The sequence below is a fragment of the Glycine soja genome, chromosome 6 (genome assembly GCF_004193775.1).
Source record: "Glycine soja cultivar W05 chromosome 6, ASM419377v2, whole genome shotgun sequence".
In the NCBI taxonomy this organism is placed as follows: domain Eukaryota; kingdom Viridiplantae; phylum Streptophyta; class Magnoliopsida; order Fabales; family Fabaceae; genus Glycine; species Glycine soja.
In genome coordinates, this window is record NC_041007.1 from 47458677 (window position 1) to 47519866 (window position 61190).

Below are 61190 nucleotides of genomic sequence, written 5' to 3' on the forward strand. Positions count from 1 at the left end.
CATTCGTGGATGTTACAAATGGTATCATAGCATACCTCTCTCCATTAAGGTGTGGTTTGAGAACGAAAGAGATGAAAGTTGATGGACGTGTAACACCCCGAACAAATCACATCAAAATGAGAGGAACCTAGAAGTTATACAAGTATGAGACTATACAAACAATGATGATTTAAAGAAATTAATTGGTATTACCTATACCATCAAGATGCATATACTTTTATGCATTTCACAATTCAACATGTTTAGTTTGGAGCAATTATTGGATAGACGGTTTTCTACAAAGTATGCCAAAAAACGTGAGTGATGACAAAACACACTGAAAAGTCTTAAGTTTGTTTGTGGGAGACAATTAGTATTTTAAATTAATTATTTACTTATATTCAGTGCTTTGTGAAAATTTAAAGCATTGACGGAGCACTAATGTTTTTAACGAAAAACAAAAGAAATGATCAAAATAAAACTTTAAAAAACATAAAGGACCAAAGTGAAACTTTAAAGTTTAATATACCAAAATGAAACTTTTGAAAACATAAAATACCAAAATGAAACTTTTAAAACTTAATGTATGAAAATAAAATAAAAAATTCTAAAACATAATCAATCAAAAGTGACATTTAGCCTATGACCATGTTCAACAAACAACCATTTTAGCTAGTTTTTTGCTATGTTCAGCAAAACATTTCAGGTAGCTTCTAGCTTTTTTTATTAACTGAAAAACTTGTTTAATTATTTAGTAAACAAGTTTTTTTTAGTAGCTTCTAGCGTTTTTTAAAAAGCTACTTAAAGTAGTGTTTTTTGAAACACTAACTTCTAGCTTTTAGGTTTTGATATTTTCTTTTCTTTTTATCCTTAATATATTTATTAAATTTCCTAATTACCTTTTTAAAATAAATTATAATTTTATTATTTTTATGTCATTTTATATTTTTCAACTATTTCAACAATTAGTTTTACTGTTATAATTTAATAAGCTAGTTTTTCAACTTCTAACTCTCAACTATCAACTAATTTTCCAACTTCCAGCTAGTTTTGTTGAAATAGCCTTTAACTCTTTTTAGTAGCCAAAAAATTGATTTTAAAATTCAATAAACCAATTTTTTAAGTAGCTTCTAGTATATTTTTAGTAGTTTCTAATACTTTTTAAAATACTACTTGAAATAACATTTTTAAAAAAAATATTAACTTCTAATTTTTTATATTTTATCCCTTTTTATATATCTTTAAAATATTTATTCAATTTTCTTATCACCCTTTTTAAAATATATCATTTCTGTTCTTTTACATTTTTTAACTACTTCAATAGTTAATTTTATCAAATATTTATGTTAGTCAAAACTAGTTGAAAAGTTAGCTGGTAGTTCGTAATTCAAAACTTTTAAGTTAATTTATCAAGTACTAATTGTTGAAGTAGATAAAAAATATAAGATGACATAAATAACGTATTTAAAAAGAGTAATAAGAAAACTAAATAAATATTTTAAGAATAAAATATAAAAAAACTAAAAGTTAAGTTTTAAAAAATATTACTTCAAGATTATATTCAACAAGACATTTCAATTAATTTCTAGTTTTTTATTAGTTGAAAATTTTGTTTGAGTGTTTGATAAATAAATTTTTTAATAGTTAAAAAATTAGTTAAAAGCTAAAAAGTGAGTTGGAAGTTAATAAAAAAATTTAAAAATAAGATAAAATAACTTATCGAACATAACCTAATAAGTTAATTTTTTTTGGCTTTTAAGTATCTTTTCATGTAATTTTACGGAATATTACTTATATAAAATAATGAGAAGAATACTTATATTATAATTTTTTACCTATATTTTAATTAATGGGAAAAACTCATATATATATATATATATATATATATATATTATACTAAAAAGAAATACGGCAGCAAACACAACAATCAAAATTCGTTATACAAACACACACACACAATAAAAATATATTGAAAGACATATTTCTAACATTTTTTCATTTTCATAAAAAAAGTACATTTTTTTCATTTATTATTTTGTCAATTCACTAACTTATTTTCCATTATATAAATTATTCAATTTGACGTTAAAAAAATTATTCAATTTCACCTTCAATAATCCAAATTTTGAAAAGAAAAAAAAAATCATTTAATTAATTCTTAAACAGCACTTCTGGAATGTAGTGCAACTCAGTTTTTGATGATGATAAAGCTTGGGAGTTAAACGACACAGTATTGTTAGGGCTTTTACTCTCTAGCCTTGAAGCTGGTGAAGTGAGGATAAGAAAAAAATCAAATTGAGCACTTTTCTTTTTCTCCTCTGTTCTTCAGATTGGAAGGTAAATTTCAATTTCTTGTCTTTATTTTCTAATTGCCTTCCTTCCTGTGGTTATGCTTGTTGCGTGTGTAAAATCAAAATCTTTACTTTTTTTTATCCAACTAAGACACCCTTTTAGCTCAAAGATAATCAGCTTTTGTATGATTTTAAATGCAGTAGTTTTTTCAAGTCACAATTTGATTATTTCCCCTTTTTTATTTATGTATATGTTTTACTCTTGGTTTGGTTTTTCCTTTTTTGTTGTTTCTTTCTGTATATGATGCCTTTTGTCTAGCTGTGGCGTTGTTGATGTCCTGCTAGCTTGAGTTTTTTCGTTTCTTTTGGATTTATTTGGCAATGGTCATTCATTTGTTCATTGGTTTTCTTAATATTGTTTATCTTTCCACTTGAAATGTTCTTTGATACATTGGCAAAAAGTCATGGGTGCTGAAAATATGTTTCGCAGAAGCTGGATTTTGTATCCTTTTTTATGCTGGCTTTAGTTTTGGAGTAGACTTTGTGATTTGTGATAACATTTCTTTTTGTGTTTGATGCTTTCTATAAAAGGCTGGCCATGAAATAAGCATTAGTTTCTGATGGCACGTTAATCATTCCATTTGATAAGCATAGGTTCCAATTCAACTTGATAATGTTTTGTTTTCATGAACTGCCTTTTAATTCAAAGCTGACAATGGTTATTGTGTGCTTCCAAGTTCCAACTAGTAATAGAATGGATATACTTGTGCGAAAGCAAGTATATTTTAGTTGTCTAGTTTGTTTGTGTTGTTTGATAAACTGAACAATTAAAAAATTGTGCTAATTGACCTGAATCTGTTCGAAATGATTTTTGAAAAAAAGGAGTGATCGTGTTCAATTGATTAATGAGTAGCAGTATGAGTATGGATTTAGTTCATTTCAGAGGAAAGGAATATGAGAGGTGGGTGGTAATGATACGAGAGATTCAAGAGAATGGATGCAGCTAAAACAGTTCCTCTCCTTTTCCCCCTCTAACCATTTCTTTATGCCCCAACATCTACTCCATAAATGTGCAATTTTGTGCATGCACCCATTGTTTCTGTTACTGCTTGAGATCAATTGGAGAGAGAAAGAAACAAGTTTGGTGCCCACAATATAAGAACTGATGGTATCCATTAACTTATTTTTTTCTCTCCTATGATTCCATGTGACAGCTGAAAATCCAAATTTCTAGCATTACAGGCTGTGCATGTGTTCCCCTGTACTTCCTAGTAATGTAATTGAGTTTGGTAATTGATGAGCTATTCTGTTATAGTTTGCACGAGACAATTTGTTATGTTTTATGTTTTCTTGCTTGCTTTCTTGTGTTTGGCAAATGCCTGTGCAGCCTGCCCGAATTTATGCCTGATTTTTAATTCTCTGTTGTGTTATGCTTATTTGATGCTTAAAATATTCTGTTGCATTGTGATTCATATTGTATTGGCATTGCAGTTTGTACATGAATATTTCCAGTTATATCTACCTTGCAAACTTGCCCTTGAGGCTTTAGTAACCTTGGGATATAGAGGAGGATTCAAATGTTACTGCTTCTGCAACTGTTTCACTTGCAAATGAAAACAGACTTCTTATAGATTATTTCATTGGTCCACTCGAGACTCGGACTGTAGTCATGCCCCACATTAAAGCTATTATATTGCAATGAGCATAATGTTAGAATTGCTGCTATTGCCTCTATTTCTTGGTAGAAATCACTGTGAGGGCACGTATGTTCTAAACTTGGAGATCATTTCTGGGTGAACACAGGGGATTGCAAATTTAAATGTGGTTTTGAAACAGTTCATGGCCATGTCAAAAATACCTAAGATTAAACCAGGAGATGTAAGCACTACAAAAGATATATTTGTTTCAGCTGTTCGCTTTGCCATGTCTATTGAGAGACCATGTTTTCCGTTTGGAGATGAGCTGCGAATCTCTGCTCAAGAGCAAATTGACTACATGCTAGGAGAAGATGGAGATACTACAATCATCATGGCTGATGATGAAGTACAATCAATAGTAAGAATGGGTGTTTATAACATCATTCATTCATTTGAAATGGATTTGTCTTCCTTGCTTTTGGACCCTACCCTTGAGCTTGAGGGTGTGTATGATAGGATAATGAAAAGGGTATCTGATCTTGAATGGATGTGTAATGTACTCCCAAAGATGGATCTAATGAAGAATTTTGTTTCTAACTGGGCTGCAATCTCAAGTAAAATTTTGGGGATTATTGAAGACAAAAAACTAGACCATGTCATGTGGGGGCTGAAAGTGAAATTGATAGAAGTAGCATGTAAAGTTTTGGAAGCAGTTGCTTATGGTAGCGTGATTCTTCCAGCTCCATGTCGGGTGCAATTGCTAAAGACCTGGTTTCCATATCTTCGGAAGATGAAGCCTTTACTGGATTCAAAAGCCGTTGAGGAGACTGGTTTTCCTTACAAAATGGATGAAGATTTGAGTCAGGCCATTGAGGGAGCAATAGTGTCACTGATATTGACATTGCCATCAAATGATCAAGCAGACATCTTGGCAGACTGGATCAAAAACCGGGAAGTTGGATATCCTGACTTGAGCGAGGCTTTTGAGGTCTGGTGTTATAGAACCAAATCTGCCAAAAGGAGATTAGTAGAAGGTTTAGATGGCCATGGTGATGGTGCTGCCAGCAGCTGAGTTTGGTTCTGAAATACTAACCTTTGCTCTTTTTCTTTTTTAAACATAATTATGGATAAATTTAGCTTCATCATTGTAAGATTAAAGTTATGATGTAAGATGGAGGTGTTGATTCCTTTTATGACACAAGCTGAATGAATTGAGGTACTCAATCCTTCACTTTTTGTTTATTTAATTGTACTAGACAAACTATCTGGTGAAAGTAGCATACAATAATCATATCTGAACATCAACATTTGGCCATTAAACCAACAGTGACTCCTATCGTTTTACATTGGCTGTGCAAGGTAATTCAGGATCAATATATTTCATTCATTAATGTTATTAGTTGTCTCACAAGGAATATATTTCAACTTTGCTTGTGTATGTTTTCTTATGGTAAAAGATTCGTGCCCGGGCTATGTGATGACAATTCAGCTAGCTGCATTGGGGAGTACACAAAAGGCAATCACACACACTATTAAGATCAGTATTTTTAAATAATCTTAGGCAGGACTGGTTATTCATCAATTTTTTGTTTTACATGTTAAATTTTAAGCATGATCTACATGATGGAGTTTTTTTGTTAAAATAAAAAACAGTTAGATGCAAGTTATTCTAAGATAAAAGAAAGAAGTCAGAAGCAAGTGTTAATGGACTTTACACCTGATAAATTGTTTAATGGTCTTATGCGTACAATTTACTATGACAGGAATCAGATTTGTAGTTGTTCGTTATTCCGATGGTCTTGAGACTTGTGCATATCAATCTGCATGCATGCTATTTATCAAAAGAAAATTACAGTTGGTCATCACAAAAGTGGATTCCGGGGCAAGAGTTTCTTGGTCATCCCCTTTTTGAAGTTATTTGTTTTGCCATCAATGGAATGCGACTAGAAGAGTTGTGCTGTTATAAATAGATTTTATGTTTTTTTTTTTTACATTTCTCCATAATGTAACATTAAAAAAGTTGTTATTTTAAACAATTATAGTTATGTTTCAGTCGAACACAAAATCTCAAAACGTTTCTTAGATAGATTTCACAACTTATTAAGCACCGCCAAGGGTCGCCGTCACTTGTATATATATAAAAGAAGAAAACAAATATGTAAACCAACTCATTGTTGGGACCGATTCTTTAAAATGCCTACTATTTTCTTGTTTCCAATTATTTTTGTTTTTCCTTACAGTATTTTTAGTTTTTCTAAAACCAAACCAACATAAAATTACTGAAGGAGAATGAGATGATGTAAGGAACATGTACGCACATACATGAAAAAAGTGTAATTTTGTGAGACAATGTCATATACAACATTCTAAAAATTCAACAATGTATTTTAGAGCAAAACCATTATGGGATAGTAAAAATTGTTTATACATTTTGAGGTGACAAATAAATTTAAATGTCCTTTCAAGAAGGAGGCAGAAAGGAGCATCATGCCCAAAGCAGTGTGATGACCAAAAATACAATGACGGCCAATCCAAGACAGAGTCCCACTATTGCCATGAAAGCCTGGACAAGGTCAAATTAAATAACTCAGATGACAAAAATAATAATAAAAAAAGGTTTTCAATTTGAACTTACCTTCCCGTGTTTGAAACTTAAACTTATGAGTAAACCAGGACAATCCTCTGTCAACAAAAGGTGTCAGTGTCAATGCTCTGCATAAGAAGTAACTCCGTTGTTGGAAATGGTTGTCATTGTACTAAGTACTAATGTTGATGTATCATAAAATTACAAAAGGCCTTTGCCTAATTTAAATGTGAAGACAAGATGGAAACAACAAACATATGTACATAACAATGACAAGGTGCAATCTAGGATGGTAGAAAGATAACTTATCCCTCCATATACAGCTCTGATCCTTAAGATGAATGGAATTTTTAAAAGTCGTCATCATTTTCAAACAGTTTACAAGCCAAATGCCAACTGTCATCCTTACAGCCAAAACAGTATCACAAAGTTACAATCTAGAAATGGAATGATACAGGAACATGTTTCTAACTAAATATACAAAATTTTAGGCTTAGTTGGGGCACAAGACAAGAACATATCTACATGCATTACACAACTAACAATGTGAAAGGGTTCAGGTAACTCACCCTCCTGCTCTTACAAGTTTAGTGATTTGACTACCAGCCCACACCATGGCCATCACTTTGAGAAATCTATACATCACTGTGAAGTTGTTAAACGTCATTTCAATAAACCATAACGGACAATACATGAGAGAAATAGCAGTAATATGTTTTTACCTTTTTACAGCTGCACCATAGCCCATCTTTGCAGGTGCTGGAGCAATGTAAAACCTGGCAAACATAAAGTGTATTCTTAGTTGCAGTGACCTCGAAATAATTTAGAAGGATCCAGAGATTGTGAATAAGGTATCCTAAGAAATAGTAGGCATGAGGAAGACTAACTCCAAGTAACCACCCTTGCCAAGAGAAGGTAGATAAGTAGGAAGAAGTGGGGAACTCAATACAGACTTACAATTTCTTATACAAACTAGATCTCTAAGAAAAAGAAAAGCAAAACTGCAAGCTAACTAAGAGGCACATTTGTTGACATACCACACAAAAAGAAACGTTGTGAGACAGTATGCAGTGTTCAAAAGTCCATAGGATAGGATTCCAGAAATTCCATATCTCCTCAGTTTCTGCAGGGTCTTGCCATATTAAATAAATATGTGCTACAATTATTTCAATGCAAAAAATTCACACCCACAATGCAGATACAGGGAGAGAGAGAAAGAGAGAGAGAGAGAGAGAGAGAGAGAGTCATGGATTGGAGACAGAGAGGGAACCATGGTGAATGTTAACAATGAAATTCTACACATGCAAATGCAATGTACTAAAGAGCAAATCGACTATACTATTTTTTATCCATGAAGGCAAAGTGACAAAGTCCTGTCACTTTACTGTTTGGTTTCTTGATTTTAAAATATTACTCCTTTCTTCCACTTCTCTCACTTCCTTCCAGGTAAGATAATGTAAGAGATAACTAGTTCCATTTTGAACTAAACTGGACAAACTATTTAGTTTTAGGATAGTTAATAATCAATTTCATTTCATAAGCTTCTTAATCATAAGAGGCAAGAGGCAAATCAGAAAATAATACATGCATGAAGAAGCTATCATCATCAGATAAAACAACTTTTCCAGTATCTAGCAATCAATTAAAAGATATTGCAGGGCAACATGTACATACTCATTGCTTGACAGAAAATTTCCTTTCTTATTCTCTTCACTGTCTGGTGAACCTGAAAATATCTTGTCATTGTCAATTATGATACTTAAAAAATTCAAAGTAAGATCTAAGCAACAGCAAGGGTCAAAATTTGCAACCATAATTTAATATAACATCTACCTGACTACTTTTTCCTTACAAGCTTAGCTTAACTCTTCTATTTCTAGGCACATTCAATCAGATTGCAAAGAAAATTTGGTCCCTATGAGATGGCATTTTGTTCAAATAAATCTAATCTTAGAATATTCAAGCTTTTATCAAGAAAACAAAATAATGTTGAGCCTTTGTCCCTAAAACATTAGACAAGAAATTGTTTTAAACTTAGTTTGTAGGAGAACTGGTAATGGTATATATATGAAGGGGCATTTGTCGTGGCAAAAAGCAAAGTGCCAGCAGAAATCAACAGCATAGCCACTGCTAAAAGCATGTCGCAATTTCTACAATCTACATATTGATTAAAAGTGAATGGCAAAAAATCAGACCCCCAATTATGCGAGCACCCTGTAATGCCCTCCATTTAAAACAGTAATTAGAAACTTGGAACAATTTAAAAAGACAGATCCTAGTTACTGCAACATTTTGGAAATAGAAAAAAAATACCTTCATGGCTGTATGCATCTGATAGCTCTGGTGACTGACCTTAGACCAATGATAGATAAGATGACAGTCCAATTAGTAAACAAATAAGCACAGAAAGAGAAAGTAAAATGTAGACATTATTTTTTTTTTTGCTCAGCAAATGTAGACATTATTGATTGTAGATGTGGAAGAAAGTTTCAATAAAAGGTGCAAAAAGAAGATTCCATGAAATATCACACGTATTTGGTTGGAGTAAAGTGTCAATCCACTGTATGCTAGAATTACTATACAAGGCTGGTTAAACCTTACATCCAGCCTTGAGGACAAGGCCGTAATTCAAGAGGGTGACACATGGCAATGATACTATGATAGGAACCAGATAAAAAAGGCCCAGGCCCAAATTGAGGGAATGTTAAATTTGGTTGGGACAGTGTGTGTGATGTGTGAAGGGATAAGGAGAGAAAGGTTATTATGAGAAAAAAGCACAGTAGTAGTTTGTTGTGAAGCAGTTTGTACTTGGCAGAGAATGCATAGAGTGTTCCTCTGAAATTCTAGGCAGGTCAGAGTTTATGTCGACTAGAATATTGGTTTTATCATCCTTTATTTTAATAAATACAATTCCTTTATTTTCCAATATACTCAGGATCCTAATGGATCGCCAAAGTTCATATTCTGTAACAAAAACTGAGGTACTTACCTCCTAAAAGATTAAAAATGAATTTTCTTTATATTTATTTTCTTTTGGTTATTTGCATTGACATTTGTTTCATCTAATTATTATCTAAAACCATATAATATCAATTAAATTTCAAGTTTCCAACTGCAATTTAACTCAAAGTACAGAGCTTCCCCTCCTTGTGTTGTGTTTCTGCAACCTCAAACAGCCTAACTCAAAGCTTACTTACATGTTTCAACTTAAATCACAACCTACTGGTATACCAATCATAATTGGAACCCAAACTACACTAAATATTTAATCAAGGTTTTAAATTATAACAGTAGTTGCATTGCAATTACCAAAATCACATTCAATTGCAGACAAATGCACCCAAAGCAGCTGCAATCGCGATCACTATGGTTGCAGAGACCTCCAAAACCATGATTAATGGTTTACAACCACAATTTGACACCTTTTCCAAAGCCATGGTGCAGACAGATGATACACATTTCAAAGCCTAGTTTCTTAGATACATTTTTTTGACAAGGCCATTCAAGGTTTAGCTACCTTACACTTCACAACATGGGTTGCAATTGGTTGGCATTGGCAATAAACATGACACATGGAAACAAATTACACAATAAAATCAATTCAACATAAAGAAATAGTAATAACAATAAGATAGATTACTAACACTATCATTGCTGAAACTTGAACAAAGCCTTCTTCCACGGAAAGTGAGGCACAAACGGGTATTGCTCTTCAGTTCAGGGAAATACCATGGCATGAAAAGGGTACCAACCCTTTTCTTGGAGAAGCGAGGGAAGCACTCTAACTCAAACTTGAGACATACCCAGATAGCAGAAAACGAAACAGATCATAAATTTGGAAGGAAAATGCAGAGAAGATTGTGAAATGTGGCTGAAAATTTGAAGTGACGGTACCTGGTGGGTGTGGAGATGAGTAAAGAGTGTGGAATTGAAGTGTGGTGCAAGTTTATCAGAAAGAAACATTGATGGATACCGCTTCCGATGATAATACCAATAGTGAGAGAAGTGCGATAAGAGGTATTCACGGCCTGATTTTACATGTGTTTATATTATTATTACAAGTATCTTAGGATCATAGCCTTCTAATTTTTAGTTTAAATTATAATAAATAAATAAATAAATACTTTTAATATATAAATTATATTTTTGCAATAAAAAAATATAAATTATATTTTCATATATAATTAACAATTCAAATTTTGATATAAAACTATTTTCAAATAGTTCTTTAAACTATTTTTCAATTAGGTCTTTGATTTTGTAATTTTTTTTAGAAAAAATATGTTTTTTGTCCCTATAAATATCAAAATATTTGGAATCCGTCCCTGCAAAATTTTGAGTGTATTTTTCGTCCTCGAAAAATTAAAATTTGTTATCTTTTTGCCCGGATGAACCTACTTGTCACTCTTTCATTGATTTTATTAATGGCTACTAGGGTGGGTGATTTCTAGGGATTAAAAATCATCAATAAATGCAAAAAAACCCATAAACTTGTAAATTCCTCTTTTCTAACATCTTTCTTCCCTAATTTTCTTCATCTTCTCTATCCACCAAGCTAATCCCAGAGAGGTGAATTCGGAAGCCAAGTTATTGAGTTTGTCGGCGACATTTGATTTCGACAGAACATTGGAATTGGTATTCGTAACGTTGAGTTAGGAGTGAAAGTGTTAAGTTATTGGAAGGAATGACAATTCAAAGAAGAAGAAGATAACAAGGTTAATAAGGTGGTGCTGACCATAATAGAACATTTAAAAAAGAAAAAAATGTTTATTTAAATTCGAAGAAGATGAAGAAAGTTAGGGAAGAAGAAGGTTAGGAAAGAGATATTTACAAATTTGTGGGGTTTTTTTTCTCCTACATTTTGTGACAATTTTTAATCCCACTCTCATAGTTGTTAATGAAATCAATGAAAGTGTGACATATAAGTTCACATACTCAAACTTGAACCTACGTCCGGATCAAAAAGTAATAGATTTTAATTTTTCGAGGACAAAAAAAAAAGATTCAAAATTTGATAGGGACGGATTCCAAACATTTCGATATTTATAGAGACGAAAAACATATTTTACGCATTTGTGATTAAGTCCTTATAGATTTTAAATTTTTTAATTTTTTTTTTCAGTTTCAAACCATTATAAACTAACCCCATAAACCTACTTTTTTTTTTGTAATTTAGACTCAAATAAAAAAATTAAAACCTATTTAAATTTTTTCAAATAGTCATCATAATTTAATCTTATTTTTAAACATTATCCTTCTATTTCATAAAAAAAATACATCTCTCAATCATCATAAATTTGTCTTTGTCTCTCTATCTTTATCTTTTATGATTTATTTTCTTACTGACTTATCTATTTGAATTAAAAAAATAACCTTATATGACAATTTAAATCATTTACTATATATCTAAAATATAATTTGTATATTTTGAAATAGTTATTGATCATTTTTGTACCTATATGAGGGTATTAGGATAATTTTTTCCTTTCAGGTGGTGAGTTCCTCCTTCGATATGGCAGGAGTGGATATTTACAAAGACACTCCAACGCTCAAAATCAATCATCTTTCCAAATATAGAGAATGGGAATATTAACATGAAAATGAATGTTTGTTACCTCGAAAGTCTCATCCATTATATGCATATGTTTATGGGCTTAGGATCGATGCGGCTTACCTTTTAGATTATTACGAATGCTAATTTGTGATTACTTGCTAACGAGGTTTTGATGGTGATTATATTACTTTTAAGTAATCACTTCTCTTAATATCTTCAATAAAGCCAACTTGTATTTTACCATATGTCCAAGTGGTGTTTGGCCTTGGCTAAGGGTGTCTAACTATGGCCAAGGGGTATTTGCTAATAGCAAGGGGCGTTTGCCCATGGTTAAGGGAGTATCCAACCGTGGCCGAGGAGTGTCTGGTTATGACTTGACGATATCAGCTATTATCAAGAGGTGTTTGATTGTGACCAAGAGGTGTTCGTCCATGGTCAAAGGGTATTAGACCATAGTCAAGGGGTACCAAGTATAGTTCTATGACCAACAGGTGTTTAGCTTGGGATAATTTTTGCATTCATTTTATTGGCAAAAATTATGTTGCATGGGTGTTTCATTCAAGATTTTCATCATATGGAAAGGCCTATGCGGTCATGTGAATGTGACCTCTGCTATACCCATTGATAACGATGTCATTGCGAAAGGGCAAACAAAGGATGCCTAGCTTATCACTTGGATTCTCTCCTCTATCGATCCCACTATATAATTTGTGTTCCTTCTCTACTGTGAAGGATATATGGGACTACTTGAAGCGTGTTTACAAAGAGGACAATGTTGCCAAATGGTTTCAATTGGAGATTGAAATTGCTAATTATCATCAAGGGATTCTTTCTATTCAAGAATACTATTTTTGGATTTCTTAATCTGTGGGCTAATCATTAACCTATTCTGCATATTGATATTCCCAAAGCATTGTTTGCTCCAATCCAACGGGTCTACGATGCAAGTAAACGGGATCAATATTTCTTATGAAGCTTCATCCCAAATTTGAAGTCGTGTGTGTTGTTCTACTGAATCAAACTTCCATTCCTTCTCTTCATGACCATTGACAACTTTGTTTAAGATGTTGTTTTTGTTGCCTATTATGCCCATGGTAAAGGGAAAGGTCATGATATGACAAAAGTTCAATGTTTCTATGACAAAAAGTTTGGCCATATTACTTACAATTGCAATGAGAAATTTTGCAACTACTATAAGCAATGTGGTCACATCATCCTAGACTTTCCTACTCGTCCTAGGAACAAATCAACAGAGGCCTTTCACGCCACTACTACTTCATCTCCCTCTAGTCCTAGAATCTCTAGTGTTGAGGCCTTGACCCACCCCCAAGAGCGTCCAACAAATGGTATTGTTTGCTTTATCTACCTATTGGACATTCATGGTAAGCCAAAAGATATCTCTCAACCTTGATTTGTTGATTTTCTGGCCTTCAACCACATGATTGGTTCCCCTGAACATTTACAAGATTTTCATAGTTACACTGGCACCCAAAATATTTAGATGTTCATTTCCTACTATGCCTCCTCCTCCTCCTCCTGTTAACACAAGTGGTGGCAAGAGGAAGAATCCGAGTACCTCTAATCTGGAAGATGTGAGGGAGAAGAAGTGGAAGGCTACTACTTTGCCTCAAGTTTCTGCTTGGTCCCATGTCGATAAATACTTGGCTTTCCTTTCGATGAAGGATGGTGATAATGGTCAAATATGCTTTAATTTTACAAATGATTGAAGGTGAATATCTGCCATTTTTTATATATTTAGCCTTGTTTCGACTCAAAGTTAGGATAAAATAAGAAATTACACTTAGATACTTTGGGTTGATAAATTGTTAGGATTTCTTTATGTTTTGTGGAGTGTTGCAGGCATGTAGTCAGAAAATCACAATTGAGAACTATTTGCTTAAGCGTGACTTGATGTGCGCTTAAGAGAGCCAAGACAAATTGTAATGGAGGAGCCATTGACATGCTTTGGTCAAGTGAGCCTTCTTGGATGCTTAAGCCAGAGGATTTAGATGCAATTGATGAAGACAAAACTCGTTTAAATGTGACATGTTATGCGCTTAAGTGAGCTAAGACAGTGAGGACACTTAGAGCCATTGGAGGTTCTCACTTAAGCCTAAGTCCCAAGGCACTTAAATGAGGGAGACCTAGCCAAGGAATATACGAAGACCACGCTTAAGCAAAACATTCTATGCGCTTAAGCAAGGAAAGTAAGTAGCCAAGTCATTTTGAATCAAGGGGCCTTGGTTAAGTCAGAGAGTCGTGTCAAGCCCAAGCATGCTACAGTTTATAAAAACTTGGCTACTGATTGAAGTAGTAGTTCTGTGTGAGAGAGTATCATTTCTAGGCTTTTAGATTGATTTCAATGTACGATTTCTATTAGCCATTGTACTTAAATGATGAGCAAGTAATCTCCCCATTTGTCAGGGTTGGAAACGATTGAACCTAATTTCATTGAACCTAATTTCATGTAATTCTCATTTTAATACAATTGTTCATGTTTTTATTATTCTTCTTCTATTCTTAATACTTGTTCTAGACTGATAACCTATTGCTTGATCATATGAACCGCCAGTTTAGTTAACAAACACTCTTTTGGTTCTTGAACGAGGAAGAATACCTATTTGGGATTGTCGTTAGACATAGCTCAATACCAATTACGCTCCCTTAATTCTTAATCGATAATGTTGATTATTAGATTAATTTGCCAAGACATTGGAAATTCATCTAAATAATTAAGGCTCTTCCACCTAAGACATCAAGATTAAAATATATCTGTGAATTAGGGATATATTACATGAATAATTAGATTAATTGGGTTTATTATACTAAAAGAAGAGAAAATCAAGTCCAACTCTGATTATTCAAACTTCTTGATTCTCACAACAATATTGCGATCATTCTCTTGCTATCTACTATATTTTACAATACTCTTATTTTCATACTAGTTCTTTAATTATTTGTTTTACTATTAATTGTTCCCATCAAACCTTTGAGAAAACACTTTTAACAAAACCTTAGCCTTTTAATTAGAATTGTTTGGATAAATATTAATTCTTTAGGAGATAACTTAGACGCAAATCCTAATACTATTTTAAAGCTTGTGATTTCACTTGATCATACGAAAAATCCCTAACAGATGAGAAGTCGTCTCTTTGGGATAAGGAGTTCAACCCCAAGGCTCTTATTAATTAGCGACCGGATGCTCAGTCAGGCTGACTGAGCCTCAATGGATGTGATTTCTCGCTTCTAGAATCAATCTTGGGGCATTGCCGAGTTTTGGGTTGATGAGTATGAGAAGGCACATGCCGAATCCCAAAAGGCTCGAGAGGATATTGTGAAGGCTGAAAGAGATTTTTCAGATCCATTGCAAGTTTGCAACTTTACTTACAAGTTGTCTACCTTTGTAAAGGAAAAGCAAATAACAAAATTGTAAGAGCTAATAAATATGTGTCAAGGACTGCATATACTAATTTAAAATTTTACTTACAGGTAAAACCAGGTCCTATTTTCCGGAACCATCGTAGTCCTGGTAAGGCAAGTGCATTGTAATATTCGCCGCATTTCATATTTTCATGCTCGAGGTAAGGTTGATGATTTCAGCAAGGAATCGTATTTTTAGTAATTCTTTTATAATTATAATTTACAATATTTAGGTGAAGTTTATCACTTCATGTGGCATTATATAAGAAACAGCACTAGAATATTCAATGATTTCGTCAGTTGATATTCATAATTTCTTTTATGAAACGGATTCTAACTCCATAATTGAAATAATCAATAATATAAAGGTATCAGATTCTTTATACTCAAAATTACATCATATTTTGGAAGTTTAATTTTTATAGACGGTTAGATTTTTATATTATCATTTATTTAGAAATCACTTAAATAAAACTTTTAAAGTAATTAACTTCTCCATCAAACACATAACTCAATTGCTTAACTAAATGTCTTAAATTTATGTTACATGAAAATTTATGATTTATAATTAATAATAATATAAAATCTTTTTATAGTCGATGTACACTAAAAGTTCAAGAAAAAAAAGTATGTACACTAAAAGTGTAAATTATTCTTTCCATACATCAAACTATCATGCATAATAAATTTATTAATTTTTATAGTTACTATATTAAAAATTATGATAAACTCACCTCCTTTATCCAGATTTGAAACCAACTCTAGACTATATGGAGAGTTTAATATATAATTAAATAACAATATAAAATATTTTATACCACTCTAATTAAATTCTAATACTACTTATCATTTTTTAAAACCTCTTTTTATATAAGAAAAAAACAAAAGACAACACCTTGTTGTAATCATAAACTCTTAATTAGGCCTGGACAATGTAGTCTAGGTCAAAATAGATGAGTATTAAGGGAAAAAGTTTAATGCGAGTGCTTGGTGGTAAAATAATTACGTCTCTTATACATAAGGTGAGTTTAATAATATATTAGATTTTAAATCCGTGTCATACATGAGTTTGTTTAAAATATAATATTTATACTTTATTTATTATTTTTTAAAAATATATGTGTATATATATATATATTATTAATTTTAAAATATTTAATAAAATTTTAAATATAATTGCGTTAAACTCGAGGAAGATGATTAATTATATTTTAATTAAATAAATCTTATCTTAAAAATTCAAGACTATTGAAATTTATTATGATTTACCCCAAATAATAATAGCAATGTAATACCTATATGAAAATGATAAATTTTTAAAAAATAAAAATATAATAAATAGGAATGTATAAAATATAATTATCTAAATTTGAGTGTTAGTTTTTGCTATTGTTGATATTATGTTAACATGCACTTAATTTTTGTATGTTTATAAATAATTATTTTAATATATATTTTTTGTAAAAATTTAAACTATTTTAAATTTATTGAAGTAGTGTAAGTTTTATTAAATGTATATTTTTTTAATTATTTTAAAATAAAAAATTCACCATGTTTACTACTTCTAATGTCTCTTAGTTTGTTGTTATTAAAAAATTATTATTTTTATTATTTTTATATTATATATATATATATATATATATATATATATATATATATATATATATATTAGTTAGTTTTTAAAATTATTTACTATTGAATATAACTTTCCTGCAAAATACCTGTGAGGGTTTCACATAAATTTAATTATCTTTTTTCAAAGTAATATATACAGAGAAAATATTATGAAACACATTTTTAGTGAAAAACCTACTACTACTCTAAATCAAATTATGGATTCTTTCAAATTCAGTATCATATTTATAAAAGTATTACTTTTAATTACTATGTTTTTAATGAAATATATTTTAAAATAATTAATTTTAAAAAAATAAATTTTAGAACACATATAATATAATACTCTACTGGATAAAAATAAAAAGTTAGTTTTAAAAGACTATTTAAAATTTATTTATCAATAAGGATTATAATTTCATTTTTAATATAAGTAGGTATGTTCATTCTTAAACGTTGCTATTACTATTACTATTATTATTATATGAAAAAAAAATGTATAATGAATGGTATTTGTGCAAGTAATTTAACTCTTCATTAATATTAAATTTGCTCAAATTTATTGAGGAAGTTTAACTTAATAGGTTAAAAATGGTGTGTGAGTATTGTAAATTTTATGGTACCATGTTTAATTCCTACAGATAAAAAGAAAAATTGTTCAAATTTAATCAATAGAGTCTATTTTTTTGGGCTAGAAACACTTCAAGTTAAATTTACTATTATATATATATATATATATATATATATATATATATATATATAAATTTACTTATTATAAATGATTGAATAATTAATCATATAAAATATTTTACATCACTAATATACTCAAATTAAATTCTTACTCGCCTGGGTCTCACACACATATATATTATAGGATTGTTATTCAATCATATATTAAATTCCCCATATATAATACACTCTGATTAAGTTCTTAATACTTATCATTTTATTTTACAGAACCACTTGTCATATTTTAAAACCTCCTTTAATATAAGAAAATTGCAAAAGTTTATACATGTATAAACTTTTAATAATATTTTTTTTAAAAGCAAATATTAATTTTTGTTAGTAAAAAAATTTAAATCCACGACCTATTCCTTTCTGCCTTCATTCATTATCATCAAACTAACCTTATAGATCCTTCAAATAATAAACTCTTAATTATGGCTGGACAATGGTTAAGGTCAAAATAAATGAATAAATTTATAGACATATGAAGTCATCAACATCTTATCCTAAGACGTTCGTCGTGCATGGGTGAAAATAATTCTCATTTATAAGGTATATATAAATATTGTGTACACAGATGTTATCGGATACAGGTATGATAAATTTTAATATTTATGTCATATGACATTATATAATTAGACTAAAATATATTTTTTATTTTTTATTTTTTTCGTTTAGATGTAATTTAATCCTTTATGTTTTTTAAAATTCAATTTGACCTGAAACAAATCTTAAATCAAAGAAATAACTAATGTTTCAAAAAAATAGTAAAAAAATATTGTTGACCTAATGAGATGGTATTATTTATTTAATTATTGTGATATTTTCATTTTTTTTTGCAATACAAACAATGAAAATCAAACCTAAATCCTCTAGCATCTACCTTAACCTCCACCACTAGGCCAACAACTCCAGTAATTTTGTGATATTTTCATTTAAATTGGTATAAAAATTATAAAATGAAAGTGTCCATAAAAGCCAGATAAGTATATGTCATATATCCGTAACAAAAACAAATTTGGCAGCACATGATGATGATCTAATCATACAAATAACCAGCTATAAAGCAATTATGTTGATTCAATTTTGGCTTAAATGTATTTTTTTTCCTTCCTATTTTTTTAATTTTGATTCCTGTAGAAAAATTTATTCATTTTTAGTTTATATAAGTTTTTTTTTTTTTTAAGTTTGATACATATATGATATTTTATTATTTTTGTTTTTGTAATTTTGATCGTTGTAAGGAAGAATTTATGATGACTATAAATGAAAAAATTAGAATCTTAAATAGATTAAATTAAAAAAACACAAACTTACAATGACTATAAATAAATTAAAAAAATATTTAAAAAAACTAAATTAAAAAAATGTTAATTTATAAGGACTAAAAAATTAAAAAAATAAACTTACTTAAATAAAAAATTAAAATACCTTCTCCAGCTCTTGTAGGTGCAAAATCTCAATCAATCTCCACTAACAGGCAGAACCAGTAAAATTAAACAAATCTCTTGCCAACAATGTTACATTTCTTACAAAGCCTAGGATTCATCGTAAACAAAATCTTCTTCAATGAATGAAACATAAAGTAGTGAGAAAATAATATAGTATTCACAAATTAGGCTAATAAATTCACCTCGCCTCTCATTAATTGGAGAACGGTTCAGGGCCCTTGCAAGGATATCCGAATATGCTATTGCTAACACTCTCTTGTGCTTCAATGGATTCATCACTACCCTTATCCTCCGGAATTTTTTTTTAACAATCTTTACTCTATAAGTATCAGTGGGTGCCAGAGAAAGAATAAATTTGGAGGATATTCGTTCTGTTTCATCTCAATGTTCTCCCATTATTTATGTTTTGATAAAATTACAATATATAAAACGTTCCTTTATAGTTTTCCTTAGAACTTTTCTTCTCTTGGATAAGTTTTGTTCTAATACATCAAACCCTTGTATTGTATATAGTATCAAACCCTTATACCCACCAAAGTTAATAGGCATTTGACTTCTGTTGGTAGTAGCTTCTGTTTTTCATCGTAATTGCATCATATATGTAAAATATTTAGGCAAATTCTAAAACAATGCCATGCAATTAGTATTGTTGTTGAAGAGGTATAGGCAATGTACTCCACATAAAAATTTTTCATATACCCTTTTCGTTGTGTCTAATTTTTAACTTGTTGAAAACTTGAAGAGCAAGTCATTGAAGCCGATACATGATGACAACAGAAGCTGAGACTGAGAGGGTAGTGGTGATCCAGGATGCATCAAGAGATGTTAATTCAAATGCAATCCTAAGGGCCCTGGAATGGTTTTCTGTTAAAGCTGGAGATCAGCTTATAATTGTTGCTATCCTTGATTGGATTAGCAGTCCTAGTATGTTTTCTTTACTTCCAAGAAAGCGTTGTAAGGATTTGGATTCAGTTACATTTTCTTTTTCCATGTTTGATCTGATTATAAAAAAGAACACAGAAGGATATGTGAAATTAGATACTTTAAAGAAAAGTCATAATTTGAATATTAAGCCGTTTTACTTACTAATTGTAATTGATATTGCTAACTTTTTTTTTCCTCTTTAGTGGGTTACATGGTCAGAGTTGATTCCAGTTCAATGATTTCAACAAACAAGAAAATAATTGAAAAAAGGCTTACCAAAATAAAGGAAGAATATCTTAGGAACCAGAACATCGAGGAGATCTCCAACTACTGTAAATTGAATGAGGTTAGCACAATCCATATGCTTAACAAATAAGTCTGAAATATCGCACAAGAGTAGCTAACACTTAACACAGTTAGAAAAGGGGTTTGACAAGCTATAGGGCAGAAAAATTATACAGATTTCTGATGTATTTATATGATGAATATGTTCTATACATATATACCCTTAAATAATTATCTTAACGATAAACTGAACAGACCTATACAGTGTCTAAGAATAAAATGGTTTATGAAATTTTTATTTGGAAATGATGTTTCACAGATTGGATTCCAATTAGAAGTACTTGTAGGCTCTACTGCAGAGGTTGCTTCTAATGCTGCTAAGGAATTTCAGGCGACAAGGTTGATACTAGTTAGGTCCGTTTCTAACTTCTAACTCTTTTTTGCCTTGCTCTATAACATGCAAGTGAAACCGAACGGCAATTAACTACTTAAGATGGAATTGTACATGTTGCGAAAACTAATACAAAATACCAAAAAAAAATCCCACTTAAGCAGAAAAAGATGATGTCTAGAACTATTAAATATAAGATCTTCCTAGTTTTTTTGTCTTAAAACAATTTCAGAAATCAGAGTTATGCAGATGAACTGCTAGAATCAAATATAGGTGATAATGATACAACTAACGATCCCAATGTTCGAACATTTCAGATCATAATTTGAAATGACAAAGAATGAAAATAAAATGAACACCAGCATTTTTTGGTTCTCCCAATATAAGTTACTTCCGCAAGCAAGTGAAAGAGAGATCAAACCAGAAAGAATATAGTAATTATATACAACTACTCTCAACTTGTTAGGAGAGAACAATTATCATTCTCTCTATCAATAGGAGTAAAAACACCTTACAATCTCTCTCTAGAAACTATAAAGAAAAGATACACAAGATAAGAGACTGAGATAATGCAAAACATCAATCAAGCCTCCCTTAAAATTATTTAGGCTTTAAGACTGCTATTTGACTGCAAATTAAATTTGGCTAGAATCATCCTCAGAAGGATAGTCATTCATTTGCTTCTTGGCCATCATTTATTTAGCTATTAACAATTTATTTTCCAACATTTCTCCCACTTGAAGACTTTGATTTGTAATCATATCTTCACACTCTTTCACACACTTTCATCCTTGCTATTTGTAATCATGCAATTTGATGTTTGATGTTGTAAATTGAGGAAATAACATTCAGATTGTTGATGTGCTCTGTTATTAGTGTAGATTCACTCCTTCAAAGAGTGTAAAGGCTTCTTTTTAAGAATATCCTGTTGTTAAGTGATTTAATCTTGTACGATTTGGTGAGAGCATCCCAATCTCCTTTGCCATCTTATCTGAAATACTTGACAACATTGAATCTGTCATTGTTATATGCAAATTGGCAACAACATTGTCATTCATCACTTTCCACTTTTTATCAGTTATCCTTGTAGGTTTGCCTTCTATTGTTGATTAGCAATTATCCCTTCTCACGACTGCTTCTATCTTAAACTTTCATAGGGAGAAATTACTGCCAGTAAACTACTCAATATCAAATTTTTCCACCAAAGTACTCACGACGATTTGTTTTATAGTTGCACCGACTTTATTTAACCATGAAAACCTAATGGCCCTGAATCCCTAATATCACTGTTAGCATATTTCAGATTGTAATTTAACTTTCAACAAAAGCTGAAATGAGAAAGAGTGAAGATAAAATGAAGGCTATGAATTATGTGGCACTCCCAAATGAAGCTACATCCAGAAGCAAGTGAAAGATGAAACACACTAGAAAGAATATGGTAATTACAACTACTCTAAACTTGTAAGGAGAGAAAAATGACCACTCTCTTTCAATAGGAAAAAAACACCTTACAACTGCTTTCTAGAAACTATATAGAAAAGCTACACGAAAGAAGAGAATGAATAAAATGGGATAGCTGCAAAACATCATTCAAAACTCCTTATATAGGATTTAAGAATGAACTTTGACCACGGATTAAATGTGGCTAGAATATGCCCATAGTCATTCATCTGCTTATTGGTCATCATTTTTTTAGCTATTAACCTTATTTTCCAACACCTAATTATAACTAACGACAGTTCAAGTGGACGGGACTTGGATCCCTTAAGCATATGGCCTTCGGTTCTATCCTATTCATGTGTAGGAAAAAAACAACACTATTGGGAGGGGTTCCTACTCTTAAGCCTGTATTCCAAGAGATTAGTCTCTCTGGCTCTCATGTACTAGGTGCATGAATTATGACACTCTCTACCCCGACATACATATAGTGAAAGGAAACATGGAATAACGGGAGTAATTTAAAAAGATCACTACTAAAAAATGACTATTTTACAACATACATTCTAAGACGGTTATGAGAAACCGCCTTAAAATTTGACGCGGTGACAATTTTGTAATTTGGAAAGTGCAATTTGTTTTTTACGACACACATTCTAAGACAGTTATAAGAAATTATCTTAGAATGTACGATAGTGACAATTTTGTAATTAGAGGGAAAAAACCACATGTTTTCCATGATAACCATTATTGTTTTAATTCCCTCTAATTACGAAATTGTCATCGCATCTCCTTTGAAATCCCTATCTAACTCATTCGTCCCTCACCCACTTTCTGTCGTGCCCTCCGTCACCCTTTCTCAACCATCCACTCCTTACTCATTGTCTTTCGTGCCCTCCCTCACTCAACTCGTCTGATCACCTGTGGTGGTGGCCTCACTCTGTTTGTCTACTCAGCGGTCGTCGAACGTGTGTCACGTCGTTGTCGTGTGCTGTCATCGTCATACAGGTAAGTACTCATATTTGTAGTAGTTATGAATTTCTCGTATCTTATCCGACGAAGAATTTACATTTTTGGTCTATATAATTAATAATATCATCTTAGCAATTTAAGCTATGAATGATTGAATTTGACAACTGTAGCGCACATTCCGTTAGGGGTGTAAGTTTAGTTAGAGTTGGGTTAAATTAAGTGTAATCATTCTTGACTTAGAGGAAAGGTGTCACATGCTCTAACTTCACTCTTCTTCAAGCCCTCATTATTCTATTCTCCACTTTGATTAGAAATTATCATAATTAAAACAATAACGCAAACTAAAAAGAGATTGAGACAAGCACATGAGAGAAAGAGAATAAGGGGGGTAAAAACTGTAGCCCATTCAAAATTACAATGCACTGAATAATATTAATGAGAAACTAAGATCATGTAATTGTAGCCCATTCAAAATGAATACATCAACAGATATCAACTTGTTGCCAGGTATCCTCAGAGATGTTGTAGCGTTGATTCTTCTGAATAAAAAGTAATAGATCAGCTTCCAACAAAAGAAACAAAAAGTAAAATAACACAATCCTACAAATGGATTGGTTCACGGGTCAACTTGATCTAATCCATTTAACTCACAGGTTCAATGGATTGAGCTTACATTGAGATTTAAATAGGCTGATAGTATTGAGCAGCCTTAACCCCAAATCAAGGTGATGGCACATGGGCCAAAGCCGAATTCCCAAATCTATAATCCTATCCTATAACATAAAATTGGTCATTCTCTTATTTTATGCTATTTCATAGCCTCATGTCTATTTGTATCTTTCCTCTCTATGCTTGTTTGTGTTCTCCAATTTCCCTTAATGGTAAATTCCAATCTCTATTTACCTCCCCATTTTAGTGTTTAGATGGCAACCCAAGAAGTCATCAGCTTCCAGCAAAGTAATCAATCACACTCTCTAGTGCTGGTATGGCATTGCAGTGCATCATGAATATGGGCCACTAAGTGGAACCCCATTGCATTGCAGCTCGCTGTCCCAAGTGGAGCACCATGAATGAAAAGCAAGCAACACGACCTCTATTGCATTAGACACAAAAGTCCTCCTTTTTTGGCCTCGACCCCTGAATGATGTTGTTTCATTTTGTTTGGGGAGGACCTTGCCCCCCTTAAATTTCATTAGAATCCAAGCCCTATGTGAAACTCATTCCTTTTAAAGGCTAAATAACACCAGTCTCTTCTCTCTTCAACACAAATAACATGATCCAAAGCTATCAGCTGCATTTCCTGCCAACTCATGGCATACCAGTGGAGTTTCTGGACAACCCCACATGCCCACACTCTGGAACTTTGGCACACCATTTTGTGGTCTCTACTCTGTTCACATCAAAGAGAGGTCTATGTTCTATTTTATATTCCTTCTTTCACTGTCATGTTTAGATAGGCAACCATATGTTTCCCTTTTTTGTTGTACTTTCTTTTTTCTTTTTTATATTACTTGACTCTTGTTATTATTAACGTCTATGTTCCAGTATTGTTAAATGGAATCCTTGAAGTTTTGAATGTTATGCCTTAATTCTCATTAAATACTATTTTAGTGATGGTTTGTTATGATATGAACAACTTCTGTTAATTTTTAAATATCCACATCACTTAAGTGAAGCAGCCACATCACCTCAACTTGTCAAATTAAGGTGGTGTGGTTTTGGGGGAGGCTTTCACAACCAACTTTTCGGCTCCAGACAACACTTATGTAAAAGTGTTGCATACTACAACTTTTAGAATGTGTTGCATCCTTATGCTTTTGTCCCATGTAGCATTTGTGCGTCCTAGGTTTTTACTACCCAAAGAACACTTCACTTAATCTATGAAACTCCAATCCTTCCACTAATAGATTGTAATGTATTCCCTATAAGAAATTTGTGTATGGATATAATTGCAAGGCTGCCCTCTCAAACACAGCCTTGGCTGCCCTCTCAAACCTCTGTCTTCGTGCGATTCAGTTTTCTCTCTCCAAGAATATTATTTTACAAATCCCAATAGGGAAAGTGTGCGGAATTGAACCTTGAACCACATATCAAAATTTCAAGACAATCCAACGGTTAACGAGTTCGAGATCGTAGTTTTACTGAGACAATTTTGAATTTTTGCGAGAAAAGAAAAAGTTGCGATAAAAAGGATTTTCTATCAGCTCCGACATCCTTTTATAATTCCCAACGGTGGGAATGTTTGGAAATGAGTTCTGACCGTGGTGCTCCAATTTCACGACGATCCAACGGTCAATAAGTCTGAGATCATCATTTTCCTGAGATAAGTTTGGTGGTATGCGGGAAAAAGAGAGGATTTTGGGAGGAGGAGATGGAAAAACGAAATTGAGAGAAAAAGGAGACATCGTTAGTGTGAGAAACTGACTTAACACGTCTCTATTTATAGCTAGGATACTTAATAAAAACAAAATCTATTTTATTCCTTATCAAATAAATAAATAAAATACTATTTTTATTTTCTCTCAAACTATTATTTTAATTAATAAAGTTATTTCTCCTTATTTATTATTTGATTATAAAAAAACTTATCATTTTTCTAAAACTCTATTTATTTACAATAAGAATCCTTTTTAAATTAGTTTACGAAAAAAATGGGATGGAGGGAGACCAGTTAGGGTCATGTTTTACAAGAATACTCCAAGATCGGCACATGCTTAAAGGAGTACTCAAAATCAGGTGTATTTATTTCCAAGACCTAGACTCCGAAGAGTTCGTTAGGGCCTCTCCCTCCTAATTCAAGTCTAACCTAGAAAACATTTTAACACACAAACTCTATCAATGAACTATACAAAACATGCGACTTCTCATTTTCACACACTTTCATTAAATAAATAACTCATTAAAACATCTCTTTATTTTCTAAAACATCATTTTACTCCACTTATTTTCTAATACTATGAAACCCTTATTTTAATTAACAATTTTTTTTCTCTTATTTATTTAATTTCTAAAAACTCTATTAATTTTTAAATAATTTTTTTTTATTTTATGAAAAATTAATGGACTGTTACAAGAATTATGTGTGGCAATAAATCTCATGCATAGCATCGTTCTTGATATGCAAGACTCTATGATCAGTACTGTTTTTATCATTGTTCCATGCAATATATTATAAGGGGAAATCAAACTTAAGCATTCGCAGCTGCTCATTTAAGGTCACTGTCAAGGAGAATAAGTTTGTCCACCAAAAAATAGAAACTAGCTTATGATATCATATTATCCATGGACTACTTATGCAAGGTTATTTTGATACGCTATGCTAAAGCTATAGCCTTTTTGCCTTGGATGCAGACAAATTCACAAAGATATGAAGCATTTCATGCGCAACCTCCCTTGTGGTATGTATAGGATAACAAGTGACAATTCAATTGAGAGGTTGAAAGATCCAAAATCAGCAGTCAGTACCAAAACATTTGCCGACAAGCAAGAAAATGTAAGCTATAAAGAAATGTTTCCAGGAAGTGAAGAGGAGGAACGTTCTCTTCTGAGTAAGTACTTTTATGCCATAGCAATATTGTCTAAATACAATATATATATATATATATATATATATATATATATATATATATATATATATATAAATTAATATTTCTATAATGTCATAGACAGGTTTTATGTTCTCTCATTCATTGCCTCTCGTACTATCAACAAATCAGAGAATAAAAAACCTCTTATAGAAATATGCAATACCCACCTATAATGTCAAATTTTTATTTAGATAAACTGCTGTAATAATGCATTTCCATTTTGGTGTTAACTGAACAATTGACATCAGTACTCAAACCTTTGGACAAGTCATGAAGATTCAAGTCAGATTATGAAAATCCATGCCATGAACAAAAGAAATCCCGGTGTTCTATCATATCCTATCTGTCAATCAGACTGCAAATATATCTAGGAATAGTTAGCAATTTAGGATGATTAAACAAATGATTAGTAATCAACACTCAAAGATGGTTCAATATATGTTAACTCTGAATAGCTAGTCTTTTTGGTCAATTAATACTATCGACTTCCAATGCACAAACTGCAGATTCACAATTTTTACACAAGAATCTTGTAAACAAAAACCATGGTGAAAGTTTATCAATGTTGAGTTACAATACATGTTGAGGTAATAATAACATGAAATTTTTTTGGCTACATTCACTGCTAAACGAAACAGCTAAAGAACCTCACTGAAATCTCCATTAATTTAATGATATCTGTTGCTATTTAAATACCTATATATATTCCTTTTGATGATTAAACAGTACAACTGAGATGATCAATGGTACATCACGCAGTGTCTAGGTCTTCATCAAGTGATCTGTTGACACCAACTGTAGTTTCAAGTCAGTGGAGTACAGAAGTCTCCACTTCTAGTTTTGGAAGCTTGCGGCATGGCTGTCAATACCAAGAGGGAAAGTTTTATTCAAATATAGAACAAGAAACAACATGGAACCGATCACTATTTCACATTTCGGAGAATGAAGAAACAAGTCAAATAGAAGTAAATCAAAAGGAGCAGAACAGCAGAAATAACGAAGCATCTCATATGGAGGAAGAATTCACAAATCCATTTTGTTCCGTGTGCAATAATAGACGGCCAAAAATTGGATTGAAGAGAGATTTCAGTTATGCGGAGCTTCATACTGCGACACAAGGATTTTCTCCTAAGAACTTTCTGTCAGAAGGTGGATTTGGATCTGTCTACAAAGGGCTGCTGAATGGAATGAAGATTGCTGTTAAGCAACATAAATATGCAAGCTTCCAAGGAGAGAAGGAATTTAAGTCTGAAGTGAATGTGCTTAGCAAAGCAAGACATGAGAATGTGGTTGTGCTGCTAGGTTCATGCTCAGAAAAAAACGATAGGCTTCTTGTGTATGAATATGTCTGCAATGGCTCTCTTGACCAACATATATCAGGTAAGCAAACAGGCTTTAATTTAGTATTTGATTTCTATTTATGTTTTTCTTAATACAGCTTATAAGAGACTAACTTTTGTTAAATTGATGCAGAACACTCTCGATCACCTCTTAGTTGGGAAGATAGGATCAACGTAGCTATTGGAGCTGCCAAAGGCTTACTATACTTGCACAAGAACAACATAATACACAGAGATGTGAGACCAAACAATATCCTTATTACACACGATTATCAACCATTGGTAATACATCAAGTCTTGAATCTACATATATTTGCATGCATATGATGCTAATTAAAACATGGCACACAGCTTCAAATTTGCAAATTTCAATGATGCATCCAGGACTGCTTTGTAAGATATTAGTCCAGGATATTAATTATGTTCATTTGTTGAATAATGATGGAACATTTAATAATTAATACATTATTAGCATTACTGTGTGTACTTGTGCAAATAAGATATAGCAAAATCACATATTAGTCTGGGAGTACTCTATAAACTCACTGTTAATTTCATAAAAAAGCTGAACTTCATTGAGAACATTTTTCTTTCCTTGTGAATTTATTAGCTGGGAGACTTTGGATTAGCAAGAAATCAAAATCAAGACTCGATACACTCAACGGAAGTTGTTGGAACTTTGGGGTACTTGGCACCCGAATATGCAGAACTTGGCAAAGTGTCTGCCAAAACAGATGTATATTCTTTTGGGGTGGTTCTACTGCAACTAATAACAGGAATGAGAACTACAGATAAAAGACTCGGAGGAAGAAGTCTTGTGGGATGGGTAACAATCTAAATACCATAAAATTTCAATTATCTTAATGCTTTAGTATAACCTCAGCTCATCAAGGCATCAATACGATTCAAATCAATTTCATACCTTAGTTTTTAATGTTAGTGTCAAGTCAAGGACCAGTGTTAGTGTGTTACCAATATTATACTTTTTGAGTCACTTTTGGAATTTCTTTTAATCTTTAAAGACTTATAGGAAGAATTGATAGTTCATTTATGATAATTTAGATGTTTCTTTCAGTTGATCTTTAAGTACATGAATAGCATCAATTACAATTATGTTCTTTTTCTTTTGACTTTATAGAAATAATAGTTATGCTTTACTTTTTATTTTGGTTTTGGAAGAACTATGATTCATTTTGATACAAAGAAAGTTGTTGACAAATTGAAGGTTTGGGGGGAGGGGGCTGTGGGGCTACATTACCGGATAATATAAGCTTTAACTTCAACATTCTGATAAATAACATAATTAAATATCTTTATTCGTTTGTCTATTAAAATTTCTTGCAGGCAAGGCCACTTTTAAGAGAAAGGAACTATCCAGATTTAATTGATGAAAGGATCATCAACTCTTATGATGTCCATCAACTATTTTGGATGGTTCGAATAGCAGAAAAATGTCTAAGCAGGGAGCCTCAAAGGAGACTAAATATGGTGAAGGTAGGCTACATATTTGGATCATTTGTTTTGGAGTATAGTTCACTGTATTTTAAAGGAGAAGGATTTAAAATAATGGAGAGCAGTTGATAATAAGTAACGTATTTATATTAGCAAACCAACAAAGTTCTTATTAGTTTCATAACTGTGTTACTAACATTTCTCAATTGAGAACCTTCCAGCAAACATTCTCATTAGGAAACATGCTATGAACAATTTTTTTTGAATGTTATTCAGCTGCAACATCCACGTACTTCCGGAATTGTCTTTTTATTTTCTTTTTTTATATAAGCTTTGAAAAAGTGTTGGACAATATGAAATGCCAACATCTCTCTTGTTCGAAGTGTCGCCATGTTGGACACGTTTTCAATATTTCTTATTAGGTGTCTGATTTAAAAATGATATTTTGTTGGCTTGAACACTTTAGTCATCACCTTTACACTGCTAATACACTTAAAAAAACATAGAAGGTTAGTTTAAAAAATAAATATACTATCATTTTAAATATTTTATTATATGTTACTCATATTTCATTTCAGTAGAATTTTTATATTTGTGTTTGTATGTGGTGTCACCGTGTCCTATATTTTTTATATTAGTCATGTCGAAGTGTCCATGTCTGTGTCAGAGTCCGTGTTTCATATGTCTATAAAAAAGAGTGTTAGAGAAAGTACTAGATTATATGAAAAACAGGCATGCATAGTTTTTCATACATTCAAGGTCAGGTTAATAAAATGTATGACCAGATTCTAAGGTGATACGTTTTATTTTATTTTACTTCATCTTTTATGTCACTACAGGTTGTTGATGCTCTAACTGACATAGTGGAAGGCAGAACATGTGACATCAGATTAAGGGATTACTCCCCTGCAAGGTCAGATTCAACCAATGGTGTATCCGACTCTGATGAATCTAAAGATGAAATGCAGGAACCCTTCAGGTTTGAAGAGGAGTTACTAAGTCACAGTTCAGAATCCATAGAAAATAACAACATAAGTCAGATGATGCAGATGATTGTAAGACAGCCACCATCCCCTCCAATTCAGAGCATCTTTTCATGTATCTCAAGCTCATATAAGTTTCATTATGAGTCAACTAGTGATGGTGAAGCACAGAATGAAGGGGAAATAGAAATATCAAATTCGAATGGAGGGTTACTATATTCTTAGATGCTAGACTTAGTATATAGCTGAAATAAGGGAGAATATTTCAGTTTAGTTCCTTTAAATGAATAAAGTTTCCACTTGTTAAAATGGTTATTTTGTGACAGAATATGGTTACTCAGTTGAGATGAGTTTTATCTTATGGGATGAAATTTAGTTATGAATGGATTTGGTTTCATCCTCTTGCAGCACAAAATGTTTTATCCTATCAATAAACTCTATGGTGTCAAATGTTAAGGGGCTTTTTTCTCAAGAACAATTATCAGGTTCTCAACATATTTAAAAAGAGGAATGATTGTAACACCCAATTTTTTTAAAAATGAATTAAAAAGAATTTTAATTAAAAATAAATAGAATTTTAGAAAAATAATGAGATTTTTGTAATTAAATAAATAAGAAAAAATAATTTTATTAATTAAAATAATGATTTTAAGGTAAATAAAATAAATATGTTTTTAAAAAATAAAAAGGATGTTTTATTTATTCATTTGATAGGAAGTAAAATAGAGTTCATTTTTATAAGATAATAAAATAAAGAAAAATAGAGTAAATAATAGACTTAAAGTAGCTATAAATAGAGACATATTAGGTCAATTTTTACATTTAAGATATGTTTGTTCGCTCTCTCTTCCTCCCAAATTCGTTTTCTCTTTTTTTTCTCTTAAAACCCTCTCTTTTTCCCACATACACTCAAACATGTCCCAATAAAACTACGATCTCGAACTCATTAACTATCGAATCATCCTGAAATTTGGATACCAAGTTTGAAACTCATTTTCACACATTCCCACATTGGGATTTGTGAAATAATGTTTGTAAAGAGAAATGATCCTTGCACGAAGACAATGAAATTGAGACTCCAATATCTTCTCCTTCTCTCGAATGCTTGAAAACCTTAGCAGAACAACCAGATGAAAAGCTTGAAGAATCTTAGGGAACTACTAGAGACATTGCTATCACTATCAAACTACGCACGGACGCTCGCTTAGAGGTAAGAGATGAGTTTATCACAATTAGGTTAGAATGAATAGGTGTAGGGATCCTTAGAGGATCAAATTGGGATTTATTTTTAGATGTTTAGTGTATTGTAATTCTTCCTTTACAATTATAATTATGAGATTGTTGTGTTTGACGGGTCAATTGATGTCCTGATGTGAATTGGTTGATCAAATTGAGTGTTCTTAGTGTTTTCATGTCTTTGACCTATGATTTTGATTCCTTTGAGTTTGATATGAGTATGTGAAATTGTTTAAGGGATTTAATCATATGAACATAACATATTAATATTATTATTGTGTGACATGTATATGATGCATGAGGCGTGATAACGTGTTGTCTTGGGATTATGGAAGTGTGATGAACTATATGTAAGTGATAAGTTAAATATTTGTTAAATTGTGAGATCACACATGTATTGAGATGTGTGCATTGAGTTGTGAGCTATAAATTGTATAATCACACAATTATAAAATCCTTTAAGGGTGACAAGTTTTTGTGCGACGAGTATTGTGATTGGATCCACTGTGGAAACCCGACAAATTGAATCATTTTGAGGCGCGACAAGTTAAAATGATTTTGAAAACAATTGAGTAGTTGTGTGTATTGCATAATTTCATAGGTAAAGTCTATGCTTGTGCCATATATATATTAATACCGTGTGATGTGTATATGATTCATAAGGTATGATAACATGTTGCTTTGGAATTATAACAGATTGTATTTATGTAATAAGTTAAATATCTATTAAATTGTGAGATCCCACATTACTAGGTGTCTATATATACATAACCTACTAAGATGAGTATAAGAGTGAAAATTTTGTATAATTTACGGGAGTCTTAGTTTAAACTTCAGTGTCAACACTTGAAAAAACTATACAAACGTTACTAGACTTTTACATTTACAAATTTTACACAACTAATCTCTGTAAGCTCTTAATTAACTTTTAATTTTTACCAATTTTTTCATTTAATTAATTATAAAATGGGAACTATTTTGGTAAAAACAAAAAAGAAGAGAAGTGGAACATTTCAACATGAGAATATAGAGAGATTACAATGATATTTTCATATGACTTACTTAAAAGTGAAAAATCAACAATGGAAATTGATCTTGTAACATAATTCGAGTAAACGCCGTTATATTATCTGTTGAACCAAGCTAATTAGCAAAATAATACTAACTTTAAACATTATGCCATTGTGTAAACTGAAAACAGAACCCAAGGGATCACAGCATCGTAATATGTGAAAGAGTTATCTTAACCAAAGTTACATCATCAGCATGGTAAGTTGGTAATTAATCACCAATTTGAATAACATTATTCTCATCTTACATGTGATGTTTCTTAACCAGAGTAATATACAGGATAGCTAGATTACTTTGGAAAATTTTAACCTCAAATTTATCGACATTTTCTATGTACAATTTCTAAACATTGGCAAGTTGCTCTCCCTCTAAAATTCATATTTGGACAGATACGGGGAAGGTAATTAAAATGGGTATAGTTGCTCAGAAAGTGGAAGTGAGTTTATAATATTAAATAGGATTTTTACATTTTTCAATAAAAAATTTCCATTTGTAAAATTTTTACTATTGCCCTTGAGGGAATGGTTTTGCAAAACTGATACTTAAATATGACCAAATTGCTTCGGCATTGTTGCATGTTATTAAAATATATGAAAAACTTGCAAGTTGTGATTTGGAAACTACAATTATTCCTCCTTTCTGTAAACGTGTTAATCTCTTTTACATTGTTTTTCTAATCGTTTCCAAAACTTATCTTGAATTCTCAATCAATTGTTCAACATTGTTGACTCTTTTAGTCCTTTACGATTGACAAACATTTCAATCCAAAACATCACCTAGATAACACTCCTCGTACTTTGGAGTTGTCTAGATCTGTCTTCAACTTTGTTGTTTTTAGAATCTTTACCCCTTAAGAGATTTTTTTTTAATTAAAAAAAACTTCAAATTTAAACAGATTTTGTTTCCTTTTTTAGGACTATATAGCCCTCTTGAATATTCTTTACCATAAGTGCAACCAATAACTGTCAAAACAATGAGAACATCCAAAGAATTCAGGTATATTCATAATTGGGTGGAAAAGAATCTAGATCGAAATTCAATTCCTAACAGCTAAGTCATATGGTAAACATAGTTTGAAAGTCCTAGAATTAAGCTCCTCAGTTGCTATCAATTTCAAAGTCCTAGGATTAAGATCCTCAGCTACAAGTGGCGATGAGCTCGTGTCCCTTAGACCCTTAAACAAGTAATCAAAAGTTCGAATCCTAACTCTTGTGTACAGAGAAAACCTAGTTTAGAGGGGACAATTCACTTATGAATGCTTTCAGATCCCCAAAAGATTTTAGTCTTGACTAAAAATACTCTTTGCAATCATATGTGTATAAAAAAATAAAAAATAAACATCAATTGCTCATCTACTAAGTAACCCTTAGAAAAGTCAATGCCCCAACATACATATAATCGTACAAAAGCCAAATTTTTTGGCTCTAATATCAAGGCTAAAGGAACCATTCAAATAGAGAGCATTACATGGCACTAGTGCATTGTGCATTCTCTTTCGCTGTGCTCAGGGGGCAGGTTAAACAAAAAAATGTCTCATCTACGCACACAAGTTAAACAAGAAAAACAACTCATGAACATCCAGGAAGCACATGAAACGATTGCACAACCTGTGTGCTCTGTGTGCAACAACACAAGACCAAAATTTGAATGCAACAAAAAGAGAGACTTCACCTATGCTGAGCTGTATGCATCCACACAAGGCTTTTCCCCAAAGAATTTTCTGTCTGAAGGGGGGTTTGGTTCTGTCTACAAAGGGACGTTGTATGGACAGAAGGTTGCTGTTAAGCTACTTAAACTTATGTGTGCAAACCACAAAGGAGAGAAGGAATTCAAGTCTGAAGTTGATGCACTCAGCAAAGCAAGGCATGAGAATGTGGTCAAACTGTTAGGATCATGCACCGAAGGGAATCATAGACTTCTTGTCTATGAATATGTCTGCAATGGTTCATTGGACCAACACTTATCACGTATGATGACAAAATTAAAACCAAACTTAGATATATCAAATAATACTAAGAATAGTAATGTGAGCATCTCTTGATAATACATTATTGAGGTACTAAATTTTGGCTTCTTCTATGCAGAACATTCTCGTAAACCTCTTAGCTGGAAGGACAGGGTGAAAGTAGCTATTGGAGCCGCCGAAGGATTGCTATACCTGCATGAGAACAACATCATACATAGAGACATGACACCAAACAACATTCTTCTTACACATGATTATGATGTATTGGTAATAATATGCACAATCAATACTTTAGGATATATGTTATTGATATAAACAAAATACATATACATATTACCTGGTCATTGAAAAAATGGAGAACTAATTTATTTTATTAGCAATGCTTCTGCTGCCTTTGTAGAACTGCAGTATCTACTCTCTACCATGCAGGCTTTCATTTATCATGGATTATAAGAAACACTAGTCTTCTATACATACACATTTAATTGCTACATGTTAATGATGGATGATCATTTAACAAGATCTTATAGTTCATTGTAATTTGATTCCACAGCCACTAGATTCTTTACCTCATGAACATGAAGTTTGAATGACAAGTTATTTTTATGTTTTATCAGCTAGGGGATTTTGGTTTGGCTAGAACCGTACTCGAAGATTCCTCATACTCCACTGACTGTGTTGGGAATCTGACTTATATGGCACCAGAATATGCAGAATTTGGTAAAGTGTCAACTAAGACAGATGTGTATTCCTTTGGGGTGGTTCTGCTACAGCTAATAACTGGAATGAGGACCACAGACAAACGAGTTGGAGATAAAGGTCTAGTGGGATGGGTAAGAATCCGAGTAGTGAATAGAGTAAGCTTGATTCATATAACTGAGTGTCATTTCTTCTTTCTTTTTGACATTACATGTTGTTCCGATCCGCTTAAGTCTCCTATGTACATTGCATGCTTGCATTAGTTATTATCAGAAAATCTCCCACTTGATAAGGCCTAACATCATGGAGTTCAAAGTAGATAAGAGGAGTACCATAGAAGATACTCATTGTATTGATTAAAATTGATTAAAGATACATTGACAGTAGGTAAGGGTTTATATATAGAGAGAGAGAGCTTATTTCTTTAATACCTCTCTAATTAACTCTATATATAGAGCTCGTACTCGACTCTCATTTGTATTTAATTAGTTGTTTTAGTTAGTTGAAATTTGTTAGGAATGTGTGTAGTCGTTAATTACCTCTCTAATAAGATCTATAAATAGAGCTTCTTATACTCACTCTTATTTGTATCTCTTATAATATCAATCAATTCAATGAGATATTATCCTCAGAATTCTGACATGCATCACTAGGCTCACTGTACCCGATGTATTATTGGCTATGCCTCTTGTGGGTCTTCATGATTTTGTCCTTAAAAAGATGCCTCAAGAGTTATGGGAGGAGGGTGTTTATGAATTGCCTTTGGTCTCAATTCCTAAGGAGTATGAGAGACTTTTCAATGTGATGGAACACATGTAATGCTTGTGATTGTATTTATCTTAATTATTCTTCTGTTCACTTTAACTGGTTTTTTCCATTCACCATGTACTTTGAAGGAAAGTTGCATGTAATGACTATCAGAAGATGTAGTATTACAAATTCTTATAAAAACATAACAATGCAAATTCCAAGGATTTATTTTAGTTGGTCTTTTTTTCTTTTCTTTCTTTTTTGCAGGCTAGACCACTACTAAAAGACTGGAAATGCCAATCACTTATTGATGGAAGGATGATAAACTCTCATGACTGCCATCAACTCTATTGGATGAGCCGTCTTGTTGGAAATTGTCTCCAGAGAGATCCTCAAAAGAGATTGAATATGAATACAGTAAGTCTACACTAGCTACAGTAGCTAGTTCTTTAACATTGGCATCAAAAGTTGTCATATTCTGCTGTTTTAGATTAGAAACATGATTCACGCCTCATGTCATCTTTTTATCTTCAATAGGATAAAAACTGCAGACTCATACTCGGGTTAGTGTTAGAAGTTCTTATGACAATCAGGCGTATATAGTAGAAATTAAAAGAGTGATATATAATAATAATCTATAATTTGAAAAATCATGTTAGTTAAAAATAATTTGAAAACCAATTCAACTGCAATGGTCTAGTTTGAATCTGAAGTAACATGAACCAATTAATAAAATCAGTTCTATTAGATTTAGTTTAGATTATTGCTTTCATTGAATCAGTCTATTCCAATAAAAACCCTATATTTACTCTCATACATATTTTGTATATAGTGAAGACTAAACATCTTATGTGATAATTTGGTTTTGTATATTATCATAGGTGGTCAGAGCTTTAAATCAGATAGGCCAAGGTTGTAGCTGCATTGTGCGGATAGACCATACGCTTGCCGAGTCAAGCCATTCTATTCCAAAAGATGATATACGGAGCTCTTAAGAATCAGAAGGTGGAAGTTAAACTACTTTGAATAAACTTCTTCATAAACACTTCTAGCAAAAGAAAATAAGAAGAAAATATAAAACAAACTTTTCTATAAACTAAAATTAACTTACACATAAATTAAAAATCATGTTTTAGAAAAGTTAATATGAGAGAATTTTTATAAATTAACTTATGGGCATAAGCTAATTTTAGATTATGAAAAAAGTCATTTAATTTTTTCTTCTTATTATTTTCTCTTAGAAATACTTAAGAAAAATTTTACCTGAACATGTCCATAGGAATTGTGGATCGCATAGGTAACACAAGAAAGCAAAAGAAAATAGATTGTGGATCGCATAGCTTAATGCTGGCTTCAAAGCCTTCAACCCCCTATCCCCAAAACACAATGCCTTAAGAAGAGTTTAATTATGTCCTATAGTTTCTCATTGCCAACATCATTATTCAATGTTATTAGTTCGTATTAAGCTGCTAGCTAGAAAAGTTTGAATTGATTCTCAATATCATTCCTCCATGTATGATGTAACAATTCCTTACGCAAATTCCACTATAATGTTAACGTTAACATATCATATTCATAACATGACTTTGAAAGGTTGTGGCTGCTATATCTTTCTATCTGCGATAACAAAGATAACCACATGGCAAACTACTGTTGAAACTTAAAACTTTTGTTTCTTCTGTTGAAACATGAAAAGCTTAACACGTATGTCTGAAAAACATTAAATAGAGTCAGAATACTACTTCCAATAATTAAAACCTTTGATTTTCTTCCAAAATCCTAAAAAGCTCATGGCTTTTAATCTCTCAAATAACTTTCTTCGGTCCCATATTTATTCTTTTATGCTCTATCCGGTCCCCGAATTTATTTCATATCTTTTGAAATGCTATATTGGCACTTGTTTGATCAAATAATGTGTTTTTTTTTACCATAATATTGATATAAAGTAGTCTTCATAAAAAATGATGACTAATCTTTATAGGAAATCATCAACGCACACAAAATAGATTTATTTTTTTCAATATAATTTATTTTATATTCAAAGATAATTCGAATCACTTGGTTAAGGGACTAAGCTATTAGCACTTGTGTTAACATTGTTGGTTGATCAAATGTGTTATAACACCACTATGTTCGTTTGTGTCAGTTAATTGGTTAAGTCAACAAGTTTTATTTTTAACCTCTTTCTAAGCTAACCGTTATTTTCTGTTACCTTAGTTGATATTTCTTTTAACAGTTTTTCAGTTATAATTGGCTAGCAGTTAGTTTGTTGGTTGTAGAGGCTATAAGTAGCTTAATCTGTATAGCTTCCTCGATCAGTGATTCAAGAAATCCATTGTATTCTCTTTCTTTCTCTCTTATCACTGAGAAAATCTGTAACTAAGTTGAGAGAGATTGTTATCACACAAGAGAAGTTGAGATCAATAATGGTGGCTGTTTTTAAATCCATTGTGTTTGTTATTATTAATTCTTGAAGATTAAAGTTGTAGTGAATTCTCTATTCTTGACAGTTTCGAGTGACACTACGATGGACAATGAGAGACAAGAAAACTATATAAGTTAGTAGTATATTAATTGCTCGATAAACTATATAAAAAGTTTACTATGAAAGTTTATAAACCAACAAAATAAAGATTAAATTCCTAAAACCAAATACACTCTAAATGTAAGAAATTATCACAAATTAAATATATTAAAATAAAATCTATAAATATGAAATCAAAATTAATTAGATTATCTTATCTATCTATACTACAAGGCAATCCCTAAAAGAAAATTCATTCAACACGTATCAATCATTCAAGCACAATCTGCCACATGTCAGCTTATTAAGCATCATTTGCTACATGTTAGTGTATTATTATCTATATCTATACTTTTCAAATAGACAATTAATAATTTTAAGTTTCAAATTCTTATTCTTATAAGTATTAGATAATTATCTGTAGTAAATAATCTGTATTTTAGAAAATTCTTAATTATTATGAATTATACCAAAACATTAAAAAAATAACACACTATCATGGTCTTATACTAAATTATCAGTTAATGTACTTCAATTACTAAGTTATAATAATAATCAATAGCTTGGTATGATGGTCTGTCGTCAAATACTAATTTATTTTAAATTATTATAAGTATAATGACAAGCATTGAAAAAGTTAAATAATATTAAAAATATTTATTGACAAAAAATATTTTAAAATAGTTCTTGATAGAAATATTTACTTCTAATATATGAAAAATAAAATGGATACATATTTAATCATTATTTTCGATGATCGGGTTTTAGGCAGCTATTTAAATTAAAATGATCAGCCTTTAAATATTTATTTTAGAAGCTAATACAAATTAAAACAAAATTTCAATGATCATCTTATATTCATGACTATTGTTACCAAAAAAAAATCAATTGTGGCTAGAACGCATGTATACATTTCAGGAAACAGTTCAAGTTAAAATGGAAATAAATAAAATTAAATTAAATACAAAATCAAATACATAATCTTCATTTAATTATAGAAATAATTTAAATCAATCCTTGATATGGCAATTATATGTTCTTCAACAATTAAATAGAAAATTAGGAACATATTTTTGGACATATTTTAAATTTAAATAAGATAATTAGTGCAAAATTATTACAGATTTTTTTCAAGAATATACTTTAAAATATTTTTCTTCAATTTCTCTCTCAAAAAATCTATTTTGTTTCCAAAATAGAAATATAAATGAAATCAAATATAAATTTTTTCATTTAATTATAAAAATAATTTAAATCAAACTTTGATATGACAATTATGTTCGTCAACAATTAAATAGAAAATTAGGAAAAAAATTTGGGCATATTTTAAATTTATATAAGGGAATTGATTTAGAAATAACTTAATCAGTGAATAAATAACAAGTCTCAATCTTAATTTGAGTCCTATGAATAAGAATGCAGAAGGTTATAAAATATTTAAAATAACTCAATATCTTCCATAAAATGATTAACTTAACAAATAAGATAACTTATTTCTTTTAGTAATATTTTTTTAGATTTATAATTTATATTTTTGTTAATAACACATCATATTTAGTTAACTTATTTAAACATTTATGACATGTAATTCATTTAACTAAATATTTTTTAAGAAATTTTTATTGTGACTCAAGTAGCTATTTTAAATAATATGCTTTGATTATGATAAAAAAAATTCACATAACATAAATGAACTTTTTATCTGCTTTCTTTTTCTTTTGCTACTAATTCTTGGATGCTTATATGTTGATTGTAATTGTCGATTAGTATCTCTCTTATGTTCAAGATAATTATATTTTTTTCTCATAAAATATTATTTATATATTAATGTTTTTAATAAATGTCATGTAAAATTTTAAATATTTTTTTCTAAGTGGTGATTTTTTTATAATAGTACCCTTATATAAAAATCGTGGCTCCCCACGAGTCTGAATCCAATGCCATTACTAAGGATTGATGTAAAATTTTCCAATTCTATTAGGGGTCATTTAGCAATTTATTGGGACCGTGTTGTAATTTTTCCGTGACAACTAATGAATGTTTAGTTGCAAATTTTATAAATTTTATAGACTTATTTTAGAAATTTCTCAAAATTCATAATTTACATATTTAGGCTTAAATTGAGTATTTTTTTTTTTTTTGGTCAATTTTATGATTGATTAAGGTCGATTCAATTTTTATACTCATTTTCCTCTATAAAATTGATATAAAAAAAGACAATAGTAAAATAAAAATATTTTTTTACATGAAAAAAATTTATTTATTTTATTCCATTCATCTAGAGGTATCCAAATTTTGATATATTTTGGCAAGGAAATTTTATTTTTTTAATTATTAATTTATAAATCTCTCTTATTTTCTTAATCATAGTTATGTAAATTTTTCATTTAAGTGATCAAAATCACTAATTAAATTTAATTAAAATCCAAAATATTAATACTTCAAATAAATTATATTTTCTTATTTAAATCAGTTAATATTTCTTAATAATATTATTATTTCCCTCCTTGTCCACATGGGACAGAGCTGGATGGGGAAAGAAAACAGAAAACTAAGCACACCCCACGTCAGTGAAACGACAATGCGTTTAAGCTTTGGAAATGCAGAAGAAATAAGAAGTTTCTCTGCTATTTCTTCTACCTATACCGTGTTACTGTTAGTTAAGGCTTACTGAGTTGCAAGATTCACTTCAAATTATGCGTTTCGCTGATCGGCTTCTCATCAAATCAAACGACGTCGCAGTTCCTTGATTATTTCCTTTTGTTGATCCGTGGAATCGCGCACACGGTACCTCTTGAATTTCGTTTGGTTTCGGTGTTTAGGGTTTGGGAGGGGGATAACTATAGGATTGGATAATTTAGGAAAAAATGGGGTTTTGAGTGTGATCTTGGATACCCAATTGGTCGTTTAATCATTTTGATTTGTTTTCTAGGGTGAAGATCTGTGAAATCAGGAATGCTGTTTTTTGTGTGAATGCTGCTAATTTAGTGATTGTAATGGTGGATTTGTGTTTCACAGGTGTTGGTGTGTGCTGTGAGGTAGAAAGAAGAATCCTAAATTGTGAGCAGCATGGTGAGTGTTGTTTTGTTGTGTGTTCATGTTTTGGTTCTGATCTTGTTGTTTATTGTTCTAACCTTGATTCGCTTGATTTGGTGTTGGTTGTGACCCTCTCTATTCTTATTTTCCTTTATGGGGGAACTAAAACATGAAAACAAAACAAACAGAATTACCTTCTTGGAGCTTTCAAGCCTGCATGTAATGTCGTGATCACGTTTAACGACGGGAAGAACCGAAAGCAGGTAAGCAACCACTTTTATTTTTTGTTTTTATAATTTCTATTATGGGAAGTAGTTGTATGTTCACATTGTGGCAATTGTATTTTGTAATAATGTTGCAAAAGGCAGAGGTTGATTCTAGTGAAAGTTCAGGGTGGTGGGAGGAGAATTGTGGTCTTTCTGTGGCTCGGCTTTTTGTCGCGTCATTGTAGTGTAAGATATATGTTCGCTTTGGTTGATATCCTTTCTTGTGGGTGTATAGGTCCCTTTTAAAAAAGAAAATGGTCAAATGGTTACAGTCCCACTTTTCCAAAGTCAAGAAAACATTGCTGGGAAGGTATTTTATTTTGTTAATGTTCATAATTTTGTACAGTTGAGTTGAAGTTAAACAGATGATGTTTTCAAATAACTTGATATATTGTCAACCTTACTGTATTGATTTTTTATATATCTGCTGCCACGTTTAGATTACAATAGAACCAATGCAAGGGAAGAAGATTGATCACAATGGTGTAAAAGTTGAGCTCCTTGGACAGATAGGTTTGTACTTGACTAATCTTTTTAACTCTTATGTGTCTCGAAAGTCTCAATGGAGGAAAACAAAAGGAAGAAGTAGAATGAGTTGTAGTTTAAATTCCTTTTTGTCAGTATTATGAAACTGATTATGATAGCAAAATTATATTGTACTTTGTAGCATTTTGGTGCACTTGCTTAAAGGAATTTACCTTGTCAATTATCATTCAAAATATATGATCCTCCATTTCCCCTGAAAGGAATTTTTCCATTATCTATTATTTTGTCTATTTGTATTGTATCACATGTATTAATTTTGTTCAATTACGATTGGAACTCTTAGGCATGTCACATTGTTATATTTGGATTGCATGTAAGATAGATGCATGATTTTCTGCATCTAATTGACCTTCATACCTTTAATAAGTCTGAAATCATTTAAAAATTCAGTCCAGCATTGAGGATGTATGCTACTCTGAAATTTATATTCATTATTTTGTTTTGAATTGTTATTGAGGCTAAATATTCCAACTTGATAATACACAATCGACAGCTAGATTGTTGCTTTTCTGCTTAATCCCTTTGACTTTAGGATAAAGCATAAAAGGATATACATCTTAGGGAATATGATTGATTTATTATACTAAAGACTTTCAGTCCTATAGGCTATAGCTGTACGGAAAAAAAAGATGGACTGTCCTTATTTAAGCTTTCCATTTCAGTTTTGTCAAAATAATTTATAGACAATGTTTTCTTTGGATTTGTACCCACCCTTTTTTCTCTTGAGCATCTACAACTGAAACTGATATGATCTTCCTGACATTGATGATCTTATTTCAAATTTGAGCACTTAAATATTAATTTTACAATGTAACTGTTAAATTTTTCTTGGGTAATGACCACCAGAGAGAAATTTTCCATTCATCACTTGCTGTAAACATACACCGTTGTTGCTTCATTATTGCTTTGGTACTAATTTTTTGTTGTGACTGTTATCTTTTTTTTTTTACTTTATTACTGACTAAGTTCACTTTGGATTTTGTTTCACTGTGCAGAGATGTATTTTGACAGAGGAAATTTTTATGACTTTACTTCCCTTGGTAATTGAATGTTCCGCCGCTTCCATTCCTGAATAAAAATATTCTACCTGGTTGTAGTTAGCCTTTCATTTAATACAACTAATCCCATGAAATGCTTACTTATGCTGTTATGTAGTAATATATTTTCATTTTATTGTCTTTTGCAGTACGAGAACTAGATGTTCCTGGAGAAATCTATGAGAGGAAAACATATGCATTTGAATTTTCTACTGTTGAAATGCCATATGAAACATATAATGGGGTGAATGTAAGGCTTAGGTAAAATATCTTGAAGATCCATGGACTTGTCTGTTGTTATTTCTATGCATATGCTTTTTGTTTATTGTCTTTCTGGAATATTTGCTTTGCTAATAAGAGGATGGAGAGCTTGAATATGATATTATTGTGCATTTGCAATTTCCAGATATGTGTTGAAAGTGACCATTAATCGTGGCTATGCTGGAAGCGTAGTAGAATACCAGGATTTTGTGGTAAGTTCTCTATCAGTAAATAGAATTTGTGATTTCTAGTATGAGATATCAAATTTAATGTTATTTTATCAAATCTCTGCATTTCATGGATAATATTGTGTTGGATGTAGTTGTAAAGTATATAATTTACACATGTACACTATTCCCCCCACCTCAAAAAAATAAGTTTGTACTGTTTACATTTGGTGAAATCTGTTGAAGCTTTTAGATTCTTTTACATTAACTTGTTATTCTTTTATCTTCATCCATCAGGTTCGCAACTATTCTCCACCTCCACAAATTAACAATAGCATCAAGGTGAGCACAATGACATGGAAATCAACTTTTAATGCTCTCTACCCCATAATATATTCATTTTCAGTGTAAAAACTGTAATAGTAATTCATTTTCAAAATTTTCTATCAATTAAAAACAATAATGACTTGGGAGCAATGATAATTTTCCATCAATGTCATCGACCTCACCCATTTCCTTTCAATGACCATTGTTAAAAGTATCTGCAGGCACATGTAGTTATTACTTTGCACTTCACCTTGCAACTTTGTTATTGGCTACTTTTATTTCTTAATTATATTGCATAATATTATACATTATACCTTGCACAGATGGAAGTTGGAATTGAAGATTGTCTGCACATCGAATTTGAATACAACAAAAGCAAGTAAGCTGAATATTTTGATCGGGAGTGCTACCAACATAATCTCTGACAGATCCTTCTACATAAGCTAAATTTTATTGGAAACTACAAAATCATGATTAGGGACCATTAAATAAGAAATGAGATCCACAAAATTGTGCTTTTCAATAAATTTTAGCCAATAATAATATTCAAAAGTGTGTGTTGGAGAATGTGTTGCTAGCATTTCAATACTTTTGATTGGCCATTTAACTGGAATAGTGTCTACTTTTTATGTCGCCTTTATCAGGTTGTTTATCATTATCATTTAGTTACCTGTCTCCTATGGAGTTTCTGTTTATAGCTTGGAGTGTGAAATATATTTATTGCTTTATGTTGTTTAATTTATTGGCCTATGAATTTGTTTATCCTCTTGCATACCGCATATCTTGTTTAGACGTACTGTGCTTTTTGTGCATTTGGTTGAAGAGAATATTTTTCTCTACAATTTATATTTTATTAGGGCAATAGAGTTGTAAATACTTATTAGGATTTACAACTTTTCAGGTATCATCTGAAAGATGTCATCATTGGCAAGATATACTTCTTACTTGTCAGAATCAAGATAAAAAACATGGATCTTGAGATTAGGCGTCGAGAATCCACAGGATCAGGGACCAACACCCATGTTGAGACAGAAACATTGGCTAAATTTGAGTTGATGGATGGTGCTCCTGTTAGAGGTAGGTTAACTTTGTAATTGGATGATACTTTTTGTAGTTTCTATTTACCATAAAAATAGTTTAGATCTATTTATCATATATGTTTTGATATCCTTTCGAGGGGAACCCTCCCTTTTGTATTTACTGACTTTTAAAATAATATTTGTTTGTAAGCAGTAATATCTCGTGTTTATACACCTTCATAAATCTTTTTGTATCCACTCTTCTACCAAACAGGTGAAAATGTATTTTAATGGTTTTGTATTCCTAACATCTCATGCTTGCTATTAGCAAAACAAATTAGTTAAGACAAAAATCTCCAGCCATAGATGTCGATTTTAGTTACATAAAAATGTTTGCATTTTTTAAAGTAAATATAACGATAAATTACACTTGATAGATTAGTAAACTACACTGCATTCCGCTTTATTTTAAAAATGATTAATTGTGAACTTTTGAAGAATCAATGAATATCATAGGTGAATTTTCAAAAAGCAATGGTAGGGTTGTTTAGAACTTCATTTCATATTGTGAACTTCTGAAATTAGTATTGAAGCTTCTAAAATTAGATTCTAGTGACTATGAAAGTTGCAGAGAGGATATGTCTTTAGGAGGCTTGATCATGGCTGTCATCACTGTTAAGAGGTTTTTTTATGTTATTATGGGCTAAAATTTAAGCATCTCTTAAGGGAAGACAGTGTATCAAAATACAGAAAATTGTCAAACTTTACATAGTGGGGTCTCAACCCTAGATAAAAGATGGTTGTCTTAAGTAATTGATAGACAACTACAATTATCAAACTATGTCAAATAGCATTACTCTAAATCCCTAAAATAATATATTTGTAAAATGTGTTATTGTTTTTGTAGTATAGGCTATGATTGAAGACTTTCAAATAATTATGGAAAACAGAAAAGCAATGAGAAAAAAAAAATGTATAGTATGTTTTGGTTACAGTCTAGGCAAAAGCTTCTGCAACAGATGTTGATTTCACCTATGTGAAATGCATTTTACCTTTAAATTAATGAGTTAATTTCAAAATCTTAACACAAAACTGATCAGCAGTATAAAGTAGTGTTAACACTAAAGGCGTTTTTCAATAAATTTCTCTGTAAGTACTTCTTGAAGAAGAAAATGAGAAGGTAAAATGAATTGAACTTCTCTCATAAGTTAAAATTAACTTGTGCACTTTAACTTTTATAAAAACTCTTCCGACTAACTTCTCCATAGCTTGAAGTGACAAGTTGATTTTAACTTATAAGAGAAATTAAAATCATTTTACCTTATTTTCTTCCCTTTCAAGTTCTTATGGAGAAGTTTATTCAAACTCAGGCCAAAACATGTCTACATCTGATGTAAAAACTATTTTTTCATATATGCCAATAAATACATTGACTGGTGTGTAATATGATTTTACAGGTGAATCAATTCCAATCAGATTGTTCCTCAGTCCCTATGAGCTGACCCCAACACATCGTAACATTAATAACAAATTCAGTGTGAAGTACTTTTTAAATCTTGTGTTGGTTGATGAAGAGGACAGGCGATATTTCAAGCAGCAGGAAATCACAATGTATAGGCTGCAGGAAGAAACTTCATGATTACTTATCATTCGGGGAGTGAGTATTATTAGGTTTGGTAACAAATAAAAAAAAGATTGTGATGGACATTGAAGACCTCTTAAATCAGGGAATAGTCTCGTGAATCATGTTCTCTAAGGTGTAAAATGGCTTGGTATAGCATGCTTTGAAATTCATCACTTTCGGTCATGTATATCGACAGATCTCTCATTCATGTCTTGACATAGTTCTGTAATTTTTACTCCATTGAGGGAAGCATCTTAAGAAATGTGTTGGATCGTTGATACCCATGAGAAAGTGGGTGACTGAATGTATACTTGAGTGTGATATCTGTAGTACTTTGGTTTTTGTTATCAACTTTTGCTTGGTTTACCTGATGAACATAATGATATCCTTTTTCAATTCTTTTGAACAGACAAAATCTGGTGCAGGACTCTAATTTGTTTGTTTGCATATTTTATTTTGAGTTACATTCATATTAGTAATCATAGCATTGCATTGTTGCTAAATGTTATAATCTAAGTTGCGTTTTTGGTGATTATCGATTTGCATTTTCAGAAATTCTTTTTTAATTTTCTCTGATTTAGGGACTAACGTGACTGTATTTTCTACTTTCACATACTAAAAACTGTATACTCTAGAATGTATGCAATGTTGTAGAAACCATTGAGAAATGCAATCACTGTACATTGGACATTGAAAATTTAAAATATACTAATTAGAATGCCATCATTCAGTTTGGACCTATCTATGATTTATTTGATCAACAAAAAATATTTTACCAAAAGTCGGATGCTAGTAGATTTTATGTTCAAAACAAATTGACTGTGTCAAGAGTCTATTTTTGTTTATTCACTGTGATCATTGGTCAGGATAAGAGGTAGAGGCTAATATTTTCTTTTATTCTTAATTAACGAACTGCAAGAGTTGAACATGCAAAACTGTAATAAATTCGGGTACACCAGACAGAAATTGAAAAATACCACAGCTTATGAGAATAGTAATTTTTAGCACAAGGTACTGCCTAGCTAGGGGACCGAGTTCAGTTGTCATATTCATAATCATAGTGACCAACTCAATTGATGTTTTTTAGGGTCTATTTGGTAAGGTGGAAAGTAAACAAGAAAAGAGAAGTTTGAAATTTAAATAGAAGGTAGAAGGAAGGAAACAATTAAATTTTTTATTTATAGAAGTCAACTTTTTCCCTTTTCTTTTACTTTCTCTCCAATCAAACTGAAAAAAAAAATATCATTATCTGAGTTTTATTTTCCCTCTATTTTCTTCTCTCAATGAAACATATGATCACTTTTCAAGCTAATTCTGTAGCCAAACACTCCTTTAGTTCATTCCTATTTCAACAACTCTAAACTAGTGACAAAATATTCTGATAATCTTTAGTCAACAATATTTTTTTTATATTCCCATAAGAAAGCATGGAAATAACCCACTGACAAGTCAGCCTTATCATGAGGTTGTGCAATTGCTGGCTGAACTGTGATTCTCTAAAAGAACAAACTCCAAAGTTGCAAACATCACTTTTTCTCTGTCAAACTGTTTGATTTGTTATACCTGCAAGGTACATCATGCAGTTTAGTCTATTTCTCATAAAAGAAAATCGAATTGGGAAATGATTTTTGTCTCAGTGCCTGTAAAATGATTTTCCAACAAAAATGATGCATAACCATGTATCATTATTGTATCAAGGTTTAAATTGTAGACCTCATCGCATGTTGCAGCCGCAGTATTGTGGTTGCAGGTTGATGACTGATTTCTAATTTCTATTAACAATTTTACATGTGGCAGCCGAAAAAAAAAACCGTCAGACCACAATTGAGTGATTTGTTATGGAGTTTGTATCTTTTATTGAATGTTGTGTTATTTATCATCATTTTCATATAATTTCTTTTATATTTTTGCATCTATCTATATTTATCAAGATATTTCTGAAAAGTAGTTTTAATTCACCTCCTTTAAAGCCATAATAAATAATAATAAAATTATTTCTCAATTACATGACAGAAACAAATTTCCGGTGTGTATGTCCATCATATACACAACCAAAACTATGAACAAATTTTTCATTTAGTAGTGGATGTCAAAAAATATTACAAAATAAAATGTTGTTTTCGTTATGTATAAACACAATTACACAATAGAAATAAATTTCTATTGTGCATAAGTAAAGTGGATATATAAAATGAAAATTTATTTTCGTTGTGAAGAATATTTCTGTTGTAACATCCTATTTTTTTTATAAAATAAATTAAAAATGATTTAATTTAAAAATAAATAAAATTTTAGGAAAATAATGAGATTTTTGTAATTAAATAAATAAGAAGAAATATTTTTATCAATTAAAAAAAAATTTAAGGTAAATAAAAAAATATATGTTCTTAGGAAATAAAAAGATTTTATTTATTAATTTGATAGAGGATAAAATAAAGTTCATTTTTATAAAATAATAAAATAAGAAAAACAAAGTAAATAATAAGCTGAGAGTACCCTACCTAGTTTTTACATTTACCACGATAAGTCTCTATGCTCTCTTCCTCTTAAATCCATTTTTTCATTCCCTCTCCTCTAAAACCTTCTCTTTTTCTCGTATACAGTCAAATCTATCTTAGTAAAACTACAATCATGGACTCGTTAATAGTTGGATCGTTGTGAAACTTGAATACCAGGTTCATAACTCATTTTCTCACATCCCCACCGTTGGGATTTGCGAAATAAGGTTTGCGGTGAGAGAAATGTCCCTCGCACCTAGCTCTCTTTTTCTCACATACACCCAAATTTGTCCTAATAAAACTTTGAACTTGGACTCTTTAACCGTTGGATTGTCATGAAATTTGAACATCAGGTTTGGAAATCATTTTAGCACATCTTCACCGTTGGAATTTACGAAATAATATATGTGGAGGAAGAAATGTCCCTCGCACAAAGACAGTGAAATTGAGGTTCAAATCCCTTCTCCTTCTCTCTAATGCTTGGAAACCCTAGCAGAGCTACTAGATGAAAAACTTGAGAAATCTTAGGGAATCGCTAGAGATGCTGCTATCGCTTCTGGACATGTGTATCACAATTGGGGTTAGAATGAACATGTATAGGGATCCTTAGAATATCAAATTGGGATTTATTTTGGATGTTTATTGCATTATAATTCTTCCTTTATGATTATAATTATGAGATTATTGTGTTTGATGGGTCAATTGATGCCCTAATGTGAATTGGTTAATAAAATTGTGTGTTTTTGTATTTTTTACCTATGATTTTGATATGATTATGCGAAATTATTTGAGGGATTTAATCATATGAACATAACATATTAATATTATTATTGTGTGACATGTATATAATGCATGAGGCATGATAACTTGTTGTCTTGGGATTATGGAAGTGTGATGAACTATGTGTAAGTGACAAGTTCAATATGTGTTAAATTGTGAGATCACACATGTGTATTGAACTGTTGTGTGCATTGAGTTGTGAGTTATGAATCATACAATCACACGACTGTAAGACTCTTTAAGGGTGACGAGTTAATGTGCGATGAGTATTATAATGGGATCCACAGTGGGAACCCAACGAGTTTAATCACTTTGAGACGATACGAGTTAAAACTATTTTGAGAACAATTGAGGAATCATGTGTTTTGTATAGTTCATAGATAGAGTCTGCGTGCTAAAATATTTTCTGAGTTGGACCTAAATCAAAAAGGAAAGACCCTGACAGACTCTTCAAAGTATAGGCCTTGGGGGTAAATACACTCGATTTGAATGTTCCTTGAAATCTATGATGGTCCCATATGGTTGGAGCTTTGTTGCAAAACATAGTGACCCTGACTAGTCTCCCTATGATTTTACCTAGTGAGAGTGACTTGACTTACCAATGTGTGGTCTGTCTTGTCACGTACTCTTAGACATCTGACGAGGTTTTTAACTGACATGGTACCACATTGCATATAAGATTGAGTCTTAGTATATTTATTACATAACACTTGTGTATTGATCAATATTGATTAATTGAGTGTTATTGTGTTTTGATCTTTGAGTACATGAATGATGTGAAAATGTGAGACGTGTAGTGTTGAGATGTGATGTTGTAACATCCCAATTTTTATAATCTAGATTAAAAAGGATTTTTATTTATAAATAAATAAATTTTTAGAAAAATGATGAGATTTTATAAATAAATAAATAAGGAGATATAATTATTAATTAAAATAATGATTTGAAAGAAAATAAAAAGGGTATTTCATTTATTTGTTTGATAGAAAATAAAATAGAGTTTATTTTTATAAAATAAATAAATAAATAAATATAAAGCAAATAATAGGCTGAGTACCCTAGGTATAAATAGTTATGTTAAGTCAGGTGACTCTTTTTGACCTCATTTTCGTTTTTCCCCTTCTCCTCTCAAAACCATTTCTTTTTCCCGCAGCCCATCAAACCTGTCTTAGAAAAACGACGATCTCGGGCTCATTCATTGTTGGATCGTCGTAAAATTTGAGCACCACGTTCGCAACCCAATTCCGAGCAGATATTATGTCTGAGCTTAGAGGAAAACCCTTTCGCATTGTAGCCTTTTATTTTCCCGCAGAAACCCAAAACTGTCTCGGTAAAACTACAATCCCGGTTTCTTTAACCGTTGGATTTTCATGAAATTGGGATATGTTGTTCGAAATTCAATTTTACACACTTTCACCGTTGGGATTTTCGAGATAATATTTGTGGAGGGAAAAAAAGGAACCGCATGAAGACAGTACAAGTGGAGGTTTCAATCTCTTCTCCGTCTCTCTGACGTTTGGGAATTCTATCGGAGCAGTCGGAGGAAGGAATAACTGAAGGAATCTCAGAGAACCACTAGAGATGTTACTATCGCTTGCTGAAGACAAGTGAGTCCGCTCAGAGGTAAGGGATGAGTTTATCGCAATTGGGAGTTAGAATGAACATGTGTAGAGATCCTTAGAGAACTAAATTTGAGTTTATATTGGGATGTTTATTTAATTATAATTTTTCCTTTATGATTATAAATGTAATATTATTGTGTTCTATGTACCAATTGATGTCCTTATGAGAATTAATTGATAAACTTGAGTGCTCTTGATGTCTTTGTGTTTAACCCATGATTTTGATATAATTGTGAGAAACTATTTCAGGGGTTTTACACCCCATGTTGTGATAAAATCTTTTATATAAATTGTTACATTGAGGTTATGAAATGATGATTTCAAATTGTGAGTATGTGATAAATTGAACATGTGACGGATGATGAAATACATGTGCATTGAGATGAGATGTGTATATTGAGTTGTGAACTATGAACTGTGCAATCACACAATTGTAACACCTTTAAGGACGACGAGTATTGTGATGGGATCCACTATGGGAACCCGACGGGTTAAAATGACTTTGAAAATAATTGAGTAAATGTGTGTATTGCATAGTTCATAGGTAAAGTGTATATGATTCATGAGATGTGATAACATGTTAAATTGAGATTATATCATTGTGATTGGGATTAAGTGTATGTGATAAATTGAGTATGTATATGATTGAGATATATATGTGCATTGAGTTGTGAACTATGAATTGTACAATCACACGACCATAAGTCCCTTTAAGGACGACGAGTTAATGCTAAGTCCCTTTTAGGGCGACAAGTTGATGCTAAGTCCCTTTTTGGGCGACGAGTTAATGTTAAGTCTCGTTAAGGGCGACGAGTTAATGATAAGACCCTTAAAGGGCAACGAGTTAAAATTATTTTGAGAACAATTGAGGAGTTGTGTGTTTTGTACAGTTCATAGATAGAGTCTGTGTGCTAAAATGTTTTCTGGGTTGGACCTGAATCAGGAGGGAGAGGCCCTAGCGGACTCTTCGGAGTGTAGGCCTTGGGGGTCACACGGTTTAAGTACTCCTTTAAGCCTATGTTGATCCCATATGGTTGGAACATTCTCGCAAAACACTATGACCCTGACTGGTCTCCCTATGATATTACCTAGTGAGAGTGACTTGACTTGCTAGTGTGTGGTTTGTCTTGTCATGTACTCCTAGGCGCCCGACGAGGTTTTTCACTGACATGATACCACATTGCATATAGGCTTGAGTCTTAGCATAACTGTTTCATGCGCTTGCTAATTGTTTATTATGAAATTGATGTGTTATTATGTCTTGATCAGAGCGTGTGATTCTTGTGTAATGTGATTGATGATTGAAAAGTGTGATTGATGGATGAAAAGTGAACTTTGAATGGCAAAGTGGTGGAATTACGTGAATTACGTGTAAGTAAGTTTTATTTGGTTTATATGATATGTATATCTAGCTGTCTTGTTTCTCTATTAGTTAGGAATGTGATAACTCACTCCCTGTGTGTTGTTTGTGTTTGGATCCTGTGATGATCTTGAACTTTATGTTCGGGGGAGCAGATGACTAGGTGAATTGCTTTAAGGAACATTATGCTGAAGGACGTCGAGACACAACGCTCTGATAGAATGTGACAGCGGGACATAAGTTTTTATATTAGTTGCATGATATTAGTCTATTTTATTTTATTTCACTGATTTAATAAAATATCTATGTAAATTTTGACGGCCTTATTTTGAGCCGAATATGTTTTAATAAGTTTTAATTGATAATAGTGAAGTGAATGTGAACCTTTTACCCGTGTGAATTTGGTTACCAATATTTTTATATATTTTGTTTATTTATATATATGTCGGGGTAGAGGGTGTCACAGATGTCACACGATAAGTGATGGAATGACGCGAGTTGTGTTTAAGTAAATTGTATTTCATTTATATGATATGTATATCTATGTTGTTTTGTTTCTCTCTATTAGTTAGGAATGTGATAATTCACTCCTTATGTGATGTTTGCATTTGGATCCTGTGATGATCTTGAACTTTGTGTTCGTAGGAGAAGTTGGTTAGGTGGATGACTATGGAGAACCTCATGCTAGAGGACGCTGAAACACAATGCTCTGATAGGATATGACATTGGGACATGAGTTTCTATATTATTTGCATAATGTTCTAAACATGTTATTTTATGTTATTCTGTTGTTTAACTTGTTTTCTTTTGTAAAATTTGGATGGTCTTGTTTTGAGTCAAAGATGTTTTCATACTCTTATTTGATAAGTTTTTAATTTGATAATTAACGCGAATGTGAACCTTTTTTTTCCACATGAGTTCCTTTATGTTTATTGAACAAAATCATTTTAATTAATTCCGCATTTTCATATATGATTTATATATAAATATGTATCTTGGGGTAGAGGGTGTCACATCTATCAACATAAAAAATGTCAACTCTTGAAGGTTTAAATAGCAACGAAGAGGATCCAATAGCAAAGCCCTTGTTAAAAACATACGTAGATTTTGAAAGAAAAAGAACAGTTTTAATTGGGTTTGAATCTGTTTACAAAAATCCAAACAAGTTTTACATATAAATTGAAATGGTTGCACCAAACCACCCTTTTCAAGATGGATATTTTTAACCATGCCCACCCCTTGGCTCCTTTTATGTACTAAAAAAAATTAAGAAAGGGAGATATTCTTCATTCTAATGTCAAAGACATGTTGAAAGCTTCGAGTAGAGCTTAGCTTACCTTGATACTTAAAATTGATCATCCAACAAATACTCATTTCCACTAGCAAAACTATAACCAACCCTCATTGGCTTAGAAAAAAAAAGGAGGAAAATTTTAACTCCTCACCCATCTAAGAATGATTGATACCCTTCTTTCTAGATATAAAAGAGCAAATCTGCCAACAAAAATATTAGCCAGCAAATGTGTTTCAGGTTAATTTATTTCAAATGTATTTAACATGTTTTTATAAGGCTCAAATGTGTTTAATATGTTGCAACACTAATGAACCATTTCTAAAAGAATAAGATCAAAAAGATTCTCATGTTAATTTGTTATCTATCCTTCCTTTGAAAATGGTTAATATCCTTAATCTAACATCTGCTGTTAACTGCGCAATCCTTTTACCTCTTTTGTTGCTTTAATCAAAACACAAGCTTTCTAAAATGTCGAGAACTACAATTTCTTGTGTTTTCTAATTAGAAGGGAAAAAATATCCAGAAGCTATCAAATGTTTCTGCACTTTCAAATGGAACCTAAAAGAAATACAAGACATTTGTCACTGCATTGAGCTGCATGCTGTCCAAAGTTTCAAGTACAATGTTATTCTACAAATTATTCAAAAACCTGTTAAAGAAATTTGTCCTAAAGAGTTTGAGGATGGTGCACAATAAATGCAACAAAGAAAGAATTTATAAAGCTACAATAGAAAGACAGAAGTTTCTGACCCATATTAGACTCTCAGAACAGGAGATGTTACACCAGATTACCCTTATTAAAGAGTAAACATAAATGGATAACAAAAAGTTTTGAATCATACATTCAGCAGTTTTCTGAATGAAGATCAGACAATTGCAAAACGAAGTAATGTTAATCCAAACGCAAGAAAAATCTCCTGTACTTGAAGAGTAAGTTCCATGAACCACATGCTTACTGTCCACTGATATCATCACTAGCTTCAGTCATGATGGCTTGGTTCGTGCTGTCGTGGTCAGAATACAGCTCGTGCCAATCTGAAGTTATCAAGACATCTGGCAGAGTGAAATTCAACAGAGACATGGATTGATTTTCACTCTTAGGGGTCCAAACTTGGTCAATTGACTGCAATCTCTCATTGTTGTCTGCAGAATTTTCTAACCAACTCGCAATATCAACAAGGAATCACAATAGATATGTTACAAGTGACAAACTTAACTCATGAATTAAGGGCAAAATCTACCAACTTTATTTTCATCAAAATTCATAATGAATTTCCTGTGAGGGATAGAAAATTAGTTAATTCTTAATTTATTTAGGATGAGTCAACATTTTTATGATCCAGAATGTGCACCGCACTATTAAGCTTTGTTAAGAAAAAGAAGTAATCTTAAAAATAATCAAGTTTTGCGGTGTCAAAGATATATATGGATGTGTGCAAAAATCATTAATGCGTTTCAAATATCATCCTTCATCATATCAAACAAGAAGGTACTAACCACTAAAGGTCTGAAAAAGTTCCCATTCATCCCATGAGTTTCCATTGGTGCTAACAACAGGATGCTCATTCAGGATTGAAGTTGCTCCAAAGGGAGATAAAGGGTCAGCATAATCCTCCCATTCTGTCTCGTACATGTTCAAAGCAGAACACTCAGCTCTGTCGCCAGGAGTTGCAATTGAAGAATTTGAACTCTTGTCAGAAGAATTATTCTTTGAACAACCAAGAGTGTTTGCTTGATAAAGTAATGCATCAAGCAAGCCACTATTAAGTGGTGAAGAAGAACCCGAGTCTAGTGCATTAGGTGGTTGAGGAGAATGAATGAAAACATCAAGAGACTCGTTCAATGGAGGTGGGGGAGAGGTACCCCAACTACCGAATTCGGTTTCTGGAATTTGGAGTGAAGGGAGCTCTGACTTCACAGCCTCAGAAGTCGGCTTAGAAGTAGAGGAATTGCCATTCGATAGTGAATGGCTGTAACAAATTGAACCATGTGAGACACCACGATCAAGGGGAGAATACAATCCAAATGATTCTGAAATCTTATCAGAAGTATTATCCTTAATATGGTCAAATGGATAAAATCGATTGCTGTTCAATTCACTGGAACCAATAAAAGACATTGTTGACTCTTGAAGATGATCATGGTTTGGCAATGTTGATGGCAATAAATTACAATATGGAGGAGAACCAAGACCATTTGGAAGAAAGCTATTAGCAGAAATAGCAGGAAGGTCAGGCAAAAAAGGTAAGATTCCTTGATTTTCCTTCAGACTGTCAAATATTGCATCATGTATCTCGTAATTGTTTTTCTTCAAGAAATCACGATGCCCTCCATCACCATCGCTAATTTCACCAGTACCTTGGCCATGCTTTCTCTCTTGAAATGCTTGCAAAAGTACTTCAGGAGGATAAAGTGGCAAGCCAGCCCGTCGCCGCCTCTTCATCCGGGTGTTCCAGTAATTTTTTATTTCATTATCTGTACGACCAGGCAACTAAAAGCAAAAGAAATCAATGAGTATAAATCATCATGGATTAGAGAAAATGAATGCATCATAATGATAACACAAAAACAAATATATGTATATAGGGATCGCTAGCCTCCTCTTCCATTTGTAAGGGGTAGTTCCAGCTTCTCATTCAGACAAAAAATGTTCTCTGTTTTAAATGAATACATCAAAATGATAACAGAAAAACAAATATATGTATATAGGGATTGCTAGCCTCCTCTTCCATTTGTAAGGGGTAGTTCCAGCTTCTCATTCAGACAAAAAATGTTCTCTGTTTTATTATTCTCCTCTGTTAACTCATTATCATTAATCACTCACCTGTTTTTTTTCTTTCAACTTACTAATTTCTGTCCTTATAAAAAAGTCTTTAAATCGTCTGAACATTATGGTTTATTTATGTTTAGCTTTTTCTTTGGGTAGGGGGGTGGGGGGAGGAATACCAATATTGGAATCTACACAAAAATGGGGAAATTGCATGTGGGGGATCCCCCTCCCCCCCCTGGCAACAGCTGCTTCGTGATTTTAAAGGCCAAGGGAAGCACTTTGTAAGGCTCACTGATAACATAATTTTAAGAAAGAGAGAAGGTTGGTGTTTTGGACTGAATGAAAAGGTGAAGGAGGTTAGCAAGAGGCTGATTTTTGCTGTCAATCTTGGGTGATATGCAAGAAAAGAAATCCACGAGTTATTTCACAATGAATGCAATCTTGAGAAAAAAATATATATTTTAAATTTGATATGATTATCATTTTCCTAGTTAGGCATGTTAACTTACGTCATTTTTGTCGACAGTAAACGACCATAAAAAAAACACAGTGTGACATAGGTAACCTTTTTCACATTAAGAGTTTCTATGTTATTTTCTAATATTTGTAGAGTAAAATTATGATTAAGCTAATTTGCAATAATGTTAGTGTATCTTCATATCTAACATAGAACAAACAGTGATTTGTAGAGAGAGAAAAAATTCAAACAGGTGCACAGAGATGAGTGTCATTTAGGACACTACCATAATACTGATTACTTTCCCTTAACAGACATGATGATATCAAGAACAGTCTAGAAAGATGTTGCAAGACTCTCTCTTGAGAAAGATTTGCCACACTAATGTTGCAGCATTCAATGACATTTATACAAAATGTTTTATGTTAAACACAGAATCTTACTAAATGACTACTAAACTGTATTATGCTACAATAGAGTCAGCCACTACATCAGTTCTTTCGATGTAACCATCAATATGAAGATCATTCTCATGAGCAGTTTCATTTGTTCAGCATATATTTTGTTGTTGAATGGCACTGAGATTCATAAATCTAATTAGCTTGTTTCATATTGTAAGGGACAAGTCAAATAAAAAAGATGGCACATGTCATATGAAGTCCCTTGTTAGACGATAAAAGGAAGGCATAAGGAGCACTGACATCAGGAATGGCAAATAGAATTAATGCATTTTAGCAAAAAGAGAAAGAAACAGAAAAATGAAACAAGATAACTTAATAAGGCAACGACAAATACACAGTCTGCTTACGTGCGCTGCCATGCGTGCCCATTTGTTTCCCATTTTGGCGTGGAGTTCAGCAATCATCCGCTCCTCTTCTGCGGTAAATGCTCCTTTCTTTAAATTTGGCCTTAGGTGATTGGCCCATCGCAGTCTACAGCTTTTTCCGCAACGAGACAGGCCTGAGTAATTCTGAACAACATTCCAGTTCCCCTCTCCATGCTTCTGGACATAGTTCACCAGAAGAGCATCTTCAGCAGCTGTCCATGGCCCTTTCTTCAGAACAACACCTACTCCATTACCATCATCATTTAACTGTGACCCAGTCTGATCATCATAATGCACATTGTTGTCGACCTCATTTGTCATTTGACTCATCTCTTTAATAATATTATCTGCAATGAGTTTTTGAATCACATATTAAAGTACTAAAAAATGCAAAACAAAACTCGGAGAAAAGCCCAAAAAAAAAAAAAAAACAAATCTAAATTCACAGTGCTAGCCACTAAATTCCCTTTCATTCTCTTCCCTCCCCCAGATCCTACTTTTGTGCGGGGGTTCGGGTTGTATAACACATCAACACACAAGCACAATGATATTCAATGATATAGACAATAAAGAAGAAAACAAAAAATGACCTTTTATCAAGGTGCCTCGAAAACAAACAGAGCTACCATAATTATTAAACAGTAAGGGAAACAATTAAAACTAAAAGCACCATAAAATCCAAGCACCTCCATCCTTTCATAAAATTGGAGATCAGAGGGTAAGTAAAGCAGTATGCATACAGTTTCTAACAATATAAGTTTCTACCTAATCGCAAAAACCAATGATGATCTCCTCTGAATCAGGAAAGCAGACCCCAAAAATGAAACCAAGTGAAGTATGATTGTTACAATTTCAAATCATATTCACTGTTCTTACCCAATCAGGAAGTAATAAACATACAGAGGAACATAAGTTGCATAACCCTTTTGCTTGGAGAAGAAAAAAAAACATAAATTTCCATCTACAAAGCATACCCAAAACACAAAATTCACTTTCCCCACCACCCTAATGCTGGATACAGAAATTATTACAAAATCAATAACATGACCAAAAGAGAAAATTGCACGTTCAACACTTCAACGAAATTAATTGCCACACCACATTTCAACAACAACAACAACATCAATAATACCTGAACAGGCCGTGAGAGAGTATTCAAGCTAAAATCTAAAATCCAAAGATTTTAGTTGAAATTCACAATAAAGAAGAGAATTTTTTTTCTTGCTGGCAGAGAAGCTGAACCAGTGTTATAAACCGTGTCCCTGAAATTCACAAAAATGAAAAACAGAAAATATAATTAGACCCAATAGAGTGAAGCAATTGCATGCAACAATTACACACACACAGAGACACACTGGAAATGTAGAATGATGAATTGGTCTCAGAATTGAAGCTTCTGAGATGATGATAATAAGAATGATCATAATAATAATATTAATAATAATAATAATGATGATAAAATGGAATTGAGAATTCAGATTCAGAGAATGAAAAAATGAGAAATGGGAATGGGAATTGGAGCATAACCGTAGTTGGAAGAGGATCGGAGAGAAGAGAGAGAAGAGCATGAGATCAAAGCCTCGAACACTTCATGCCAACACTCGCATGCAGAATGAATGAGAGAGAGAGAGAGAGAGAGAAAGAAGGGTTAAAAAAAACAAAACAGAGAGAGAGAGAGAAAGAGTGAAGGAAAAGGAAAAGCCAACAAGTGAAGATATGATGAAATGAACTTCCAAGTTCCAATTTCTCTCTCTATATCCAATCCCAAACTCATTTATTTGCTTGCTATGAAATATGAATGAGATAATTTGTTAAGTTTGTTTAATCATACTCTTGCAATTATGTAAGAGATTCATGAAAGTTTTCAATGTATGACATGGCTGTGATATTCTATTTGATGAACTTCATTTATTGTTGGATATGAATCATATATTTCCTTCCTCCAATTACAATTATAAGTATTGTGTAAGTAAAAAATCTTTATCCTAAAATAATTATTATTTAAATTTTTTATGTAACATTGACTACCTTCACTTATATTTTGTATAGTATTAATAATAGACAATAAAAATTGTAAATAAATTAATAATTAAATAAAATTAATTTTATAAAATTATTATTCTTTTTCATCAATTTATTATTTTTAAACGGTATAAATAATCTAACACAATAATTATTTTAAGATAGAAGAAATAATTTTTTTAATGAACTACGTTTATTATTCAATAATGATAAATATGTTAAAGTGGAGTCTGTCAAAAGACTGTTATCAGGGATTTGATCTTACAATATGTGTGCTGGGAAGAGTATTAAACTGAAATATATAAAAAATATTAGAAAAAAAAAATGTCCTTTAAATTTTTCGACAAATTAAGTTGTAACTGAACTAGAGAATACTCTGAGGAAAAAAAACTGTATTCGAGG

At 31.7% G+C, this 61190-nt stretch overlaps 6 protein-coding genes across 11 annotated transcripts; 4 read left to right on the forward strand and 2 right to left on the reverse strand.

Moving 5' to 3' along the window:
• The first annotated feature begins 2159 nt into the window (after positions 1–2159).
• Positions 2160–5253, forward strand: LOC114417374 (BTB/POZ domain-containing protein At3g05675-like). The gene is made up of 2 exons (XM_028382545.1): positions 2160–2316; positions 3762–5253. The coding sequence occupies exon 2, from the start codon at positions 4110–4112 to the stop codon at positions 4977–4979; it is 870 nt and encodes a 289-aa protein (XP_028238346.1). The 5' UTR covers positions 2160–2316; positions 3762–4109; the 3' UTR covers positions 4980–5253.
• A 952-nt stretch (positions 5254–6205) lies between these two features.
• Positions 6206–10509, reverse strand: LOC114417375. The gene is made up of 8 exons (XM_028382546.1): positions 10386–10509; positions 10136–10282; positions 8805–8838; positions 8166–8217; positions 7214–7267; positions 7061–7126; positions 6543–6619; positions 6206–6470 (listed from the first exon to the last, which is right to left on the reverse strand). The coding sequence occupies exons 1-8, from the start codon at positions 10452–10454 to the stop codon at positions 6295–6297; spliced, it is 675 nt and encodes a 224-aa protein (XP_028238347.1). The 5' UTR covers positions 10455–10509; the 3' UTR covers positions 6206–6294.
• An 8986-nt stretch (positions 10510–19495) lies between these two features.
• LOC114417376 (probable serine/threonine-protein kinase PBL5) lies at positions 19496–31027 on the forward strand. 4 transcript variants are annotated; one of them, XM_028382548.1, is made up of 10 exons: positions 19497–19919; positions 20002–20213; positions 20387–20529; positions 20788–20882; positions 26620–26816; positions 27615–28235; positions 28329–28477; positions 28806–29021; positions 29540–29689; positions 30487–31027. In XM_028382548.1, the coding sequence occupies exons 2-10, from the start codon at positions 20024–20026 to the stop codon at positions 30853–30855; spliced, it is 2130 nt and encodes a 709-aa protein (XP_028238349.1). In that variant the 5' UTR covers positions 19497–19919; positions 20002–20023; the 3' UTR covers positions 30856–31027. The 4 variants fall into 4 exon arrangements, with proteins under 4 accessions (XP_028238348.1, XP_028238349.1, XP_028238350.1 ...); XM_028382547.1 differs by having other exon boundaries at positions 19496–20213; XM_028382549.1 differs by having other exon boundaries at positions 19499–20183.
• A 3408-nt stretch (positions 31028–34435) lies between these two features.
• On the forward strand, positions 34436–37931 carry LOC114414264 (putative serine/threonine-protein kinase). Of its 2 annotated transcripts, XM_028378559.1 has the most exons (6): positions 34436–34904; positions 35022–35170; positions 35521–35736; positions 36620–36769; positions 37234–37357; positions 37632–37931. In XM_028378559.1, exons 1-5 carry the CDS (start codon positions 34466–34468, stop codon positions 37345–37347), a joined length of 1068 nt encoding a protein of 355 aa, XP_028234360.1. In that variant the 5' UTR covers positions 34436–34465; the 3' UTR covers positions 37348–37357; positions 37632–37931. The 2 variants fall into 2 exon arrangements, with proteins under 2 accessions (XP_028234360.1, XP_028234359.1); XM_028378558.1 differs by having other exon boundaries at positions 37234–37931.
• Positions 37932–41457: 3526 nt separating this feature from the next.
• Positions 41458–47574, forward strand: LOC114417377 (vacuolar protein sorting-associated protein 26A). Its single transcript, XM_028382552.1, has 12 exons — positions 41458–41663; positions 41895–41948; positions 42101–42175; positions 42414–42488; positions 42619–42691; positions 43720–43764; positions 43911–44022; positions 44168–44234; positions 44487–44531; positions 44840–44895; positions 45418–45593; positions 46993–47574. Exons 2-12 carry the CDS (start codon positions 41946–41948, stop codon positions 47172–47174), a joined length of 909 nt encoding a protein of 302 aa, XP_028238353.1. The 5' UTR covers positions 41458–41663; positions 41895–41945; the 3' UTR covers positions 47175–47574.
• Positions 47575–55243: 7669 nt separating this feature from the next.
• On the reverse strand, positions 55244–60460 carry LOC114417378 (transcription factor GAMYB-like). Of its 2 annotated transcripts, none has more exons than XM_028382554.1 (5): positions 60294–60460; positions 59899–60028; positions 58749–59113; positions 56211–57204; positions 55244–55856 (listed from the first exon to the last, which is right to left on the reverse strand). In XM_028382554.1, the coding sequence occupies exons 3-5, from the start codon at positions 59094–59096 to the stop codon at positions 55666–55668; spliced, it is 1533 nt and encodes a 510-aa protein (XP_028238355.1). In that variant the 5' UTR covers positions 59097–59113; positions 59899–60028; positions 60294–60460; the 3' UTR covers positions 55244–55665. The 2 variants fall into 2 exon arrangements, with proteins under 2 accessions (XP_028238355.1, XP_028238354.1); XM_028382553.1 differs by having other exon boundaries at positions 55244–55868.
• Positions 60461–61190: the final 730 nt, after the last annotated feature.

Bases quoted from the DNA above. Each gene is read 5' to 3' on its own strand.
- LOC114417378 (XM_028382553.1), bottom strand. From the start codon at position 59,096: ATGAGTCAAATGACAAATGAGGTCGACAACAATGTGCATTATGATGAT. The intron at 57,205-58,748 runs GTAAGCAGACTG...TTTTGCTTTTAG, and splicing joins GGGCACGCATGGCAGCGCAC to TTGCCTGGTCGTACAGATAA. The intron at 55,869-56,210 runs GTTAGTACCTTC...CGAGTTGGTTAG, and splicing joins ACTTTTTCAGACCTTTAGTG to AAAATTCTGCAGACAACAAT.
- LOC114414264 (XM_028378558.1), top strand. From the start codon at position 34,466: ATGTCTCATCTACGCACACAAGTTAAACAAGAAAAACAACTCATGAAC. The intron at 34,905-35,021 runs GTATGATGACAA...TCTTCTATGCAG, and splicing joins ATTGGACCAACACTTATCAC to AACATTCTCGTAAACCTCTT. The intron at 35,737-36,619 runs GTAAGAATCCGA...TCTTTTTTGCAG, and splicing joins ATAAAGGTCTAGTGGGATGG to GCTAGACCACTACTAAAAGA.
- LOC114417375 (XM_028382546.1), bottom strand. From the start codon at position 10,454: ATGTTTCTTTCTGATAAACTTGCACCACACTTCAATTCCACACTCTTT. The intron at 8,218-8,804 runs GTATTTTTTTTC...AGATATTTTCAG, and splicing joins AGATGCATACAGCCATGAAG to GTTCACCAGACAGTGAAGAG. The intron at 6,471-6,542 runs GTAAGTTCAAAT...GACCTTGTCCAG, and splicing joins TAAGTTTCAAACACGGGAAG to GCTTTCATGGCAATAGTGGG.
- LOC114417374 (XM_028382545.1), top strand. From the start codon at position 4,110: ATGGCCATGTCAAAAATACCTAAGATTAAACCAGGAGATGTAAGCACT.
- LOC114417376 (XM_028382547.1), top strand. From the start codon at position 20,024: ATGATGACAACAGAAGCTGAGACTGAGAGGGTAGTGGTGATCCAGGAT. The intron at 20,214-20,386 runs GTAAGGATTTGG...TTTCCTCTTTAG, and splicing joins TTTACTTCCAAGAAAGCGTT to TGGGTTACATGGTCAGAGTT. The intron at 29,690-30,486 runs GTAGGCTACATA...ATGTCACTACAG, and splicing joins GGAGACTAAATATGGTGAAG to GTTGTTGATGCTCTAACTGA.
- LOC114417377 (XM_028382552.1), top strand. The intron at 42,176-42,413 runs GTAAGCAACCAC...GTGGGTGTATAG, and splicing joins ACGGGAAGAACCGAAAGCAG to GTCCCTTTTAAAAAAGAAAA. The intron at 45,594-46,992 runs GTAGGTTAACTT...ATGATTTTACAG, and splicing joins GGATGGTGCTCCTGTTAGAG to GTGAATCAATTCCAATCAGA.